This window comes from Rana temporaria, chromosome 12 (assembly GCF_905171775.1).
Source record: "Rana temporaria chromosome 12, aRanTem1.1, whole genome shotgun sequence".
Taxonomy (NCBI): domain Eukaryota; kingdom Metazoa; phylum Chordata; class Amphibia; order Anura; family Ranidae; genus Rana; species Rana temporaria.
The window spans coordinates 37,157,388-37,226,484 of NC_053500.1; the positions used below are offsets into that span (position 1 = coordinate 37,157,388).

Genomic DNA, 69,097 nt, shown 5'->3' on the forward strand with positions numbered 1-69,097 from the left:
TGACAGAGTGCATTTGAAAGCCATAGAAACACACAAAACATATCCTTGATTCCTACAGAATGAGTTTTTTTTTTTTATACTCGGCTTATGTTATCTCATCAGTTTAAGTGCAAATAGTGCTAAATTGCGTTTTCTCTAAAAGCATAAATAAGGGTGCCAATGACCCAGAAGGACGAAGGACATCCAAACATAGAATAGGGATCAGAAACACGCAAGTTAAAGCCGCCCAGCTCAGCATTTTAAATGAAGACATAACTAATTGTGTCAGTTACACAATGACTCCGGACTCGGGGCCTCTGGCTGTGCTTAGCTCTGATATAACACTCCTTGAGTCTTGTGTAAATGTCTGCGTTCCGAAATTGACACGTAGACTCTTCTGATCTTTATACAACACTTCTTGCATTCTTGACTCACACATTAATTATAACATGCCTCATTGTGCAATGGCTGGGCTAGCTGCACCTGCAATACCAGGATACCATTCATGTGTTACCTCTACAATATATAGCGGTGCATTATTGATTAATAGTGTTGAGCAGAATACGCCATATTCGATTTCGCGATATATCACGAATATATAGCCGAATATTCGAGAAATATTCGCTAAATTCGAATATTCGTGATATTTTATCGAAATGAAATGTTTGCGAAATTTCGCTATTGCGAATGCGAAAATAATTGCGAAATTTCGACAACTGCGGTAGGAGCACTCTGATTGGCTCAGAATATTCGTGATATTTTATCGAAATTTCGCAAAATGCGAATGCGATATTTATTGCGGAATTTCGACAACTGCGGTAGGAGCACTCTGATTGGCTCAGAAATTCGTGATATTTTATCGAAATTTCGCAAAATGCGAATGCGATATTTATTGCAGAATTTCGACAACTGCGGTAGAAGCCCTCTGATTGGCTCAGAATATTCGTGATATTTTATCGAAATTTCGCAAAATGCGAATGCGATATTGATTGCGGAATTTCGACAACTGCGGTAGGAGCCCTCTGATTGGCTCAGAATATTCGTGATATTTTATCGAAATTTCGCAAAATGCGAATGCGAAATTGATTGCGGAATTTCGACAACTGCGGTAGGAGCCCTCTGATTGGCTCTGATGCGGAAGATAGGGCGAAGAAAATAATCGCGCGATATTCCGATTGCCGAATAATCACATTGCGATTTTTCGGCAAGATAAAATGATCGCTTCAGCTACTCGGCCCAAGGTCTCTAATCATACCAGCAATGCTTTTAGACGTCGATGGAGATCTCTAGGATGTGATCTGTTCTAAAAATAAAATTGAAAAAATTTGAATATTCGGAATAGCGAATATTCACCGCGAAATTCGAAATATATCGCGAATACTCGAATATGCCATATTCGAGCCGAATATTCGCAATACGAATATTCGTGAGCAACACTATTGATTAAAGGAGTTGTAAAGGAAAAACATTTTTTTTCTGAAATAGAGACATTGGGCCAGATCCTCAAAAGGGATTCGCCAGGGTAACTGCTGTTACGCCGTCGTATCCCTGTTTCTAACTATGGAACTGATCCACAGAATCAGTTTCCCATAGTTAGGCAGAAGATCCGACATGTGTAAGGGATCCGCATCCGCCGCTGGGGGCATTTCGTGTCGAAATGCTGCTTCGGGTATGCAAATTAGCACTTACGGAGATCCACGAAGCTTTTACGCTTCGTTTTTTCTCCGTAAGTTTTAGTTTGCAAACGCAAAATTAGGGCTGCTTTTACAAAGTGTAAACTGTTTACACCTTGTAAAAACAGACCCTTCTGTCCAGCGACGTGATTTTTTTTTTGTTTTGAATTTTTTTTTTTTCGCCGTATCTTTTTTTTTTCCCGACGCAACTTTATTGACCCGACGCGATCCACAAAGCTCGGCGTAACGTAATTTCGCGCTATGCACGTCGGGAAAATGACGTCACGAGCATGCGCAGTACGGCCGGCGTGGGAGCGCGCCTAATTTAAATGGGAATCGCCCCCATTTGAAGAGGAACGCCTTGCGCCGGCGGAATTTAAGTTACACAGCCGAAAATTTCTAGGTAAGTGCTTTGTGGATCGGGCACTTAGGTAGAAATTTTAAGGCAGTGTAACTTAAATGGAAAAATTTACGTTACGCCTGGCGTAACTTTGTGCGGGCGTAGCGTATCTCAGGTCTTGGCTGACTAATGTTAACCTGAACTTTTCTTTTCTTCAAGTAAACTACAAGAAGAACTGTGTTGTGTATTCCCGTGGAGTTATTCCTTTAATCACATTGCTAGGTGCGCCAGAGGGGCTGGGACAATTCATTTGGGTTGAAAGGCAGAGTAACGGACTGAACAAACAAAAGCAGCCCCTTCGGGGGTTCGCTACACTTGCAATATCACTTTAGTGTGCCTTAGTTACTGTTGTAGCAGATTCTTGATGTTGCAATGTGTTCCGCTGGATTGCGGACTTCATTCCTTATGTACAAAGAACTAGCATAGGAGCTAGATATGTGCATTCCCGTTCGTACGAATGTTATTTTCGTACGAAAATGTTCATTTTCGTACCCGCAGAATAATGTGTACATATGAAAAAATTAAAGCACCAAAATACGAAAACGACAGGGTTACGAATGAGCCGCATAACGAACAACCGCAAATACGAACGAACGATCCGACGAAAATACGACAAAACGAAAACGGCAAAAGAACGAAAAATTACATCTATAACAAAAGATTTGCATTCTGTATCCTGTTTGAATCCCTTCTCTGTTCGCACCCTCAGTCGTATGCTCATATGACATCCACAACAAAAGACCCGCACCCTGTATTTTGAATTCCTTTTTTCTGTTCGTATTTTGGATTCAACAGAATGCAAATCTTTTGCCACAGATGTCACACGAACACACGACCGAAAACACGAACAGAAAAAGGAATCCAAAACACAGAATGCAAATCATTGATGAAAAATCACGAAAATTATTGTCTAACAAGTAACGAACATGAATTAAACAGAATAACAAACCATCCCGCATGTACGAAAATAAAACGCTAATGAAAATACGAAACGATCGGAATACGAAAAAATCTCGTCGTACGAAAAACGAACGGGAACGAACGTACGGAACGATACGAAACAGAACAAAAAAAAAATAATTTTTTTTCTGTGCACATGTCTAATAGGAGCCTTCAGGAATACATACAGTATGTAATACAGGGTGGGCCATTTATTTATATGGATACACCAAAAACAAAAGTTGGATTCAAAATGGCCGTCATGGTCACCACCCATCTTGAAAAGTTTCCCCCCTTACATATACTAATGTGCCACAAACAGGAAGTTATTATCACCAACCATTCCCATTTTATTAAGGTGTATCCATATAAATGGCCCACCCTGTATAATATAGATAACACATACAGTAAAAAAAAGTAAAAAAGTAAAAAGTAAAAATGTCAAACACACATAAAAATAATTTTATTTAAGTGTTACAATACTATCTCAAAGCAACATCACCGAATGCATGACTCTAAAATGTTGTTTTGATTTAAAGCTGATCTCCAGACAAACCGTTAAATATGTCTACAGGAACACTTTACCTGGCAAAGGTTCTGTAATACTGTACAGGTGATGCCTGTCACCCCTGCCAGCCATCATAACTAGGTCCTGGATTTCTCAGGAGATTATATTGCAGTTAAGGACAATGAAGGAGAAGACGCACTATGATGTCAGTCATGTTAAAGCAGGCTTTCACTCCCCAAAGGCAGTTTGTTCCTTTTCAGTCTTACCCCCCTCCACAATTTTTATTTACATGTTTTACATTTCTTCCAGCCCTGCCCCCCACCTCCTGGTTTCTGTTCCTGCAGCCTCCCGGGATATCTACATCACATTTCCCAGGAGGCTGCAGGACTGGGAACACTGGCAACTGGCAGACGGGCCCAACGCATGTCATCGGTAGCTGGCTGTCTGAACCTGTAAAAGAGGCAGCCAGCCCCTATCTGTCCAAGATGGCCATGCGGAATCTAGTCCCCTGAACAGCAGATCAACACTGGTTTTTACTGGACTTGTGAGTATTTGAAGAAAACACGACGACAGTGGCCCAGATTCAAGAAGCACTTGCGCCCGCGCAACCATAGGTTACGCAGCGCAAGTGCTTACTTGCTCCGGTGTAACGAGTGCTCCTGATTCAGGAACCTCGTTACACCGACTGCAGGCTAAAATCTGCGCGGCATAAGGCTCTTATGCCTCGCAGATTTTAGGCTGCATTCTTGCGGGGGCCGCTAGGGGGCGCTCCCATTGTGTATCAGCGTGTAGTATGCAAATTGCATACTACCACTTATTCACAAGCTTGCGCGGGCCCCGCGCAAGCCAGGTAAGGAGTTTCCGTACGGCTACTTTTAGCGCAAGGCTGCCCCTTCTAATAGTAGGGGCAGCCAATGCTAAAGTATAGCCGGCCTTCCCGCGCCGTGAAATCTGAATTTCACGGCGTTTGCGTAAGTGAAACGTGAATGGCGCTGGACGCCATTCACGTTCACTTAGAAGCAAATGACGTCCTTGCGACGTCATTTGCCGCAATGCACGTCGGGAAAGTTTCCCGACGGAGCATGCGCTGTACGCTCGGCGCGGGAGCGCGCCTAATTTAAATGATTCCCGCCCCCGGCGGGATCATTTAACTTGCGCGCCCTTACGCTACTGCTCCGTGAATCGAGGGCAGCGCAAAATATTTGCGGGGGCGCAGGGCAAAATCGTTGCCCTGCTCCCCCGCAAATATCGCGCAATTCTACTTGAATCTGGGCCAGTGTCTTTTTCCCACCTTATCTACAGTGCCTTGAAAAAGTATTCATACCCCTTGAAATTTTCCACATTTTGCCATGTTACAACCAAAAACGTAAATGTATTTTATTGGGATTTTATGTGACAGACCAACACAAAGTGGCACATAATTGTGAAGTGGAAGGAAAATGATAAATGGTTGTCAATTTTTTTTACAAATAAATATGTGAAAAGTGTAGGGTGCATTTGTATTCAGCCACCCTGAGTCAATACTTTGTAGAACCAGCTGCAAGTCTTTTTGGGGATGTCTCTACCAGCTTTGCACATCTAGAGAGGGACATTTTTGCCCATTCTTCTTTGCAAAATAGCTCAAGCTCTTGTCAGATTGGATGGAGAGCGTCTGTGAACAGCAAATTTTAAGTCTTGCCACAGATTCTCAATTGGATTTAGGTCTGGACTTTGACTGGGCCATTCTACCACATGAATCTGCTTTGATCCAAACCATTCCATTGTAGGTCCCGCTATATGTTTAGAGTCGCTAGAAGGTGAACCTCCGCCCCAATCTTTAACAGGTTTTCTTCTAAGATTGCCCTGTATCTCTCTCCATCCATCTTACCATACACTCTGACCAGCTTCCCTGCCCCTGCTGAAGAAAAGTATCCCTACAACATGATGTTGCCACCACCATGTTTCACGGTGGGGATGGTGTGTTCAGGGTGATGTGCAATGTTAGTTTTCCGCCACACTTAGCATTTGGCTTTTCGGCCAAAAAGTTAAATTTTAGTCTCATCTGATCAGATTACCTTCTTCCACATGTTTGCTGTGTTCCCCACATGGCTTATCGTTGCACTTTTTTGTAAAAGCTTAAAGCGGGAGTTCACCCAATTAGTTTTTTTTTTCTATTTTCCCCTTAGATTCCTGCTCGTTTGGTCTAGGGGAATCGGCTATTTGTTTTAAAATATGATCCGTACTTACCCGTTTTCGAGATGCATCTTCTCCGTCGCTTCCGGGTATGGGTCTTCGGGAGCGGGCGTTCCTTCTTGATTGACAGTCTTCCGAGAGGCTTCCGACGGTCGCATACATCGCGTCACTCGTAGCCGAAAGAAGCCGAACGTCGGTGCGGCTCTATACTGCGCCTGCGCACCGACGTTCGGCTTCTTTCGGAAAATCGTGACGCGATGGATGCGACCGTCGGAAGCCTCTCGGAAGACTGTCAATCAAGAAGGAACGCCCATTCCCGCAGCCCATACCCGGAAGCGGCGGAGAGGATGCATCTCGTAAACGACTAAGTACGGATCATATTTTAAAACAAATAGCCGATTCCCCTAGACAAAACGAGCATGAAGCTAAGGGGAAAATGTGTTCTCCATGGGTGAACCCCCGCTTTAATTGAACAAACTGAAGTTAGAAGCTGATTGGTTACTATGCAAAGCTGCACCAGATTCTGTGTGCTCCAGTTTTAGGCTCCTCTATAGGGTCTAAAAGGGCCCCTACTGTGCAGGCACACAAATCAAACATTTGGCCTCTCCTTCATGCTCTATCACTAAATGTCATGTGTATTCCGACATAACTGTTCCCCCCGGCTGGGGAAATATTTATTAAAATAAGTGAAAATTAAATCCAGGAACACTCTCTCTTGGCTGGATCATGACTATATGAAACAAGGAAAACAGTTGAAAATGAGACCAACTGTCTATCTGAGATAATGTCTACCCATTTAATGTGTTTATATTTTCATAGTAGTCAGAAAAAACGTCAAAGTCTTGAAATGCGAAAAGGAGAAACAAAAAGCTGCCTGCCCTCTGTACCCCTCCCGGAGTTCTTCTGAGAAATCGCTGTGTCTAGCAGTCTGGAGGAGGAGGGAGGTCATCCAGGGGAGGAGGACACGGTGGGACATCAGAAGCTGTACAATAAACAGAGATAGTCAGGCTTGATGCTAATACACAATGAAACTTTGATAATCATTATCTGCGTACTTATAGGACCTGATCGATGCAGGAGAACTGTCTGTGCTGTACACAGCAACCAAATAATTCCCTTCATCTTTCCAACACAGACGATCAAGACAATTAGGTAGATTCACAAAGAGTTAGGCCGGCTTATCTACAGATAAGCCGACCTAACTCTGAATCTAAGCCGGCCTATGTTTAAGTGTATTCTCTAACAGAGATACACCTAAACATACCTAAGATAGGCTGGCTTGCGCCATTCTATCTTAGGCTGCAATGTTTCTTTTGCCCGCTAGATGGCGCTGCCATTGCGGCCGGCCTAGATTATGTAAATGAGGGACTACGCCGATTCCCGACGATTTACGAGCGTACGCCGGGCCTACACCGTCGAGTTACGTCGTTTCCGTACGCGATAGGCCGCCTAAAGTTAGTCCACCTATGAGGTGGAATAACAATGTTAAGTATGGCCGCCGTTCCCGCCGCGAGGTTCGAATTTTTTACGTCGTTTGCGCAAGTCGTCCGTGAATCGGGATTTACGTCATTTACGTACGCGTCGAAATCAATAGGCCCGTACGGCCTACTTAGCCGCAATGCGCACTGGGAAATGTAGTCGCCCGGCGCATGCGCAGTGTAAAGAACGTCAAAAAACGTGAGGTCAAGCCTCATTTCAATAATACACACCCCATCCCAGTCATTTGAATTAGGCGCGCTTACGCCCGCTCGTTTTAGGCTACGCCGCCTAAAATTTTAAGGTAAGTGGTTTGAGAATCACTTTTAACCTAAATAATTTAAGGCGGTGTAGCCTAAAAAAAGTAGGCTAGGCCGTCCTAATTTTAGGCGCCCGTACGTGAATCTACCCCAATATCTTTAGGACAAACTTTTTTTTTATAGTTTTGGCTATAGATTGGAGAGGGATTGGAACACTTGTTAGTTTTTTGTTTTTTTTTGCTGTCTATGTCCCCTTTAAGGAGATTCACCGTCTCGATTTGTCCCGTTATAACCGAGAGTGAAAGAAAATTCGGAATTTTGGATTTTCACCAGCAAAGGAATAGAGAGGAGATCTTCCAATGGGGACATTCGTTCTGATGACAACCATCAATTTTCTCACTTTGAAGTGATTTCCTTTCACTTCCTGTTTGGCTATGGGAAAGGAAGTGAAGAGAAATCTACCCAATAGGAACACAGATAGGGAAAAAAAAACAACTGACAGTGGTTATAATCCTCCCTTACTTTATACAAGAGAAAAAAAGTTTTTCCTTTAGTTACGGTTTAAAGGGGTTGTAAAGGTTCAAATGTTTAAAAAATAAATAGAAATAACAAACATGTTTTACTTACCTCCACTGTGCAGCTCATTTTGCACAGAGTGGCCCCCATTCTGGTCTTCGGCTGTCTCGGCTCCTCCCTGCATCAGCTAACCCCCTTTCATGGAAAGCTCTCTCCCAAGGGGGTTAGCTTGCAGGCGCGCTCCTGTGATACAGCCGGCGGCTGTATCACTCGCCCCCGCCCCCCGGTGCGCCACTTCATTGGTTTGACTGAAAGCAGCGGGAGCCAATGGCTGCGCTGCTATCAATCATCCAATGAATGAGCCGAAAAGCCCGGTCGAGAAGCCTGCTCTTTTACAACGCGGGACTTTCAAGGGCTCAGGTAAGTATACAGGGGGCTGGGGGGGCAGCAAACATCAGATGTTTTTTCACCTTAATGCATAGAATGCATTAAGGTAAAAAAACATGAACCGATACAACCCCCTTTAACGATATCAGTAAACATTAATGTAAACCCCCCGCTCGCCCCCGACTCCCGTGCGTGTCCCGGCGGGCGCGATCGCCGCCGGGCACACGCGATCGCTCGGTACAGAGCGGGGACCGGGAGCTGTGTGTGTGCTCCCGGTTCTGTCAGCGGGGGAAACGCTGATCTTCTGTTCATACAACGTATGAACAGAAGATCAGTGTTTCCCCTAGTGAGGCCACCCCCCCCCCCCACAGTAAGAACACACAAGGGACATACTTAACCCCTTCCCCACCCCCTAGTGTTAACCCCTTCACTGCCAGTGGCATTTTTATAGTAATCCAATGCATTTTTATAGCACTGATCGCTATAAAAATGCCAATGGTCCCAAAAATGTGTCAAAAGTGTCCGAAGTGTCCGCCATAATGTCGCAATAAAAACACAAAAAAAAATCGCTGATCGCCGCCATTACTAGTAAAAAAAATATATTAATAAAAATGACATAAAAATACCCCCTATTTTGTAAACGCTATAACTTTTGCGCAAACCAATCAATAAACGCTTATTGCGATTTTTTTTTATGAAAAATATGTAGAAGAATACGTATCGGCCTAAACTGAGGAAAAAAAATGTTTTTTTATCTCTTTTTGGGGGATATTTATTACAGCAAAAAGTAAAAAATATTAATTTTTTTCAAAATTGTCGCTCTATTTTTGTTTATAGCGCAAAAAATAAAAAACGCAGAGGTGATCAAATACCACCAAAAGAAAGCTCTATTTGTGGGAAAAAAAGGACGCCAATTTTTTTGGGAGCCACGTCGCACGACCGCGCAATTGTCTGTTAAAGCGACGCAGAAAAGTACTCTGGTCTTTGGGCAGCAATATGGTCCGGGGGTTAAGTAGTTAAGAGATATCCTTGTTAGCTACAGGTAAGCCTTAATATAGGCTTATTTGTAACATTAAGTTGTAAACAAGGGTTTACAACCACTTTAAATGGGCTTTAAGGAAAGCAAAGTGTTTCCTAAACCAACCCATATTAAGGACAGGTGTTTTTCCCCCCAACTTTATCGAATGTATTCCAGGCATCAAGTCATTATAAATAACATTTGAATCAGTCAAGGTTGGTTACCCAAACCCAGCATACCATTTCCACATGACCAATAGGAATCTGTTGTTTCAAATTCTGGGGCGGGAGGCGGTGGAAGAGAATCACCGATATATTCTGCAAGTGGGTAGCCGGACAATTGAGAACCTGGAAAACAAGGAATTTTGTTAGTTATGGATACAACCTGGCTACGGAAAAAACCTAAAGGATAAGTTCACTATTACAGAAAAATAATAAATGCACATTGCAGATAAAAAGAATATACATTTTATTATTTTTTTTGTAATGGACCTGTAAAGCATTGCACCCACGATCAGCGGATATATTTATGGGTTTATGCCACAGTACTGCAGACTGTCTGTGTATCTGTTTGGCTGTACCTCTGCTATGGCTAGGCATAGAGTCTAGGGTGCCAATATTTTTGGCCATGACCAGTGGCGTAGCGTGGGTTGTCAGCGCCTGGGGTGAGGCAAGTAATTTGCGCCCCCCGACCCATGGACTTGCCTATTTTCAGCTATCTCTAGTCTGGTCACATGATCCACTATGTGAGAAAGCGGTGGCTGTAGGGAGGAAGAGGAGAGCGTGCTGGATAATGACTGGTAAACCCTGGAGTGGTGACATCATGCATATGTTCCTATGTCCCATCTGTTGTTGGTGCTCCCTCCTCTTCACACTCGTGACAGCGCCCCTCTAAATTTTGCGCCCAGGGCGGTGGCCCCCCCTCGCACCCCCCACGCTACGCCACTGGCCATGACTCTATCTATGATCCATCCCTTCATTCTATCTAACCTGCCTGCCAGACAATTGGATTGGATATGTATAAATGGGATGTAGGCAGGATTGGTGTATGGTTTATCTCATACCATTTACTTTAGGACAACACGTATCTGTCATTGCATGATCATCAGTAGGAGGTGGAGGGAGAAACTCATCAGTATTATCGGTAGGTGAGAAGTTGGAGAGCCAGGCATCTGAAAAAAAAGGAAAAAATAAATAAAAAACTCACATTCATACATACACATATTAGGGCCAATTTAGACAGGAACCAGTTAACCTACCAGCATGTCTTTGGAGTGTTCGAGGACACATTTTAATAGCACATTTTACACACTCCTTCAGTCATATCGTAAGTCCGAATCCGCACCGTCGCAACTTTAAGCGTATGCTCAAACTGAGATACGATTAAATGTTGCTAAGGTACGACCGGCGTAAGTCTCCTACGCCGTCGTATCTTAACTGCATATTTACGCTGGCCGCTAGGGGCGTGTACGCTAATTTTCGCCTAGAATATGTAAATCAGCTAGATACGCCTATTCACGAACGTACGCCCGGCCGTCGCAGTACAGATACGCCGTTTACGTAAGGCTTTTTCCGGCGTAAAGTTACCCCTGCTATATGAGGCGCAGCCAATGTTAAGTATGGACGTCGGGCCAGCATCAAATTTTCCGACGATTACGTCGTTTGCGTAAGTCGTTCGCGAATAGGGCTATGTGTAATTTACGTTCACATCGAAAGCATTGGCTTTTTGCGGGTTAATTTGGAGCATGCGCACTGGGATACTTTCACGGACGGCGCATGCGCCGTTCGTAAAAAGCGTCATTTACATGGGGTCACGATGATTTTACATAAAACACGCCCACATCTTACACATTTGAATTAGGCGGGCTTACGCCGGCCAATTTACGCTACGCCGCCGCAACTTACGGAGCAAGTGCTTTGTGAATAATGCACTTGACTGTCAAAGTTGCGGAGGCGTAGCGTAAATAGGATACGCTACGCCCGCACAGAGTTACGCGCTCCCTTCCTGAATCTGGCCCAATATTTTTTACTTTTTGCTATAATAAATATCCATTTTTTTTTTTTAAACAAATTTTTTCCTCAGTTTAGGCTGATACGTATTCTTCTACATATTTTTTGGTAAAAAAATTAAAATAAATCGCAATAATTGTATATTGATTGGTTTGCGCAAAAGTTATAGCGTCTACAAAATAGGGGATAGATTTATGGCATTTTTATTATTATTATTATTATTTTATTGTAATGGCGGCGATCTGCGATTTTTATCATGACTGCGATATTGCGGCGGACACATCGGACACTTTTGACACATTTTTGGGACCATTCACATTTTTACCGCGATTCCTGCTATAAAAATGCATTTCTTAGTGTATAAATGTGATTGGCAGAGAAGGGGTTAACACTGGGGGCGAGGAAGGGGTTAATGTGTATCCTAGGGAGTGATTATTACTGTGGGGGGAGGGGATTGACTGGGGGAGGTGACCGATGGTTGTAATGTAAGGCTTTCTCCCTGGTGTGGAGTGTCGTGCTTGCCCTCTCCCTTGGACTGCAGGAGAGTCAGGACGCTCTCTACATTGCAGATAGAGAAAGGAGCAGTGTGTTAGTAGGCGTCCTGACTCTCCTGTTGTCCAAGGAAGGGGCGAGCACGACACTCCACACCAGGGAGAAAGCCTCACATTACTGTGTGGAGTTACAGACAGAAGAACAGGAAGTGAGGATTTCTCAGAAGAAATAAGGACATTTAAAAGCAAAATGGAAGGATGAGGTAAGTGAAGGAGGACTGCACTAAGGTAAAGGAAGCCATTTAGGGGGAAAAAATTGTACCGCAGACCGTTTTCATCGGACATGTCTGCTTGTGTGTACAAGGCCTAAAACAAAGTTTGGACTATAAAACGTAGTCACTTAATTACATTGGCCACTAGATGTCACTCATCCTCAGGGTTTTACTAGGAATCCCTCCGTTCCATCGTTCATTTTTGTAAAATCTGTTTTGAATGAATATTATCATAATTTTGTTTTCCATATCTGTGATATGCGGACCATACTTTCACATTAAAATCTTATTTTTTTTTCTAAATCCTCCATGAACATTTGTCTGTCTGAGTCTATCCTGAATGAGTGTCATCCCCATTCCAAAATCCATGCAGCTTCTCTATTGAATGAAGTAATTAGAACTAAACTGATGACCTCCTCCTACCGGGATGGAGATGTGTACAGCAAGAGATGGGCTGAAATTTCCAATTCTGTCCACCAAAATTCGAATTTTCCTTTCAGGATAATAGTAGTGCACAGATGACCTGCCATACAAGCCATCATTGGTTTCCCATAGCTCCCAACTGTCTCTGATTTGGAGGGACTGTCCCTGATTTGGAGCAATGTCCCTCTGTCCCTCATTCTCCTCATTTGTCCCTCATTTTGGTCTGATCTATACAGTTGTATATAAAATCCTTTTTTTCTCTATCAAAAAAAGTTTTCCAGTGCTAAACCTTTCATCTGATTTCTAAATTGCTGCATTTGTAATTTCCAAAAGCCAATATAAAGGAATAGTAGTGGTAAAAAAAGCACTTGTGGTTTTACCAAATCTTTTTTTTTTGTACAATTCTCCTTTAAGGGGGTGTGGCAAGGGGCGTGCCCTATGCCTGCATACTTTTGCTGATAGGTGTCCCTCATTCCCATCTCAAAAAGTTGGGAGGTATGGTATCCATTACCTGTAAATGCCTATAGATTCATCGGAATTGGATGGATTTGGGTTTGATGCCTCCCAGCCTTCATGGTTTTCTAATGGTGGGGCCTTTGATCAGGTCAGGGTAACCTGCTGCAATCCTGTAAGTTACTTTAACCACATAAGGACCGCCGCACGACGATATACGTTGGCAGAATGGCACAGCTGGGCACATAGGCGTATGTATACGTCCCCTTTAAGAGCCCAGCCGTGGGTCGCGAGCGCCCCGCCAGTGGAGTGCTCACGACCCGGTCGGATGCTTCGTGACTGCGCCACCCCCGGACCCGATCGCCGTGGGTGTCCCGCGATCGGCTCACCGGAGCTCAAGAACGGGGAGAGGTGAGTGTAAACAAACCTTCCCCGTTCTTCTCTGTGGCAGCGTCACTGATCATGTGTTCCCTGATATAGGCGACAACGATCACTGACGTCACACATCCAGCCCCGCCCCCCTACAGTTAGAAACACACATGAGGTCACACTTAACCCCTACAGCGCCCTAGTGTTTAACCCCTTCACTGCAATTGTCATTTTCACAGTAACCAGTGCATTTTTATAGCACTTTTCGCTGTGAAAATGACAATGGTCCCAAAAATGTGTAAAAAGTGTCCGATGTGTTAGCCATAATGTCGCAGTCACAAAAAAAATCTCTGATCACCGCCATTAGTAGTAAAAAAAAAAAAATAATTATTAATAAAAATGACATAAAACTATCTCCTATTTTGTAAACGCTTTAAATTTTGCGCAAACCAATCAATAAACGCGTATTGCGATTCTTTTTTACCAAAAATATGTAGAAGAATACGTATCGGCTTAACCACTTCAGATCCGTAGGACGTCCTGGACTTTGAGCGGTGATATCTGAATGATGCCTGCAGCTGCAGGCATCATTCAGATATTGCTGTCTTCAGCTGGCGATTCTGTGCACCAGAAGAACGATCAAAGCGGCAGTTCCGCCGCTCGATCGTTCTTCTAGGCAGCGGGAGGGGACGTCCCCCCCTCCCGCCGCCATCCGGTGCTTCTCCGGGCTCTCCCGTGCCATCGGGGGCCCGGAGAGCGAATCGGCCGGCGCTCGTTGGTGAACCATAGAGATGACTGGTGACCAGACGGTCACAGTCATCTCTATGACCGTCGGAGGGCCGGGCGCGACGTTATGACGTCACGCCCGGTACCCGGAAGTAAACAAAGCCGCTATCGCGGCTGTCGGCATGTAATCGGTGAAATTTTTTTCACCGATTTCATGCTTGTAAGCCTGGAGGAGAGATGTGGGGTCTTATTGACCCCACATCTCTCCATAAAGAGGACCTGTCACACTGATTCCTATTACAAGGGATGTTTACATTCCTTGTAATAGGAATAAAAGTGATCAAAAAAAAAATGGCAAAAAAAGTGTAAAAATAAAAAAATTAAGTAAAAAAATAAAAATAAATAATAAAAAAAAAAATTTAAAACGCCCCTGTCTCGGTCGCTCGCGTGCAGAAGCGAACGCACATGCAAGTCCCGCCCACATATGTAAACACCGTTCATACCCTACATGTGAGGTATCATCGCGTGCGTTAAAGCGTGTGCAACAATTCTAGCACTAGACCTACTCTGTAACTCAAAAATAGTAACCTGTAAAAAAATTTAAAGCGTTGCCTATGGAGATTTTTAAGTACCAAAGTTTGGCGCCATTCCATGAGTGTGCGCAATTTTAAAGCGTGACATGTTAGGTATCTATTTACTCGGCGTAACATCGTCTTTCACATTATACAAAAAAATTGGGCTAACTTTACTGTTTTGTTATTTTTTAATTCATGAAACTGTTTTTTTCCCTAAAAAAAGGCGTTTGAAAAATTATTGCGCAAATACCATGCGAGAAAAAAAGTTGCAATGACCGCCATTTTATTCCCTAGGGTGTCTGCTAAAAAAAAATATATAATGTTTGGGGGTTCTGATTAATTTTCTAGCAAAAAAAATGTGATTTTTACATGAAGGAGAGAAGTGCCAAAATAGGCCCGGTAACGAAGTGGTTAAACTGAGGGAAAAAAACTTTTTTTATATCTTTTTTGGGGATATTTATTATAGCAAAAAGTAAAAAATATTGAATTTTTTTCAAAATTGTTGTTCTATTTTTGTTTATAGCGCAAAAAGTAAAAACCGCAGAGGTGATCAAATACCACCAAAAGAAAGCTCTATTTGTGGGGAAAAAAGGACACCAATTTTGTTTGGGAGCCACGTCGCACGACCGCGCAATTGTCAGTTAAAGCGACGCAGTTCCGAATCGCAGCAAGGTCCTTAACCTGCATATTGGTCCGGGTCTTAAGTGGTTAATTATTGTTCTATTTTATATGGCACTCATGCTTCTTCTGCATTGCTTTACACTCACTGTTGATTACATCACATTCTGTCCCCAGCTTGTGCTCTAATGTCCCTCGCACAGTCATACCTAAACTGACACAAAGCAGGTCTAAAACGAGGGGAAGTCAATGAAGCCACATGTATGTTTTGCGACTGTGGGAGGAAGCTGGTGCGCCTAGAGGAAACCCACTTTAAGTCAAATGAAACCCTCAGCATTTTAGATGAACACATTGAGAACAATAAAATAAACATCCCCAGAAAACGAATTGTTAAGATTCTTAGCCCAGAACTTGCAGTTTACAGCTTTTAATGCTGTTGGCTCCTGTTCTCAGTGAACTCCACAGTGGACAGTGTAGTCTCCAGTCAGTCTGCTAGCTTGGGGAAGGGAGGGGAGAGGAGGAGGGACGGAGCAAGTGCCATCCTAGGCTACAGGGCTTTGTGTTTCTATTGATGCAAACAGTGTAAGGAGACACAGCTCCAGTCCCTGCATGCGAGGGTGGCTCCATAAATGCTGCAAGAGAATGTAGACACCCTGAAACTGGGAATCTAGGGAAAGGGTCATGACAACGGCTTAAACTGGAACATAGACAAGAGTCAAAAGATAAAGAAGCTTCATACTCAGAACATGTGTAAATCAGCTGCTGAAAGTACAAAAAAAAACGGAGGGTTTATTATCACTTCAACCTCTTGCCGAATGATGGCTTCAGTGCGGTATAGGGGAGGACACAGCTGATTACAGCTTGAGGTTAAGGGCCAATCACAGCGGACCTTTACCATGTGATCAGCTCTGTCCAATCACAGCTGATCACATGTAAACAAATGGTGGTTATTGGCATTTTCTTTTCTCAGCGCTGTCACTGTGTGAGGAAAGGAAAGCTGATAACTGGCTATCCTGTGACAGGGCACAGTTACACCAATAATCAGGGCACTGATCATCAGTGGCCTGATTAGCAATGCATGCCCATCATTGATGGACAATCAGGCCCGGATTCACGTAGAAGCGCGCATCTTTGTGCGGGCGTAACGTATCCTATTTACGTTACGCCTCAGCAACTTTGACAGGCAAGTGCAGTATTCTCAAACCAAAGTTGCGGCGGCGTAGCGTAAATAGGCGGGCGTAAGCCCGCCTAATTCAAATGTGGAAGATGTGGGTGGGTGTTATGCAAATTTAATGTGACTCCACGTAAATGACGCTTTTTACGAATGGCGCATGCGTCGTCCGTGAAAGTAATCCAGTGCGCATGCTCCAAATTAACCCGTAAGAAGCCAATGCTTTCGACGTGAACGTAAATGACGCACAGCCCTATTCAAGGAAACGACTTACGCAAAGGACGTAAAACGTGAAAATTTTTACGCTGTTCCGACGTCCATACTTAACATTGGTACGCCTCATATAGCAGGGGTAACTTTATGGCAGGAAAAGCCTAACGTAAACGGCGTATCTGTAATGCGACGGACGGGCGTACGTTCGTGAATTGGCGTATCTAGCTGATTTACATATTTCTAGTCGTAAATCAGCGTACACGCCCCTAGCGGCCAGCGTAAATATGCAGTTAAGATACGACGGCGTAAGAGACTTATGCTTGTCGTATCTTAGTGAAATTTTGGCGTATCTGATTCTTTAAATCAGGCGCCAAGATACGACGGCTCAGACTCAGAGATACGACGGCATATCTGGAGATATGCCGTCGTATCTCCAACGAGAATCTGGGCCCCTGTGTCCATCAGTGCAGCATATCAGCGCCCATCAGTGCCACCTATCAGTGTCTGTTAGTGCCGTCTTAAAAGTGCCACCTCATCAATGCAGCCTCACCAGTGCCCATCAGTGCAGCATTATTAGTACTTACCAGCGCAGCCTCATAAGTGCAGTCTCACCTGTGCCCATCAGTGTAGCCCAGTAATGCCTATCAGTGAAGCCTCATCAGTGTACATCATTTTTATAACAGAAATTAAGAAAAGGGTTTTTGTTTTTAAAATGTATGGTCTTTTTTTGTTTGCTTAGCAAAAAAAAAACCCAGTGGTGATTAAATACACCAAAAGAAAGCTCTATCTGTCTCAAAGAAATGATAACAAATTTTAATCAATGTACAGTGTTGCATGACCGTTCATGTGGGACTCGGAGAAAGTTGGGAAATCATTTCGAGAAGAGGTGTCAGAAAACTGGAGCCTATATAGGAAGTGAAAATGCACATTGGTGAGACTTGAAAGTAAACTGTGTCTAAAGTCACTTAGTGTGTGAAGCAATTGTAAAAAAAACAAATAGAAAATTATCTTCTGTTAATTATTTGACTCTGTAGAGTTTGGATTTTACTTTCAAATATGCCTCAATATAATTTCTGCTTTCAGTACAGCACAAACCTCTGCTTTTAACTATTGTTTCTGGTTGGGGTGGTTAGTAACCGTTTTGGTTGGGTTGGTTAGTAACCAGTGGCGTCACTAGGGTTGGTGTCACCTGGTGCGGTAAAATATGGTGTCACCCCCCCCCCCCCCCCCAATAACATTTTTCAAATATTTTTTACCCTACTGTTTGCTCTCTGTTCTATACATAGTATACACATAGACACACAATACAGTATACTTACACAGTATACATACACAATATACACACAGGGCCAGATTCACAAAGAGTTACGCCGGCGTATCAGTAGATACGCCGACGTAACTCAGAATCTAATGCCGCATACACACCATCACTTTATGTGATGGAAAAAAACGACACTTTCTGTGAAGTAAAAAATGACGTTTTTGAAACTTCAATTTTCAAAGACGAAGTTGCCGAAACACCATCGTTTTCTCACAATGTTCTTGCAAAGTGAGGTTACGTTCCAACACGTTTTACCATTGAAGCTTGCTTCATAAGTAGATTCTGGGCATGCGTGGATGAAAAAACGTCTTAGAAAACGACGTTTTTTGCTACACACGGTCAATTTCTGTGAAGTAAAAAGTGCACTTTTGAAAAACGACACATAAAATTGAAGCATGCTTCAATTTTTTTTGGTCGTTTTTTACAAGACATAAAACAACGTTTTCCCCCACACACAGTCAATTAAAGTGACGTTTTTAAAAACTTCATTTTTTTTCATCACATAAAGTGATGGTGTGTACACGGCATAAGCCCGTCGTATGTTTAAGTGTATGCTCAAACTGAGATACACTTAAACCTACCTAAGATACGACGGCATGCGCCGTCGTATCTTAGGGTGCAATATTTCCGCTGGCCGCTAGGTGGCGCTTCCATTGAGTTCGGCGTAGAATATGCAAATGAGTAGATACGCTGATTCACGAACGTACGATTGCCCGTCGCAGTAAAGATACGCCGTTTCCGTAAGAGGTATGCCGGCGTAAAGATAAAGCTGCCCCCTAGGTGGCGTAGCCAATGTAAAGTATGGCCGTCGTTCCCCTGTCAAAATTTTACGTCGTTTGCGTAAGTCGTCCATGAATGGGGCTGGACGTAATTTACGTTCACGTCTAAACCAATACGTCCTTGCGGTGTACTTTGCCACAATGCACACTGGGATATGTACACGGACGGCGCATGCGCCATTCGTAAAAAACGTCAATCACGTCGGGTCACCATTCATTTAAATAAAACACACCCCCCTCATCCTCATTTGAATTACGCGTGCTTACGCTGGCCCCATTTTCGCTACGCCGCCGTAACTTAGGAGGCAAGTGCTTTGAGAATACAGCACTTGCCTCTCTGACTTAAGGCGGCGTAGCGTAAATAGGATACGCTACGCCGCCTCAAAGATGCGGCGACCTACGTGAATCTGGCCCCTACAGTATACAGGGAGTGCAGAATTATTAGGCAAATGAGTATTTTGACCACATCATCCTCTTTATGCATGTTGTCTTACTCCAAGCTGTATAGGCTCGAAAGCCTACTACCAATTAGGCATATTAGGTGATGTACATCTCTGTAATGAGAAGGTGTGTGGTCTAATGACATCAACACCCTATATCAGGTGTGCATAATTATTAGTCAACTTCCTTTCCTTTGGCAAAATGGGCCAAAAGAAGGACTTGACAGGCTCAGAAAAGTCAACAATAGTGAGATATCTTGCAGAGGGATGCAGCACTCTTAAAATTGCAAAGCTTCTGAAGCGTGATCATCGAACAATCAAGCGTTTCATTCAAAATAGACAACAGGGTCGCAAGAAGCGTGTGGAAAAACCAAGGCGCAAAATAACTACCCATGAACTGAGAAAAGTCAAGCGTGCAGCTGCCAAGATGCCACTTGCCACCAGTTTGGCCATATTTCAGAGCTGCAACATCACTGGAGTGCCCAAAAGCACAAGGTGTGCAATACTTGGCCATGGCCAAGGTAAGAAAGGCTGAAAGACGACCACCACTGAACAAGACACACAAGCTGAAACGTCAAGACTGGGCCAAGAAATATCTCAAGACTGATTTTTTTAAGGTTTTTTGGACTGATGAAATGAGAGTGAGTCTTGATGGGCCAGATGGAAGGGCCCGTGGCTGGATTGGTAAAGGGCAGAGAGCTCCAGTCCGACTCAGACGCCAGCAAGGTGGAGGTGGAGTACTGGTTTGGGCTGGTATCATCAAAGATGAGCTTGTGGGGCCTTTTCGGGTTGAGGATGGAGTCAAGCTCAACTCCCAGTCCTACTGCCAGTTTCTGGAAGACACCTTCTTCAAGCAGTGGTACAGGAAGAAGTCTGCATCCTTCAAGAAAAACATGATTTTCATGCAGGACAATGCTCCATCACACGCGTCCAAGTACTCCACAGCGTGGCTGGCAAGAAAGGGTATAAAAGAAGAAAAACTAATGACATGGCCTCCTTGTTCACCTGATCTGAACCCCATTGAGAACCTGTGGTCCATCATCAAATGTGAGATTTACAAGGAGGGAAAACAGTACACCTCTCTGAACAGTGTCTGGGAGGCTGTGGTTGCTGCTGCACACAATGTTGATGGTGAACTGATCAAAACACTGACAGAATCCATGGGTGGCAGGCTTTTGAGTGTCCTTGCAAAGAAAGGTGGCTATATTGGTCACTGATTTGTTTTTGTTTTGTTTTTGAATGTCAGAAATGTATATTTGTGAATGTTGAGATGTTATATTGGTTTCACTGGTAAAAATAAATAATTGAAATGGGTATATATTTTTTTTTTGTTAAGTTGCCTAATAATTATGCACAGTAATAGTCACCTGCACACACAGATATCCCCCTAAAATAGCTAAAACTAAAAACAAACTAAAAACTACTTCCAAAAATATTCAGCTTTGATATTAATGAGTTTTTTGGGTTCATTGAGAACATGGTTGTTGTTCAATAATAAAATTAATCCTCAAAAATACAACTTGCCTAATAATTCTGCACTCCCTGTACATACACATAGAAAAAACATACACACACTGAAAAGGTACTGGAGAGGCGGGGCAGCTATAATCTTGGGATTTAAAAAAAAAACACAGATTTTTACATACTATCCCTGGTTTTACTGAGGCTGGCAACCCTGATGGGGCCCCCTAGTGGCATGGGGCCCTCGGGCAGTGCCTGAGTGCCCCGAATGGTCAGTCCAGCCCTTGGCTTCCAGACACCTGCGCCCTTCCACTGCCCAAGCAGTCTCTGTCTTCACTACCACGGGTGCTTGGACGGGAATTGAGCAAGGGGCCACCCTCATCATCTTGGGATCCACAGTCAGGTATGTAATGGCCCAGTCCCACTTTAGGCAAACAAATTCCTTGCACAGCAATGCTTGTAGGCAAACAGAAGGAGCAACTATTGTTACTGAAACCAAAGATCGTCCAGTATATAAATGGATAAAATATTGGATATAATGGATACATTTAGTAGGTCGGCAAATTTGAGCTTCCGAAATGCTGAGCCTCAATAGATGATAAAACAGGAGAGGTCAGCAGTGAGATACGTCACTTACCTGATCTTGTTGTGTGCCTTTCATCTGCAGGAAGGTCACAGTACTCAGGTAGAGGGGGTAGAGGAAGATCATTACCCATAATGGGGGAATTAGGGACACTGGAAGCTGTTCCATTGGGAATTCTAAAATAATGCGAGAGAACAGAAGGCATCAAAGACAGAAAATAAATGGAATACCAATATAAAAAATGTCTAGGCTCACATTTGGATGCCAGCTGTTTTTCTTTTATTTATATTTACACATTTTTGGCACTAGAAAGGTTAAATTAATGTTTTCTTAACCGGTTAAGCCCCGGACCTTTAGGCAGCTAAATGCCCAAGCCAGGTTTTGCGATTCGGCACTGCGTCGCTTTAACAGACAATTGCGCGGTCGTGCGACGTGGCTCCCAAACAAAATTGGCGTCCTTTTTTCCCCACAAATAGAGCTTTCTTTTGATGGTATTTGATCACCTCTGCGGTTTTTATTTTTTGTGGTGTAAACAAAAATAGAGCGACAATTTTGAAAAAAAATCAATATTTTTTACCTTTTGCTGTAATAAATATCCCCCAAAAACATATATAAAACACATTTTTTTCCTCAGTTTAGGCCGATACGTATTCTTCTACATATTTTTGGTAAAAAAAAAAAAATCGCAATAAGCGTTTATCGATTGGTTTGCGCAAAATTTATAGCGTTTACAAAATAGGGGATATTTTTATTGCATTTTTATAAACTTTTTTTTTTTTACACTACTAATGGCGGCGATCAGCGATTTTTTTCGTGACTGCGACATTATGGCGGACACTTCAGACAATTTTGACACATTTTTGGGACCATTGTCATTTTCACAGCAAAAAATGCATTTAAAATGCTTTCTTTATTGTGAAAATGACAGTTGCAGTTTGGGAGTTAACCACAGGTGGCGCTGAAGGTGTTAGGCTTCACCTAGTGTGTGTTTACAACTGTAGGGGGGTGTGGCTGTAGGTCTGACGTCATCGATTGTGTCTCCCCTATAAAGGGGATGACACGATCGATGCGCCGCCACAGTGAAGCACAGGGAAGCCGTGTTTACATAGGGCTCTCCCCGTTCTTCAGCTCCGGGGAGCGATCGCGAGGGGGCGGCTATAAACGAAATAGCAGCGCCCTCGTCCCAGATCGCTCCCCGCGGGTTTCCGACTGCCGCATGTACCGGGGGGGGGGTCCCGATCGGACCCCCGGAAAGGCGGGGACGTACATGTACGCCCATATGCCTGTACGTGCCATTCTGTGGACGTACATGTACATGCGGCGGTCGGCAACCGGTTAATAAAATGTATTTTTTTATGTAAAAAATAAAACGTTTGACCTTATTCCTTTAGAAATAACCAGCCTGGCACACAAGGCATTCGTGCTGGTATCTCCATGGCAAGTGAACAGTAGTCATGCAGCCCCTGGCATGTTGCTACCAGAGTGAATGTCTTTTAGCATTGAGGGTGTGTTTTGAAAGAAGTTCCCCAAAAACAGGTGTACACCTCCCAAAGCACCAGTGCCCGATGCTGATGATCACTGGGCTCCAGGGGCGGACTGACCATTGGGACTCTCGGGCTCTCGGGAATCTGCACCGTCCTAAGTTTAAGCGTATTCTCAAACTGAGATACACTTAAACCTATCTAAGTTACGACAGCCTGCGCCGTCGTATCTTAGGGTGCAATATTTAGGCTGGCCGCTAGGTGGCGCTTCCATTGAGTTAGGCGTAACATATGTAAATAACTAGATACGCCTATTCACGAACGTACGTGCGCCCGTCGCAGTAAAGATACGCCGTTTCCGTAAGAGATACGCCGCCTAAAGATAAACATGCCCCCTAGGTGGCGTAGCCAATGTTAAGTATGGCCGTCGTTCCTGCGTCGAAATTTAATTTTTTTTACGTTGTTTGCGTAAGTCGTCCGCGAATAGGGCTGGACGTAATTTACGTCCACGTCAAAACCAATACGTCCTTGCGGCGTACTTTGCCGCAAAGCACACTGGGATATGTACACGGACGGCGCATGCGCCGTTCTTAAAAAACGTCAATCACGTCGGGTCACAGTTAATATGCATAAAACACGCCCCCCACATCCTAATTTGGATTAGGCGCGCTTACTTAGGAGGCAAGTACTTTGTGAATACAGTACTTGCCTCTCTGACTTATGGCGGCGTAGTGTAAATACGCTACGCCGCCGCAAAGATGCGTGCCCCTACCTGAATCCAGCTATAAGTATTTTTTTTATTTTAAAGTTCAGTCTACCACAGAAAAAAAAATCTAATTCTGAACCTTCTCACCTCTTCCTCTTATTCTCTTCTCAGTCTTCTACAAAGGGGACCTTCCCACAAACATTACGTTCCTTCTTTTCAAAACAGACTTTGTCCCCCTTCTGTTGTGCTTTGATACAGTATGGTCCTACGCCAATGTGTCCTACAACTTGGGCAACTATTTGTGCATTGCTTATACCTGCATGCTCTTCTATATTATTGAGGAAAAGATGATTCGGTTGTTGCTCTAAAAATTTGTAGTATTTATTAACAAGCCACAGTGGACAAACGCAAATAGGAATGGTTGACGCGTTTCAGCCTATAAGGCCTTAGTCATAACTAGGGATGTCCCGATACCGATACTAGTATCGGTATCGGGACCGATACCAAGCATTTCCCGAGTACTTGTACTCGGGGGAAATGCTCCGATGCTTCACCCGATACTTGTACAGTCAGGTATCGGGTGGTGGGGGGAGTTACAAGTCTTCTCTGTGTTGTCTTCTCCCCCCCTGATGTCTTCTCCCCCGTGCCATCTTGTTCCCCCTGTAATGTCTTCTCCCCGTCCGTGCCACTCCCCTTCCATGATGTCTTCTCCCCGTCCATGCCACTCCCCTCCGTGCCGCTCTCCCCCTGTGATGTGTTCTCCCCCTCCGTGCCGTCTTCTCCCCATCCATGCCACTCCCCCTCCGTGCCACTCTCCCCCCGTGACGTGTTCTCCCCCTCCGTGCCGTCTTCTCCCCATCCATGCCGCTCCCCCTCCGTGCCACTCTCCCCCCCCCGTGCCGTCTTCTCCCCATCCATGCCGCTCCCCCTCTGTGCCACTCTCCCCCCGTGACGTGTTCTCCCCCTCCGTGCCGTCTTCTCCCCATCCATGCCGCTCCCCCTCCGTGCCGCTCTCCCCCGTGATGTGTCCCACCCCTCCGTGCCATCTTCTCCCCATCCATGCCGCTCCCCCTCCGTGCCGCTCTCCCCCCTCAATATGTCAGGATGGAGAGTGAAGGGAGGACCTGCTAAACCCGGCTCCTACCTTTTCCGAACGGACAGAGTCAGTGATCACTGACTCTGTCCATTCATATATCTGAAACATCGTAACCTGTATTTACAATGCTTCAGAGGAGCTTCTCTCCATTCATTTCAGCTGAGGCTGCAGAGAAAGGGACTGGGGAATCTGTGTCCCTAGTCCCTTTCTCTGTCTTAAAGGGGAGATGTCAGAGGTCTGTTAAGACCCCTGATATCTCACCAAAGCCCCCCCAACAGGGCTAATTAAAAAAAAGAAAAATAATTTGCAATAAATAATTTAAAAAATAAAATGTAAATAATAATAATAATAATAATAATAATAAAAACACATACTGACAATCCACTACCCCCCCTCTAAAAAAAATCACTTAAAAAATAAATAAAATACAAATTGTAAAAAAAAAAAATTGTGTAAAAAAAAAAAAAAAAATACTGTCACATGACATTCAAAAAAAAAAAATCGGTATTCGGTATCCGCGAGTACTTGAAAAAAAGTATCGGTACTTGTACTCGGTCTCAAAAAAGTGGTATCGGGACAACCCTAGTCATAACCACATTACAGACATGAAACTTTGAAATAAATAGTAGCTCTACCCATTAATTGTCTAAATTGACTGCAGGCAATTATCCAAAAAAGGGAATCAGCTGCAATACATATTGGGTGACCGGAGTGTCGATCATCTTTACCTAATTTCTCTACTCAGTGAGCGACTGTGGTTTCGAGCACCCGGGAGCCTTGCTTTCTATGTGATGTATGGGTAGCAGCACTGACTTTTTTGTTTATATTCTCTTCTAGATTATTGCCTGAAATCTTGATATCCTCTAATGAAAACCTGTCGAAAGTAAGAAAAATACTTACTGTGGAAACACATCAGGAACCAGGGGAGGGGCGACTGCATCCTTTATCCGACAGCTTCTACTGTATCAAGACACACATTGATAGGGTATTACTGATTTGTTGCATACATTGTATCATCTCTAATACATACATATATATATACCGTATTTATCGGGGTATTGTGCGCTCCGGCGTATAGCGCGCACCCCTAATTTTGAACCGTTTTTCCTGTAAAAAAAAAAATTATTACATTCTACTACTTACAGTTTTGGTGTCTTGCCCGCCGTCCATCGGCGTCCTCGTCCGGTCCGGCGTCCGTCTGCGGCATCGGTGGTGTCCTCCCGGCTTCTCCCGCGCTGTCTTCATGTCGAATCCCCACTTCCCGCGCTCAGTTTGAAGCCTCCGCCGACGTATACCGAGCGCAGTACACTCGGGTATATTCGGCCAGGCTCGGCTTCTCACGCATAAACGTCACAGAGCGCGACTACGAGTGAAGCCGAGCCTGGCCGAATGTACCCAAGTGTACTGCGCTCGGTATATTGCGGCGCAGGCATTCAAACACGGCGCGGGAAGCGGGTATCGGCGTATATCGCGCACCCACGATTTTGCCCTGGGCAAAAAAGTGTGCGATATATGCAGATAAATACGGTATATAATATATATATATATTTATATTTATTATAAGCAGGGCTGCTGTTAGAAATCACGGGGGACCCATACAACCTACCTGAAAGGGACCCCCAGCTGAAAGTGACTGAGGACTTAGATTTATCAGTCCTCAGCTGCACAAATGAATGAATAGGAAGCACTCTAAAGCCTCCTGCTCATTCACAAACTGAAACATAGTAAACACAGATTTCTATGCTACAGTGGTAAATGGACACAGGAGTGATTGGTACAAACCGGAAAGTAAGGGACCAGTAAATTACATATTTACCTGCCCCTTCCCCTGCTACCCATCCTGAAACATCCCCTTATCTGCCCGTCGGGTAAACCATCGTTTGCAGCTCTTTAAAGACTGATTATCTTTGCACAACACTACAGAGCAAACAGAAAGAGCACCTGCATCATGTGATATCTCCTATAAAACTTTATTATATAATAATATGCGATACTCATAAAGGTAATTGGCAGACATCATTATTCATAAAATCTATCCAAGCTGAGACCTGCTCTGCCAACTGGATACAGAAAACATCAACTTTTGATCCCATTAGTCAGCGCAAAGTTCCTTCAAAGATCTGAGGAAAGGGTTCCCGCCTTTGGAACAGGTCAGCCAGGATGTGCAATTAAGATAGGAGCTATGTATTGCCTAAAGAGCCAGTATGACCTTGGATTTTATGATATTTGCTGTTTTTATATAATAAAGTTTTAATAAAGTTTTATCAAACATATAAAGCAATACCGTTCTGCACATCATGTACAGTGTATTGTTTTGCTTTAAGAGAGTGGCTCCCAACCTCAGTCCTCAAGTACCACCAACAGGCAATGTATTGGAGATTTCCCTTGGATAAAATATTGTCGTAAATACAAAGCCATTGACATTGATTTAAAGCACATGTGCAAGGTGAAGAAAATCCTGAAAACATAACGTGATGGGGGTGCTTAAAGTAATTCTTATGGCGCGTAAACACGGCCGGAATTTCCGACAATGAATGTTCAATGTGAGTTTGTTGTTGGAAAATCCGACTGTGTGTAGGCTCCAACAAAAATTTGAGAGCTGGTTCTCAAATTTTCCGACCGTGTGTACACAATTCAACGCACATAAATTCTACGCATGTTCGGAATCAATTCAACGCATGCTCGGAATCAGTGAACTTAATTTTTCTCAGCTCTTCGTAGAGTTGTACGTAACCGAGTTCTTGACGTTCGGAATTTCCGACAACATTTGTGTGACCGTGTGTATGCAAGACAAGTTTGAGCGAATATCTGTCGGAAAAAAATCCACGGTTTTGATGTCGGAATGTCCGATCGTGTGTACGTGCATAACGCTTTGTTTTTTAATAATAAAATAACAAACAATGGTGCCAGTGCCCCAGTGCTTCTGCCCCCCCCCCACCGCTTCCACCACCGAAGCACTTGTATAGGGGGTACTCATGTGTGCTCGCTCCTGAGCCCCCCTCCCGCAACACTGGCTCTGATTGGCGAATGGCTCCTACTGCTGTATCTAAATCAGTGAGGAGCGAGAGAGAAAAGAGAGCCTCAACGGTATTTAAAACCCAACAGAAGGTTAATTCTTCTTCACACTATCCAAAACTGTTGCATTTTAAAGTGAACCCATCCTTTACTCATGCATAGCAAAGCAAACAGTTCATTTTAATAGTAAAACTGCCAGGAGCACATAGTCACCCTCCCTTTCACTGGCTTCAACTGTTTCCTGAATGGTTGGGAGGAGAATCAGGAAGACAATAGCGAATATTAGATCACTATTGTCATACAAGTGGGGCTCGACTATTCTATGAATATTAGGATGATGGTACATTCCCAATTTATTTGTATTTTTCTAATGTTAGAGGTTAAATCTATTTGCATACATATAAGGTGTACTAAACCAATGCGCTAAATATCAACCCTTGCTGCTATACAGTGACCAACGTGTTGAAAGATGCAATGGTACCAAATATCACACAAATATCAAAGAGGTACCAAAAAATTATTAAAACAGTGCAAAATAAAGGTGAACAGTGCCAGAAACACAATAAACAGCAGGAAAAAAAACCTTCACAGTTTGTGCTTTTGAGACTGGATCAATGGTGGGGAATCCTATGGCACTCTGGGTCCTTCCCACAGTCTGGAGCTGACAATTGATGTTTCAGAGAGGCACAGCTCATGAGGGAAAAAAGAGAGAGAGGAAACTCATGGTACAGTATTGTAACAAGGAAAGGGCGAACAAGGACTACACGATGTGTTTGCACTCATGAATCCCTGGACAGAATAGACATAAAACAGCCTCTGATGCCGCTCAGTGCAACAAACTCCTCATACGGATTCGATACAGGATTCGACTCCATCAAACGCGTCACTCAGGCTCCTCCCCCACGCGTTACGTCACTCGTCACGTGACTTAGTCATGGGTTGCCCTATGACACAAACAGCTGAGCTTTTATCTGGCCAGCTGTATGTTGAAAGTGACGGAAAAGGAACCGAGGGGTTATGTATCACATAATTTCTGGCAAAATTCTCAAAAAAAGCTGTTCACATAATTATGCATATACAGATATAAACTTTAATAATCCTACAGGTATATAAAAAATCATTATAAAAACCATTATAAAAAAATATTATAAAAAAGGGGAATCAAAATATCCCATGGCCCTTATATACTGAAGCAGGAAATGCTGCCTCCAGTGGCCATAATAAATATAATCAGGAAATACAGATGGATACATGAAATGGGGTCACTAGCGCCCAATGGCCTCAACATATCAGGTTATTAATCATGGGTCTTTGTTTACAATTTTTCACAATTTTATAACATTTTAATATTTTCTATATTCCATATATATTATATTATATTTTAATTGTGTATTTCGGCTGGGTCAATACATATTTTAATATACTCTTAATATATTACATTTATGGTTGTTTATATATAGGGAACCATGTGTTCCAGTATATTTCCTTTCTTTCCTGATTATATTTATTATGGCCACTGGAGGCAGCAATTCCTGCTTCAGTATATAAGGGCCATGGGATATTTTGAGTCCCCCTTTTTATAATGTTTTTTTATAATGGTTTTTATAATGATTTTATATACCTGTAGGATTATTAAAGTGTATGTCTGTATATGCATAATTATGCACACAGCTTTTTTTGAGAATTTTGCCAGCAATGATGTGATACATAACCCCTCGGTTCCTTTTCCGTCACTTTCGACATACAGCTGGCCAGATAAAAGCTCAGCTGTTTGTGTCACATGACTAAGTCACGTGACGAGTGAGGTAACGCGTGGGGGAGGAGCCTGAGCGACACGTTCGACAGAGTCGAATCCTGTATCGAATCCATATGAGGCATTCGATGCACTGAGCGGCATCAGAGGATGTTTTATGTCTACTCTGTCCAGGGATTCATGAGTGCAAACACATCGTGTAGTCCTTGTTCGCCCTTTCCTTGTTACAATACTGTACCATGAGTTTCCGCTCTCTCTTTTTTCCCCTCGTGAGTTGTGCCTCTCTGAAACATCAAGTGTCAGTTCCAGACTGTGATAGGAAGTGCTGGGAAGGACCCAGCGTGCCATAGGATTCCCCACCATTGATCCAGTCTCAAAAGCACGAACTGTGAAGGTTTTTTTTTCCTGCTGTTTATTGTGTTTCTGGCACTGTTCACCTTTATTTTGCACTGCCTTAATAATTTTTTGGTACCTCTGATATTTGTGTGATATTTGGTACCATTGCATCTTTCTACACGTTGGTCAATGTATAGCAGCAAGGGTTGATATTTAGCGCATTATTACTTTTTATTCACTTGGATATGGGGGGCGGCGCCCGTGCGCCCACTATGGAGGGGCCGCCACTGATTGACACCCCATTATCTATTGGAACTTTTATAAGCCTACTCCTTCTGCAACTTTGGCTCCTCTAATTCTGGTCTTATGTGTGTCCCTCAAACTAATCTACACTCTATGGGGAACAGGTCCTTCTCCTGTTATGCTCCCAAAACGTTGGAATTCTCTTCCCAAGAACATCAGAGATTCACCTTCTTCACTTTTCCCATTAAAATTTAAACATCTTTCTTCTTTCTTCTTTTTACCTAACTGCTCCATTTTTATTTGTTTTCTTGCGTATTGTTTGTTTTTGTTTCTTTTTTTAAAGTGCGTTGAGAAGATAAAAGGCGCTATATAAAATAAAGTTTATTATTATTAATAATAATTATGGTAAGTGACACGTTACTCTTTCTCCCATGTGACAGCACTGGTATTTGGGGATTGGCTGCACTCCACTCTATACCTCAGCAAACTAATTCTGAAGGGTCATCTAACCAATGCCATTTATTCCTTTGCCAACAATCTGATTGGCTGGTAGACGTGGCTGCATGCAGGCGCAGCAGGCTCCTCCATTACAGAGTTACCAATCAGTGCCAGGCCACAGGATGCCTTAACAACTATCTAATACTCCTTTGTTACAAAAAATGTATCATTTTTTTAATTTTCTAAATTGTGTAGCCCTTCTATTTATAGTGCAACCTGGTTCAGTCCCCACTGACTTGGCTATGTTATTTATTTAAACCATATCAGATGTTTGAATAATAATCAATCTTATTTTGCACTTACCCAAATGAGTTCTGAGGCTGGGTCATCGATTTTACACTTATCTTGCGTGACATGGTCCCAGTTTTTGATAATTGCTGTGTTTCAGAGTCCTGCAGTATAGAGAATAATACTTTGGTTAGGATTCGGAATTCAGCCCACATCCACCACTAGTGGGCCACCGACCCCACAACCTTGCCTGGCAGCAAATTACAATTCTTCCCATGTTTTTATCCCTTAAAAGACCCATGAAAGTATAGAAAAAATACCTGTTAGTCTGCCAGATATTAAAAAGGTCTCCTTCTGACTTTACCTCACAACGATAGATACCATACAGAGGTCTCCTTCTGACTTTACCTCACAACGATAGATACCATACAGAGGTCTCCTTCTGACTTTACCTCACAGCAATAGATACCATATGGAGGTCTCCTTCTGACTTTACCTCACAACAATAGATACCATACGGAGGTCTCCTTCTGACTTTACCTCACAACAATAGATACCATACAGAGGTCTCCTTCTGACTTTACCTCACAACAATAGATACCATACGGAGGTCTCCTTCTGACTTTACCTCACGACAATAGATACCATACGTAGGTCTTCTTCTGACTTTACCTCACAACTAGGGTTGCCACCTCATCCCTTTAAAACCGAACACATATTAATTACACAGGTTCTGTGGCTAATTAAGGTGGTAATTAGAATCATTTGGTGCCTTACCTGCATTAAATTAGCCTCAGAACCTGTGTAATTCATATGTGTTCGGTTTTAAAGGGATGAGGTGGCAACTCTACTCACAACAATAGATACCATACGGAGGTCTCCTTCTGACTTTACCTCACAACAATAGATACCATACGTAGGTCTTCTTCTGACTTTACCTCACAACAATAGATACCATACGGAGGTCTCCTTCTGACTTTACCTCACAACAATAGATACCATACGGAGGTCTCCTTCTGACTTTACCTCACAACAATAGATACCATACGGAGGTCTCCTTCTGACTTTACCTCACAACAATAGATACCATACGTAGGTCTTCTTCTGACTTTACCTCACAACAATAGATACCATAGGGAGGTCTCCTTCTGACTGTACCTCACAACAATAGATACCATACGGAGGTCTCCTTCTGACTTTACCTCACAACAATAGATACCATACGGAGGTCTCCTTCTGACTTTACCTCACAACAATAGATACCATACGGAGGTCTCCTTCTGACTTTACCTCACAACAATAGATACCATACGGAGGTCTCCTTCTGACTTTACCTCACGACAATAGATACCATACGTAGGTCTTCTTCTGACTTTACCTCACAACAATAGATACCATACGGAGGTCTCCTTCTGACTTTACCTCACAACAATAGATACCATACGTAGGTCTTCTTCTGACTTTACCTCACAACAATAGATACCATACGGAGGTCTCCTTCTGACTTTACCTCACAACAATAGATACCATACGGAGGTCTCCTTCTGACTTTACCTCACAACAATAGATACCATATGGAGGTCTCCTTCTGACTTTACCTCACAACAATAGATACCATACGTAGGTCTTCTTCTGACTTTACCTCACAACAATAGATACCATAGGGAGGTCTCCTTCTGACTGTACCTCACAACAATAGATACCATACGTAGGTCTTCTTCTGACTTTACCTCACAACAATAGATACCATACGTAGGTCTTCTTCTGACTTTACCTCACAACAATAGATACCATACGGAGGTCTCCTTCTGACTTTACCTCACAACAATAGATACCATACGGAGGTCTCCTTCTGACTTTACCTCACAACAATAGATACCATACGGAGGTCTCCTTCTGACTTTACCTCACAACAATAGATACCATACGTAGGTCTTCTTCTGACTTTACCTCACAACAATAGATACCATAGGGAGGTCTCCTTCTGACTGTACCTCACAACAATAGATACCATACGGAGGTCTCCTTCTGACTTTACCTCACAACAATAGATACCATACGGAGGTCTCCTTCTGACTTTACCTCACAACAATAGATACCATACGGAGGTCTCCTTCTGACTTTACCTCACAACAATAGATACCATACGGAGGTCTCCTTCTGACTTTACCTCACGACAATAGATACCATACGTAGGTCTTCTTCTGACTTTACCTCACAACAATAGATACCATACGGAGGTCTCCTTCTGACTTTACCTCACAACAATAGATACCATACGTAGGTCTTCTTCTGACTTTACCTCACAACAATAGATACCATACGGAGGTCTCCTTCTGACTTTACCTCACAACAATAGATACCATACGGAGGTCTCCTTCTGACTTTACCTCACAACAATAGATACCATACGGAGGTCTCCTTCTGACTTTACCTCACAACAATAGATACCATACGGATTTCCGTTTATATTCTACTGCTGTAACTAGTGTGAGGTTGATTGTCATAAGTTTTGTTTTTAAACTGTATATTTTTTATGTATAATAAATTAATTTTTTACTGTATCTACCTGTGTCATCAGTACCGAGAAAGTCCATATATACACAAATTCATTTCTGGGTGATAGTTTATTTTTGGTTTGCGGTACTAGCAGCCGCGACCATTCTATCCTCCGGTGCCCCTTTCTCTGCCAGATATTAGCTCTTAAAGTGGTTGTAAAGTCAGAAGTTTTTTTTATCTTTAAGATAAAAAACCTTATGAGTGTAGCAGTCCCCCTCAGCCCCCCTAATACTTACCTGAGCCCCATCTCTCTCCAGCGATGTCCACGAGTTCCTCGGCCATCCGCAACGCTCCACCTTAACCACTTAAGGACCAAGCCTCGTTTTGAGATTTGGTGTTTACAAGTTTAAAACTGTTTTTTTTTGCTCGAAAATTACTTAGAACCCCCAAACATTATATATTGTTTTTTTTTCTAACACCATAGAGAATAAAATGGCGGTCATTGCAATACTTTTTGTCACACCGTATTTGCGCAGCGGTCTTACAAGCGCACTTTTTTTATTTTTTTAAATAATTCACTTTTTTAAGACAACAGTAAAGTTAGTCCAATTTTTTTTTATATTGTGAAAGATAATGTTACGCCGAGTAAATTGATACCCAACATGTCACGATTCAAAATTGCGCCCGCTCGTGGAATGGCGTCAAACTTTTACCCTTAAAAATCTCCATAGGCGACATTTACATTTTTTTTACAGGTTGCTTGTTTTGAGTTACAGAGGAGGTCTAGGGCTAGAATTATTGCTCTCGCTCTAACGATTGTGGCGATACCTCACTTATGCATTCTGGGTGCGAACTCGCCGGGACGGGGCGATTTAAAAAAAATATTTTCTTATTTATTTTACTTGATTTAATTTATTTTTACACTTTAAAAAAAAATATATATTTGGGTCACTTTTATTCCTATTACAAGGAATGTAAACATCCCTTGTAATAGAAAAAAGCATGACAGGTCCTCTTAAATATGAGATCTGGGGTCAAAAAGACCTCAGATCTCATATTTAGACTAAAATGCAAAAAAAAAAAAAATTTGTCATTTGAAAAAATGACAACAAAAAAAATGTGCCTTTAAGATGTATAGGCGGAAGTGACGTTTTGACGCTGCTTCCGCCCTGCTATGGTATAGAGACAGGTGGCGGCCATCTTCCCCTCACTCGTCTCCATACCCAGCAAGGAAGAGGACCCGATCGCCTCCGCCTCCGGTAAGCGGTGGAGGGCGCAGGAGATCGGCAGGAGGGGCCCCCTCTCCCGCCGCCGATAACGGTGATCTTGCGGCGGATCCGCCACAGAGACCACCATTATTGTTTACAGGATCGCTCATTGAAGAGATGGAAACCTCGGTTGTGGCAGCAGCTGCTGCCGTTACCGAGATATCCATCTTTAAAATGCCGACGTATATATACAGTGGGCAGTCCTTAAAGGGGTTGTTAAGGTACAATTTATTTTCCTAAATAGCTTCCTTTACCTTAGTGCAGTCCTCCTTCACTTATCTCATCCTTCCATTTTGCTTTTAAATGTCCTTATTTCTTCTGAGAAATCCTCACTTCCTGTTCTTCTGTCTGTAACTCCACACAGTAATGCGTGGCTTTCTCCCTGGTGTGGAGTGTCGTGCTCGCCCCCTCCCTTGGACTACAGGAGAGTCAGGACGCCCACTAACACACAGCTCATTTCTCTATCTGCAACGTAGAGAGCGTCCTGACTCTCCTGTAGTCCAAGGGAGGGGGCGAGCACGACACTCCACACCAGGGAGAAAGCCTTGCATTACTGTGTGGAGTTACAGACAAAAGAACAGGAAGTGAGGATTTCTCAGAAGAAATAAGGCCATTTAAAAGCAAAATCGAAGGATGAGGTAAGTGAAGGAGGACTGCACTAAATTAAGGAAGCTATTTAGGAAAATAAATTGTACCTTTCCAACCCCTTTAAGTGGTTAATGGCTGAGACACTGCCATTGGCTCACACTGCTGTCAATCAGTCAGTTAACCAATCAGGAGGGAGAGGTGGCCGGGCCAAACCGGGGCTCCGTGTCTGAATGGACACAGGGAGCTGTGACTCAGCTCGGGTGCCCCCATAGGAAGCTGCCTGCTGTGGGGGCACTCGACAGGAGGGAGAAGGCCAAGAAAGCTGAAGAGGGACCCAAGAAGAGAAGGATATTGGCTGCTCTGTGCAAAACCACTGCACAGGGCAGGTAAGTATAACATGTTTGTTATTCTTAGAGGAAAAACAACAAGATTTTACGATGTGCTGCAGGCTATACCTGGCAGCGCCAATCATTGTATTCTGCCGGTGGGGAGAGTCTCTTTGCTGCCAGGATACTAAGACACATCGGGGGGAACTTACCAATAATCCTCTGATACAATTAAGCAAGATACTCAGTAACATCCGGAGAAATGCGAATTTCTACCCACGTTTCCGCTATGCTCAGATGTGATTGGGGCCTTAGATTTTATGAAACAGCCTCTCCTGATCTCCACAGAGACTGGAAGTTGAGATAATAGGAGCCAATACTGGGAACTGGAGTCTTTGTTTCACTTGTCTAATTCTATTTCTGGTTTTCACTTCTCTTTTCGGTATGGCTCAACACTCTGGCTGTGGTTTGTATGGGGCGCCTTTCTGCTCTGCTGGCTTCTGCATTGTATAATATCAGCATTGCTTTCTCCAGCTGCTGGCTCAATGGATTTTATAATAGTCCATTATAAATAGGACATTAATAATGATGTCATTTTTAACAAGACACCGCAGACTGTCTTTTTAAATGATTACAAAATAAAACAGGAATTATTAAAAGCCTGAAGAGACACTAGAGCAGGGGTCATCAAACTACGGCCCGCGGGCTGCATACAGCCCACAGAGGACTTGTAACCGGCCCACCCGACCCTGACAGGCAACAGGCAATTCCGTTTCCGAACTCCCGCCGTGCATTGCGCGCTGTGACGTAATTTGTTCGAACGGCGCGGCGCTTAGCGTACTTCCGTATTCCCGGACGGCTTACGCAAACGACGTTAAATTTTGAATTTCGACGCGGGAACGACGGCCATACTTTAGACAGCAATACGCGTGCTGACTAAAGTTAAGGCACCAAAAAAAACGACTAACTTTGAGACGGGAGACTAGCGTAGCGGCGACGTAGCGAACGCGAAAAACCGCCGTAACTGCTAATTTGCATACCCGACGCTGGTTTACGACGCAAACTCCCCCCAGCGGCGGCCGCGGTATTGCATCCTAAGATCCGACAGTGTAAAACAATTACACCTGTCGGATCTTCTGGCTATCTATGCGTAACTGATTCTATGAATCAGTCGCATAGATAGAACAACAGATACGACGGTGTATCTAGAGATACGCCGTCATATCTGCTCTGTGAATGTGGCCCACAGTATATATTTAAAAAACTACACAAATGTTTATCTAACTTAAATTTATGTTGCTTCAATAAGGCTTTACGAAGGGCAATAGCATACAAAAGGAGTGAAAGTCTCACCGTCATTCCATGACCAGTGTTATCAAGGGAAGAGAAATTAATGGGATTTCTGGCATATGTGGACTGCGGTCCTTTGTTTTCTCCATACACAATTTTTTGAGTGCGTGGGAACTTCTTCGAAACTGTCAAACTTCCAATTTTGCGCCTGGAAACTTTTTCGCCATGGATATCTATTAACTGCAGACAGAAATAGAATGAAAAAATAAATGTAATTTTATATACTGTAGGTATGGAGGATATTCTACATTTTCCTTACCACCAGGGGACAATACAAACAGCTGATTCTATTAAATACTCTTAGAACGGCTCCCGGTTTGCACAATGCATTCCATATACTCTGCTGTAATTGCAGTTCTACTAGGAAATAAATAGCATTTGAATTATTATACGCATAAGGGAACAAAGCAGATATGTACAAAGTTGAACCTTTAAAAGTAAATCCAAACTTAACTTAAATTTCGGGTTTGTCTAAATAAAGTGCTGGATTCACAGCCTCCAGTGACGGGAAATCTCTACCTTTCCTAGTTTTAATCAATTGCTGCAGCTATTATAAACACAATGATGACATTACACTCATCCAATAGATTTGTTGGAGTGTAGAAGAAACTGGGGAGTCCAGCTACAAGAGGGTTAGGCCCTGTACACACGAGAGGATATCCGTTGGAAATGGTCCGCCGGACCGTTTCCAGCGGACATTTCTGCTCCCGATTTTGATCTGATGGCTGTACACACCATCAGATCAAAATCCCCATGGAAAAGATACGCGGTGACGTGGCCGCGCTGTTGCCGCGACGATGACGCGGCGACATGCGCGACCCTGGAAGGTAAATACTTCCACGCATGCGTCGAATCACTTCGACGCATGCAAGGGATGGGGATCGCTTGGACTTATCCGGTGAGTCTGTACAGACGACCGGATCAGTCCAACGGACAGGTTTCCAGCGGATAGATTTCTTAGCATGCTAAGAAATTTTTATCCGCTTGAAAACCGTCGACTGGAGAAATCTCTGCCGAAAAATGTCCGCTAGGCCGTACACACGACCGGATTTGTCTGCTGGAACTGATCCGCGGATAAATCCCAACGGACAGATCCGGTCGTGTGTACGAGGCCTTAGTAACACTTTATAGATACCATTGTAGCACCCTGCACTAAGCTGGATACACTTAATTTTTGGCTCTGCTTCACCCAGCTAAGCAGCAATTTATTTTTCAGGCCTGGTCAGATCTATCCCAAAGCCTGGTGGTTAATTGCTCCTTTCTGCCTCTGGACAGAGGCGGCTCTCTAATTAGGCAAATTAGGAGGTTGCCTAAGGCCTCGCACTCTAAGGGGCCTCGCAACCACTGAATTTGACTAATTAAAGAGCTTGAGATAAGTAGGAATAGCAGTGCCAAGGTGGCTGGAGGATGGAGTGAGTAGCAGAGCTCCCGCCTCTACTGCACTGGCTGCTCTGTACTACATTCCCTTACTGTGTGCTCGTCCGGTGATCACCGGCTCCTCCGGGTCGCTCTCTCATTCTCCATGCAGCACCGCTCAGCCCAGAGGACACTGACTCCAGCACCAAGACAGAGTGCACTGAGAAAAAGTGCCCTGACACCAGCACTGAGAGAGTGGACACTGAAACCAGCACTTTAAGGCTCTTGATATTTGATATTAATGCTGTTATTTATTATCGCTTGAATTATTTTTTCCATTAGGGGTGTGAGTGGGGCCTCACGTCTAAGTTATGCCTAAGACCTCACAAAGTCTAGGGCTGCCTCTGGATGAGGCTTCCAGAAAAAGAGTAGGAGGGTTAACTACTGGGTTATGAAACTTTATCTGACCCTAACCAACCCCTGGGAGGGAGACCAGGGGCGGACTGACAACTCATGGGGCCCCCGGGCAATAGGAGATTATGGGGCCCCCATGCAAAAGGAGATTATGGGGCCCCCGGGCAATAGGAGATTATGGGGCCCCCAGGCAAAAGGAGATTATGGGGCCCCGGGCAATAGATAATGGGGCCACATAATATACACAAACACACACACACACACACACATACAGTATACACACACATACACACACTGAAAAGGTACTGGAGAGGCGGGCAACTATAATCCTGGGATTAAAAAAAAAACACAGATTTTTAGATACCGTCCCTGGTTTACTGAGGCTGGCAACCCTGATGGGGCCCCCTAGTGGCATGGGGCCCTCGGGCAGTGCATGGGTAACTGCTTGTTTTTTCATTTATTTAGGTGATTGCAGAGATGAGATATACTTATATACTTATTCTCAGTAAAAACACCCTGCAACTACAGTAAAACTCTGTTTTTAGAGAGAGGGTACAATTCTCAAAGCACAGCAAGTGGAAAGGGGAACTTTGTTACTTGTTTCTGGTGGGAACTTCCTGTCGGTTACACCCCTGTTACACCCCTGTTTCCAGACTGAAAAATGTACTCTATTTCATTGCAGCTACCATTTATTAAAGCAAACTCATTTTACCTGTCCCCCATTATTTATTTATTTTTGAAAATCTTTTTATTGCGTTTACGACATACAAACAGACAACAGTAAACCTGCCTCAGCATTGGGACTAGACCCATGCAGGAGTCAGTGCCAGCCAGCAATTGGGCTGCTTCTAACATTAGTAACATACAGCTGTAGCACGTCCACAAACAAAAAAACAAAGAAAACAAAAACAACCAACCTAGTGCTGTATCGGCTCCTGCTCAATTGAAATGTCTAATGCCATGTACACACGACCGTTATTTAATGTCATTGAAAAAAACTATGTTTTTCTCGACGTGATTCCTCTCAAGCCTGCCTTGCATACACATGATCGTTAAAAAAATTCTTGAGCAAAGCGCGATGAAGTACAGCACGTACAACGGCACTATAAAGAGGAAGTTCCATTCGAATGGCACCATCCTTTGGACTGCTTATGCTAATTTCCCCATCTCATAACTCACTTCTAAAGCATGAGCATTTTTTCCCCCCTCGTTAAAGCGTACACACAACTGTTTTTCATGACGTAAAAAAAAAAGGCGTGAAAAACTACGAGAAAAATAGAGCAGGTTCTAAATTTTTAATGCCCATTTTCTCGTCGAGAAAAATGCTCTGGAGCCTACACACGACCGTTTTTCACAACCAGTTTAAAAAATTGCATTTTTCTCGTCATGGAAAACGGTCGTGTGTACGCGGCATAAGGATCACATCTTTAAGTCGAGACTCAAGGGACAATAAAAGGTATCCAAGAAACCCACATCAGAGGTTACAATACAAAAAGATCACCCAATGTATCAAAATCACATCCACCCGTAGAGTGGTATTATGTACATGCTCAATCAGTCTGCGGTTGCCGTGGAGGCCTCCGCTAGCCATTTGGCCCATTCTCTATCTTATTTTTTGGGGCATTCTCTACTGTGGTAGGTTTTCTTATAGAGTGGTAGTGCTTTATTGACATGGGTTTTCCATAACAATATGGACGGCGGGGCACGTTTTTTCGAGCAGAGAGTGATAATTTTCCTGGCATAGAATAGCAGAAGTCCTATCAGAGTTCTCTCTACTATCCTGGGGGCTAATTCTTCTACTAAGCCTAGAAGGCATATCTGCGGGGTTGGGGCTATATCTATTCCCTCCACCTCTTGTATTACAGATAGTATTTGTGACCAGTAGTTTTTAATTGCTGGGCAGGACCAGAAGATGTGTATGAAGTCGGCCAGATCCCTAGCACATCTCCAAAACTCAGAGGACAGGGAGGTTCTCATCTTATGCAATCTATATGGGATAATATATGCCCGGTGCAGTATTTTGTATTGTATGAGACGGTCTCAAAGTGAGACCAGGATTTTGAAGGGGAAGTACCACATGTCCTCCCAATCCTCGGAGTCCAGTCCCGGGATGTCCTGTGTCCATCGCTGATGGAGCTTTGACAAGTCTGGAGAGGAGACTCTAAGGAGATGTGCATAGAGGACCGAGGTCAGTTTCCTGGTGCATTCATTTCTATGGGTAGATTCACACACATTGGCCTAACTTTAGGACGGCCTAGCCTAGCCTGTTTAGGCTACACCGCCGTAAATTCGTTAGGCTAGTAGTGATTTTCAAACCACTTACCTGCTAATCTACGGCGGCGTAGCCTAAAACGAGCGGGCGTAAGGGCGCCTAATTCAAATGACTTGGAGGGGGGCGTGTTGTATGGAAATGAGGCTTGACCTCACGTTTTTTGACGTTTTTTTACACTGCGCATGCGCCGGGCGACTACATTTCCCAGGGCACATTGCGACTAAGTACGCCGTACGGGTCTATTGATTTCGACGTGGACGTAAACGATGTAACTCCCGATTCGCGGACGACTTGCGCAAACGACGTAAAAAATTTGAACCTCACGGCGGGAACGGCGGCCATACTGAACATTGTTATTCCACTTCATAGGTGGAATAACTTTAGGCGGCTTATCCCTTACGGAAACAACGTAATTCGACGGCGTAGGCCTGGCGTACGTTCGTGAATCGGCGTATGCCCTCATTTACATAATCTACGCCGGCCGCAATGGAAGCGCCATCTAGCGGCCATCAGAAACATTGCAAGCTAAGATAGAACGGCGCAAGCCGGCCTATCTTAGCTTTGTTTAAGCGTATCTCTGTGTGTGAGCATACGCTTAAACAAACGCTGGTGTAGATTCAGAGTTAGGTCGGCTTATCTACTGATAAGCCGGCCTCTTTGTGAATCTACCTATCAATGACCCTCTTCAGATCAGATTGCACTCAGCACTGGTGTATAGTCATCTGTTTTTCTTGCATCATAATCTATGGACATACACAGAGCTTTTTTTCTCAGAAAATAGGTGCAGGAACTCAACCACGACCCCGTTCAGATTTCACAAACAGTAGAAGGGTCTTAAAGGGGCATTAAATACCAGAATTGCATTACATACAGAGTGCAGAGTTTGGGGGGTTACACACAGAGTGCAGAGCTGTCACTTGTAAACACAGAAACCAGACTTCTGTGTTTACAAGTGATTGTGGTGAGCAGGCACCAAAGGGTCTGAGTCAGAGGTGGTGGAACTGAGTTCCACCAAGTTCCCCCTGAAAAAAAGCCCTGGACATACATTTCATTTTCTGGATTTTAATAATCTATATATGGACTTGCAACAATATTGATTTTTCCTATTTCACGGATATTTATTAATTTATCTACGGTTTTACATTGGTTATGTTTTATTAACAAATCACCACACAGTTATTTGATGTAGAAGTTGAGTCTCATTTGATCAATGGGTGTTATATATATATATATATATATATATATATATATATATATATATATAATCTTTATATATTATTTATTAATTTTAAGGTAGCGCAATTTATTTTTCTTTCAATTTCAATTTTTGTATTCATGTTATACATGATAATTGCAGCTTCCACATTATAGCTGGTAATCAACGCTTCCAGCCATTTGTTGATTATTTCCCAACGTGGTTTCTCTTCCAATTTTTCATAGGTTGTTTGCTCTGCCAATTTTTACATACAGTATATTGTTTTATGTTATTTTATTTTTTCAGCTCTGCTAAAGGGGGAGTTATGTGCCTCCAAAATGCATTGACTATGGTCTGTGACTTCTAATAAAACTTTCTCCTGGACTTGATATAAACCTGTGGCACGCTCTTTCATCCTTTTTTAATAACTACAAGAGAGTGACACCTTTTGTGGCAGAGAGCCATCGACATCAATAAGCAAATCTTGCAATTGTAGCCACGAGAGGTAAGTGGTGAGAGTGGCGCCATGGCGGGTAAACCCACAGAATTTAAATTTTAGTTTCAAGTTGAGCTGGCTCATCATTGTCCTTCTTTGCAGAGTGTGATTCATTAAACATAGGGAGTTGGCTTATAAATTAAAGGAGTTACATATATAATTATTTGTAAAATTTTCTTGATAGCTAGCAAATATGAACTGCAAAAATCATTAAATAAGGACAACAAAGATTATTTCAACAAAGAAAAACAATTATTGAAAATAACAGTAGATGGCAGCACTTAGTCTCTTCTCTAAATATACAGTACTATGTCCATAACTTCACATTTGCAGAGACTGTGAAGAAAGTTTTCTTTTCATTGTGCTATCAGGCGTCTGCTTTTCCTTTATCAGCACAAAGGTCTGTACAGGAACGCTGACTGTTATCTCTCCTTCGTCTATAGTAGAAGGACATACTCCGCTCTTGCTCATATTTTTGCACATTGACTAAGGTAAATAAAATATTTTAGCCAAACCTTTTTTTTAGGCTTAGACACAATGAGGAAGGGTTAAAACTTTTTCAGGCTTTTGATACTAGACTATTTTGCCAGAAGCCTGTGGACACCTAGATATCACCTAAATTATTGGGAGCGATTCAATAAAGCATTTGCAACACTTTTCTGGCAGCATGATCCCTTTAGATTAGAACATCCGTGCATACTTCATAAAAGCCTTGCCACAGTTTCGTTAAGAGTTCTGACACGTGCAACATTTTGTTCTTACTTCTAACATGTTCATAATGGGTTGCTATTGCTGTGACAAATTCAGAAAGAATTACTTCCAGTTCATAGATAAGGAAACTGAAGGCAATTAAAGCCAACGCTATATCGGGGTAGAGAGACAAGCCCTAATGTTCAGAGTGGGGTTTTAACGTGTATACATCTTGGCATGTGCCACCCCGTTACTGATTGCTAGGATGCTGTCAGCTACACAGTGTCACCAGTTGCTAGGATGCTGTCAGCTACTGTACATAGTGTCATCAGTTGCTAGGATGCTGTCAGCTACACAGTGTCACCAGTTGCTAGGGTGCTGTCGTCTACACAGTGTCATTCGTTGTTTGGGATGCTGTCAGCTACACAGTGTCCCCAGTTGCTAGGATGCTGTCATCTATACAGTGTCATTAGTTGTTGGGATGCTGTAGGCTACATAGTGTCACCAGTTGCTAGGATGCTGTCAGCTACACAGGGTTACCAGGTACTAGAATGCTGTCAGCTACACAGTGTCACCAGTTGCTAAGATGCTGTCAGCTACACAGTGTCACCAGTTGCTAGGATGCTGTCAGCTACACAGTGTCACCAGTTGCTAGGATGCTGTCAGCTACACAGTGTCACCAGTTGCTAGGATGCTGTCAGCTACACAGTGTCACCAGTTGCTAGGATGCTGTCAGCTACACAGTGTCACCAGTTGCTAGGATGCTGTCAGCTACACAGTGTCACCAATTGTTAGGATACAGTCAGCTACATAGTGTCACCAGTTGCTAGGATACTGTCATCTACACAGTGACATTATTTATTGGGATGCTGTCAGCTACACAGTGGGGTTTATTTACTAAAATTGGAGCATGAAAATCTGGTGCAGCTCTGTATATAAACCATTCAGCTTCCAGGTTATATTGGCAAAGCTAAATTAAAGAAGCTGTTTGATTACTATGAACAGCTGCACCAGATTCTGAGTGCATAGGACAAAGAGACTATGGGGGTTATTTACGAAAGGCAAATCCACTTTGCACTACAAGTGTAGTCGCTGTAAATCTGAGGGGAAGATCTGGAATGAGGGGAAGCTCTGCTAGTTTCATCATCCAATCATGTGCAAGCTAAAATGCTGTTTTTTATTTTCCTTGCTTGTCCCCCTCGGATCTACAGTGACTGCACTTCCAAGTGCACTTGCAGAGAGCATAAGAAGGTGCCTTTCTGAGTTAAGAATACATAGTAGAATATCATTTTTTTAGACCAGAGTTTGGTGTCACTTTGGGCCCTGGCAACTGTTGTTCCATTGTCCAATGGCCAGTAAGGACACTGTCATTGAGCAGAAGGATGGCAGTTAGTGCAGAGAAAGCAATGCCACAGTAATAATGTTAAACCAATATTATAGATGCATGCTATAAAGGTTTTTCTGTCTTGTTAAGTTAATACTGTATGGTGTATATTGTAGGCAGAACTTTTAAAATATGTAGTACAGATTCACGTTAAGGGTATTGTGGTTCCTGTAGGAGGAAAGGATTTTGAAGATGCCTTATGATGCATGGGAAACATTGTGCCCATAGGCGGCACATGCTTTGTGCGAACACCTGGTAACCAACCTGGGAGATAATTCGGACTTTAGCCTCCTCCTTCTGTAGAACCAGGCTCTGTTCTTCCAGCATCTCAGACATGTATCTGGCAGCTATTCCCACTTGAGACACCACGCTGGCCAGGGTCTGGGTGACTAGAGACATGGTTTTCTCCAGAGCCTTGCGCTTGTCGGGAGCCTGCGGAGAAGCCAAGGACAGCTCTTCAAAGGATCAATCAATTTAAAAAAATAAAACTTTGAAAGCATTTAAAAAAAAAACACTAATGGAAGTTTCAGGAACTTAGATGAAGAACAGATATCTGAGACAAATGAATACCTTGCTGCAATACTAATCATTTCTAAAAACAATAATAGATACTTGGTGGAATGATCAGGCAGTGTGCTGTATTTTGCAGTTTACTAAACTGTTCTGTCCACCAGACTTCTATTCTGATTATCTGTGTCGGTAAAATTACATGTAAGGTTTGTAATTTACATAAGACAATCATATGTGGAGTGCAGGCTCCACCTAGTGTTCTTTTTTGGTATTGCTGCAGTTGTTCTGTTTATTTGACTCACTGTATGTGTAGTTAAGGAAGTTGTTAGTAAGCAGGGAATTCTGGGTAGAATCTTCACAGGAAGTGAACCTGCCATAATTTTTGAGAAGATACTGCAGGAAGCAAGACATGTATTTCACAATCTATCGCCATCTCCCCTTAGAGAACTTAAAAAGTAGGTTTTGACTATCTCATCCTATATTGTAGATCGTTGTTTCTGTAATGTATGCTGTAATGTATGTAATATTGTACTTATTGAGGTCTATTTCTGTTATTTTGTAGTTTCACCTGGCTTGTTCTAATAAAACTGAGATCAAAGAAATATGGTATCTGAAGTTTATGGGAGAAGAAGGTTTAGCTGTCTGCCCTAGAGACAGAACATAAACAGGTGACAAGTTAGAAACGATAATGCAAAACAGGTTTAGTATGGCAAAAGCATGCATACACTAAAAAATTATGAAAACAAGTTAATGATGGTAAATAACATGGACTTTTCAAGGCAATGTCTAGTTGGCTTAATTAGGGTAAAATGTGGCTGTATAATACATTCTCTATAACAGGAGTCTCTAAACTGTGACCTGAAATGCAGCCTTCAAGATTTTATGTGGATCACAGCTAGGGTTAGTTGTTTCTCATAGAGGTCACAAACAGGTCTTTAGATTAGCCTATGATCTCTGATTCTCCCCAGATTCCACAATCCCCCCTCCGGTCTCTAGCACAGATTCCCTTTGGCTGCCTCAAACGGAAGGTGGAGGAGTGCATGGTCTCTAACATCCCCCAGCTCCATGATGTCGTCATGGAGGAGTGGAAGAGGACTCCAGTGGCAACCTGTGAAGCTCTGGTGAACTCCATGCCCAAGAGGGTTTGGGCAGTGCTTGAAAACAATGGAGGCCACACAAAATATTGACACTTTGGGCCTATTCTGGACATTTTCACTTAGGGGTGTACTCACTTTTGTTGCCAGCGGTTTATACATTAATGGCTGTATGTTGAGCTATTTTGAGGGGACGGCATATTTACACTGTTATACAAGCTGTACACTCACTACTTTACATTGTAGCAAAGTGTCATTTCTTCAGTGTTGTCACATGAAAAGATAGAATAAAATATTTACAATAATGTGAGGGGTTTACTTACTTTTGTGAGATACTATATATACAGCCAGGGGTGGACTGACAACTCATAGGGCCCCCGGGCAATAGGAGATTATGGGGCCCCTGGGCAATAGGGGATTATGGGGTCCCCATGTAATAGATTGTGGGCCACACAGTATACACACACATACAGTATACATACAAAGTATACACACACACAGACACACAGGCCCAGATTCTCATACATTCGCGCTGCTCCTGGGCAGCGTAATATATGAGCTCTACGTTACACCGCCGCAGGTCTACAGGTTTACATCCTGATTCTCAGAACACTTACCTGTAAACTTGCGGCGGTGTAGCATTAGATTGCTCGGCGCAAGCCCGCCCAATTCAAATGGGGCGGGCACCATTTAAATTAGGCGCGCTCCCGCGCCGAGCGTACTGCGCATGCTCCGTCGGGTAAATTACCCGACGTGCATTGCGCTAAATGACGTCGCCCCGACGTCATTTGCCTAGATGTATACGTAAATGGCGTCCAGCGCCATTCACGGACGTCTTACGCAAACGACGTAATTTTTATTCAATTCGACGCGGGAACGACGGCCATAGTTAACATTGGTTGCGCCTGCTAATTAGCAGGGGCAACCTTACGCGTCGGGTACGCTACGCAAACGACGTTAATTTGCTGCGTCGACCTCGCGTATGTTCGGGAATCGCCGTACTTACCTCATTTGCATAGACGACGGGGAAAAGCGACGATGCGACACCTAGCGGCGGGAAAAAAAATTACTTTTAAGATCTGACAGCGTAACAGCCTTACGCTTGTCAGATCTAATGGGTACCTATGCGAAACTGATTCTGAGAATCAGTCGCATAGATACCCGGGGCCAGATGAGGTGTTACGACGGCGCTAATGGTGTTGCGCCGTCGTAACGCCTTTGAGAATCTGGCCCAATGTATACACACACACACAGAATACACATACACACACACTGAAAAGGTACTGGAGAGGCGGGGCAGCTATAATCTAGTGATTTTTTAAAAAACTTTTTTACATACTGTCCCTGGTTTTACTGAGGCTGGCAACCCTGATGGGGCCCCCTAGTGGCATGGTCAGTCCGCCCCTGTATACAACATATATATTATATATGTAAATCACTACATAAATAGTTGGTGCTATATAAATACCTGTAATAAAATGATGTTCATGTATGGTCGGAAAAAAGATCATTATAAAATACCCCTGTACATCTCACCACCATCTAATGCCTATGTTTTGTTTAAAATTGACATCATGCATTTTATCCCTATCATCCCAGGATGTTTTTCTACAAAGTGCTATTAATCCATTGGAATGCCTACTAATAATAATACATCTGGGTCTTTCAGGAATAATAGTGTTCTTATGACAACACATGCAAAGCTCAGAGAAGGAATAATAAAGTGGACCTAATACAGTAAAACCTTGGTTTGAGAGTAACTTGGTTTGCGAGCAGTTTGCAAGACAAGCACAGTGTTTAAATAAATTTTGACTTGATACACAAGCGATGTCTTAACCACTTAAGACCCAGACCAAAATGCAGGTAAAGGACCCGGACAGTTTTTGCGATTCGGCACTGCGTCACTTTAACTGACTATTGCGCGGTCGTGCGACGTGGCTCCCAAACAAAATTGGCGTCCTTTTTTCCCCACAAATAGAGCTTTCTTTTGGTGGTATTTAATCACCTCTGTGGTTTTTATTTTTTGCGCTATAAACAAAAATAGAGCGACTTTTTGCTATAATAAATATCCCCAAAAAATATATAAAAAAACATTTTTTTTCCTCAGTTTAGGCCGATACTTAGTCTTCTACCTATTTTTGGTAAAAAAAATTGCAATAAGCGTTTATCGGTTGGTTTGCGCAAAATTTATAGCGTTTACAAAATAGGGGGTCGTTTTATTGCATTTTTATAAAAAACTATTTGTTTTACTACTAATGGCGGTGATCAGCGTTTTTTTTCATGACTGCGACATTATGGTGGACACTTCGGACAATTTTGACGCATTTTTGGGACCATTGTCATTTTCACAGCAAAAAAATGCATTTAAAATGCATTGTTTACTGTGAACATGACAGTTGCAGTTTGGGAGTTAACCACAAGGGGGCGCTGAAGGGGTTATGTGTGACCTCATGTGTTTACAACTGTAGGGGGGTGTGGCTGTAGGTGTGACATCATCGATTGTGAATCCCTATAAAAGGGATCACACGATCGATGCCGCCGCCACAGTGAGGAACGGGGAAGCTGTGTTTACACACAGCTCTCCCCGTTCTTTAGCACCGGGGACCGATCGCGGGACTCCAGCGGCGATCGGGTCCGCGGGTCCCACGGTCCTGGTCACGGAGCTTCGGACCGGGTCGCGGGCGCGCGCCCGCGACCCACGGCTGGGTACTAGCACAGGACGAACCTGTACGTGCATGTGCCCAGCCGTGCCATTCTGCCAATGTAAATGTGCAGGTTGTAAAGGGTGCAGGTTGTAAAGGGTGAAAACTTTAGTGTACAGCTCCCCTCGCAGCCCCCCCATTACTTATCCAAGCCCCATCTCAATACAGTGATGTGCACAAGAGCAGTGGCTCTCCTGGGTCTCTTCCTCCTTATTGGCTGAGACACAGCAGGGAGTGAGCACGCACAAGTGCCCCCAGAGCAAGCAGCTTGCTCTGGGGGCACTGGGCAAGGGAGAGGGGCCTCAAACGCCTGCTGGGGACCTGAGAAGAGGCAGATCGAGGCTGCTCTGTGCATAACCACTACACAGAGCAAGTAAGTATGATGTGTTTTCTATTTTAAATGGAAAAAAAAATAAACACAAACCTTTAGAACCACTTTAACCACCGTGGATGTCTGTAAAAACGGAGACTGGAATGCTAATAAATATGTATGACATATATAAGCAAATATATGTTCACTTCTTCCTCATAAATTCACCCAGGGGAATTAACCAAGGAAGTTACAACAGAACTATGCACCCATCATCAGCAAAGAATTTGCAGGTGTTCACCTCTAGTCTTGTAATTCCTTGTTCACGTGGGCATACTACAGTGTACATCCATGTGAGGGTTGTGTTTACCCACACGGGCATGAGCAGGTGTTCTGTGCATCCCAGTCCCATTGATGTCAGGCATTGGCTACACGGACACGCGCTGCTCCCTATCTGACAACTGTGTAGGTGCGGGTATATGTCTGATAAACCTCCACTGCACCGTACCGTGGATGTATACCAGCAGCCAGAAGATCGTCCAGAAAAATGTTCACGTGAGACCTTAAAGATTTCCTCTTCTATTCCTGTCTTGGTGACAATGTTCTTGGTTTTTCTGACACTATCATGCCTTGTACACTTGACTGGTTTTCACGAGAAAACTGCCATTTTTTATATTGGTCGTGAAAACTGGTCGTGTGTATGCTCCATAGCAGTTTTCTCTACGAAAAAACTGCCCGCAAAAAAATTTAAACCAGCTCTCTTTTTTCTCGTTGTGTTTCCCGTCAGTTTTTTTCCTGGAAAAAACGGTTGTGTGTATGCTTTTCCGATGGGAAAACAAACGTGCATGCTCAGAATCATGTATGCAGCCCAAAAGCAGAGCAAAGGGTGGCGCCATTTGAAAGGAACTTCCCCTTTATAGTCCCGTTGTACGCCACCGCGCTTTGGTCGGACGTTTTTTTGCATGAACATGTGTATGCAAGTCAGGCTGGAGAGGAATCACGTCAGGAAAAACGTTGTTTTTTTTCGTGCTGAGAAAAATGGTCGTGTGTACGAGGCATCAGTGACAGTGGTCACTAGGACAAATTGAGTGCATTTTCCCAATAAGGAGATGGACAGCAACAAAACAGGGGTTCTAACTTCTCAACCATTCTATGAAAAGCTGATAAAATCTTTGGATTAAAAGTGGAAGTTCATCCTCTGATTACTTTTGCATGGTGTCACTGGTCAATGGCCGGCAGCTTCCAATACTGATTGCTAGACAAGAGAGAAGTCAAACATGATGCTATGCGTTGATCAGGTTACACGTGTATGGCACGTGTAATACACTTTAACTTCTTCAGACCCGGGCCATTGTAAAAAGACGGCCACAAGGTGGCTCTACAATGCCAGGAGGCCGTCTTTTTACGGCCTCGGGTCCTCCGGCCACTGGGGGTGTGCCCGGTGCATCACTGGGATGCCGATGCGCGTGCCTGGCGGCCACGATGTCCGCCAGTTACCCGCAATCGGCAGTGACAGAGCAGGGATGTGGATCTCTGTGTGTAAACACAGAGATCCATGTCCTGTCAGGGAGAGGAGACCGATGGTGTGTCCCGTGTACATAGGGACACCGATCGGTCTCCTCCCCCAGTCAGTCACCCTCCCCCACAGTTAGAATCACTCCTAGGGAACACATTTAACCCCTTGATCGCCCCCTAGTGTTAACCTCCAGCACCTTGCACCTCTGGACCCCTTTACATTACACAGCACCCTGCACCTCTGGACCCCTTTACATTACACAGTGCCCTGGACCCCTTTACATTACATAGCACCGCACCTCTGGACCCTTTTACATTACACAGCACCCTGCACCTCTAGACCCCTTTACATTACACAGCGCCCTGGACCCCTTTACATTACATAGCACCCTGCACTTCTGGGCCCCTTTACATTACAAAGCACCCTGCACCTCTGGGCCCTTTTACATTACACAGCACTCTGCACTTCTGGACCCCTTTACATTACACAGCACCTTGCACCTCGGGACCCCTTTACATTACACAGCACCCTGCACCTTTGGACCCTTTTACATTACACAGCACCTTGCACCATGGATCCATACTTTCTGATTATGCCAAATTCTGACCCCACCATCTGAATGTCACAGCTGAAATCGAGACTCATCAGACCAGATGGATGTATATACGTACCCTTTAAAAGGCGGCATTCTGGACGCGCGCGCCCGCTGTGAGCTCCGTGACTCCGTCTGTGGGTCCCGCGGACTCGTGTCACAGTGAGGAAGAACGCTGAATGCTGATGTAAACAAGCATTTACCCAGTCTTCCTAATGACAGGACACTGATCATCGCTTCCTGTAATCGGAAGCGGTGATCAATATCGTGTCACACACAACCCATCCCCCCTACAGTTATAAGCACTCACTAGGGCACACTTAACCCCTTCAGCGCCACCTAGTGGTTAACCCCTTCACTGCCAGTGTAATTTTCATAGTAATCAGTGCATTTTTATAGCTCTGTTCGCTGTAAAAATTACAATGGTCCCAAAAATGTGTCCGATGTGTCCGCTATAAAGTCGCAGTCACAATAAAAATCACAGATCGCCGCCATTTCAAAAAAATTATAATAAAAATACCATAATTCTATTACCCTATTTTGTAGATGCTATAACTTTTGCGCAAACCAATCAATATACGCTTATTGCATTTTTTTTACCAAAAATTTGTATAAGAATACGTATCGGCCTAAACTGTGGAAAAATTACATTTTTTTATAGATTTTTTGAGGGGATATTTATTATAGCAAAAAGTTAAAAAATATTGATTTTTTTTCAAAATTGTCGCTCTATTTTTGTTTATAGCACAAAAAATAAAAACCGCAAAGGTGATCAAATACCACCAAAAGAAAGCTCAAAACAAAAGACGTCAATTTTGTTAGGGAGCCACATCGCACAACCACGCAATTGTCAGTTAAAGCGACGCAGTCCCGAATCGCAAAAAGTGCTCTGGTCTTTGGCCAGCAAAACGGGGCTTAAGTGGTTAAAAGAGATGTATGGGGGTTTTTTTCTTTTTTATTGTAGATTCATACTTACCTAGGGGCAGGGCCGGACTTACCATTGGCCTTGACTGGGCTCAAGCCCAGGGGCCCCACCCAATAGGGGGCCCCCTTTAAAAAAAAAAAAAAAAAAAAAAATTTTTTTTTTTTTTTTTTTTTTAGGGGTCCGGAGGTCCCCAGGGGCCCGGAGGCCCCCAGGGCCCCGGACGGCAACCCCCCCTTTTTTATTTATTTTTTGTAAAAAAATGTTTTTTTTTTAATATATTTTTTATTTTTATATATATATATATATATATATATATATATATATATATATATATATATATATATATATATATATTTTATTATTATTATTAAAGGGCCCAGGGGTCTCCAGGGCCCCGGACGGCAACCCCCCTTTTTTTTATTAATTTTTTGTAAAAAAATGTTTTTTTTATATATTTTTTATTTTTATATATATAATATATATGTATATATATATATATATATATATATATATATATATATATATATATATATATATATATTATTATTATTATTATTAAAGGGCCCAGGGGTCTCCAGGGCCCCCGGATGGCAACCCACCTTTTTTATTTTTTATAAAAAAAAAATACATTTTTTTTTATATATATATATATTTTTTTTTTTATTAAAGGGCTCAGAGGTCCCCAGGGCCCCATGTGGCAACCCCCCCTTTTTTATTTTTTTTATAAATGTTTATTTTTTTATTTTTGTTTATTTTTTTATTTTTTATTAAAAGGCCCAGAGGTTCCCAGGGGCCCAGAGGTCCCCAGGGCCCCCGGGTTTGGCAACCTCCCTTTTTTTATGTATTTTTTTATAAATGTTTTTTTTTTTTATTATTAAAGGGCCCAGAGGTTTATTTTTTCTTTTTATTAAAAGGCCCAGAGGTCCCCAGGGCCCCGGATGGCTACATATATTTATATATATTTGTTTTCTTCTTTATTTCTTCTTTTTTTTGTAAAGGCCCCCACGCTTCTCAATTTCAGGCGGCAGCACCCCCACCCCCCCCCTAGGTTCTCTGCTTCAGGGGGCCCATGCCTTAAGCTGTGCAAGGGGCCCCAAAATTCCTGATGGCGGCCCTGCGCATACCTCCCAACACGCACGGATTCTGTGGGACTTTCCCGCACAGACAGCTTCTTCCCGCAGTCCCCCAAAAGGGTTAATTTTCCCGCACTGCAAGAGGAGGCAGCACGGAAGCAGGAGGAACCGAAGCGGTGTGTGGAGGACTGCGGCTGCTGAAGGGAAGAAAGCCGAGAGCCGGGCTAATGACAGTCTGTGGCCCAGGCTGTTGGCACAGGTGAGAGGCACTCCCCCCCTCAACAACTGCAAAATCCCTCCCCCCGCTCAACAACTTTAATGCGCTCCCCCCCGCTCAACACCTTCAATTCGCCCCCCCCCCCCCCCGCTCAACAACTTCGATCCCCCCCAATTCTCGGCTCCAGGGGGCCCCTTTAACACTCAAGCCCAGGGGCACCCACCACCCTAAGTCCTGCCCTGCCTAGGGGGATCAAATACAGATGGTGTAAAATAATAAAAGATAAATTAGAAAGTCCATAAAATTGCAGTACACCTCCAGTGAGTGCCAATGTAGACAGACAGATGACTGTGTAGGTAACTTCACATGTGCTAGACACACATCCACCACCACATGAAATGGCCTCTCACCTCACCACCTGGACCCTTTGATTATGGAGGGTCAAATGCGCTTTATGTGTAAATATCAGCAAATCCAACAGTAGTAGAGACGTCACAGAGAAACCGATAGGTTATCCCAGGTCATGTAATAAACAAATGCCAAAACATAGTGCTCTCCATTTGGATAAACGATTTAATCGTAATAAAAGATAAAAAACACTCACAATAAAGGCACCACGATTGGTGCCGATATATACAGCGTGTATATTGAGCAAAGTGATAGCCGCGGGTGACGTCACAACGCTCCTTTCTTACGCGTTACGTCCTCTATGGGCGGGGACTTCTTCAGCGGTGGACCTAGGTGGATGCAGCATCAGACTGGTGCTGCATCTATTTCCCGCTGCCTCTTCACTGAGAACAGAGCCACCGAACACCGCCGATGGCTCGATTCTCTTGGCCCCCCGAGTGGAGAGATGCTGCCTGTCAATCAGAAGCTCTCCTGCTCTGCTCCTCCACGCTCATTGGAGCGCTGAACTGTGGAGGGACAGGGAGCGGCCGTCTCAGGCTCTCAGCGGCTCTCTGAGATGCTGAGACTGCTATCAGTCCAGGCACCTGGCAGATCCAGACTTCCTAAGATGATGCGCTGCCTGGACCGATTCCAGTGACGTCAGCGGAGAGTGGACTTTAGACCGCTCTTTGCTGAAAACAGGTCACAGGAGTGCAAAACGAATTGCACTCCTGTGACCAATAGGAGTAGCCCAGCCAAACGAGGCTGAACTTCTCTTTTAACAGACCAAAAAGAAGCAAAAAGGAGAAGATCATTGTTAACATTTACATACACTTTAACCTATCATCAGTCGGGAGATCGCAAAGTTAAAGCAAGGGCTTCTTAAAGGACCCATTCCTTCCACTTTCCCCCAATCTTACCTCCATGTAGTTCTTCTCGCAGTAATCAGCGACATTCTGCAGGTTTTGGTAGCTGTCTCGCAGAGCCTGCCGCGCAGCAGAAAGCTCTCCATAGTTATCTGTCATTGCCTCTGTCCGTACTGAGAATCTAGGGTATTATGTTCAGTCAGCCCCCCCACCTCCAGATGTGTCATAGTCAGCGTCTCAGTATATGTATGTGAGCAGCAGACTGTGGCTCCGAGATACTTCCTCACACGAAACCACAATGTACTGAGCGCCTAGACTAACACACTGCAACACACGGCTTGTCACCATGAAATGAGCGTCTCCACCTCTATTGGTGTATACGCCCTGGGACCTTTCTCACCCAATTTTGCTGAATTTTAGAAAGGTCTTGGATGGGCATATTTTTTTCCCACAGATTACCAGCAGAAAATATTTCGCTCATACAGTAAACATTTTATATGGGAACACCATTGCTACCCTCCGTTTAAAATGCTAGTTGCCTGGCTGTTATGCTGATCTCTTGGCTTTAAATCTTTCTTAGTCACTGACAAGGACCAATTATGCAAATCAGAGAAAAGTATTTATGTGCACATTTGTTCTGAGCCAGTGATTGCGAGGATTAAAGCAAGAGGGCCAAGTTCTAAACCATGAGTAAACAGCACCGGGTAATTTAAGGCAGCAATAACCATAACAAAATATATAAAAACATTACAAATATTTTATTAGAACATGATTCAAAAGATCAAAGAAAGTAAAACACAATTAGCCGGGTTTCAGGTAGACTTACGACGGCGTATCAGTAGATACGCCGTCGTAAGTCCGAATGAGCGCCGTCGTATATTTAAGCGTATTCTGGAAACCAGATACGCTTAAATTTGGCCAAGATACGACCGACGTAAGTCTCCTACGCCGTCATATCTCATGTGCATATTTACGCTGGCCGCTAGGGGCGTGTTCGTGGATTTACGCGTCGAATATGTAACAAGATACGCCGATTCACGAACATACGTATGCCCGTTGCAGTAAGATACGCCGTTTACGTAAGACACACGCCGGCGTGAAGATAAACCACCAAAAGGATGGCGCAGCCCATGCAAGGTATGGATGACGGAACAGGCGTCGTATTTTACGTTGTTTGCGTAAGCGTACGTGAATGGGGCTGGGCATAGGTTACATTCACGTCGAAAGCATTGAGCCCACGTCGTTACGTAGGGAGTATTTGCGAACGGCCCTCAATTACATTGGGTCACGGTTCATTTAAATGTAGCCCGCCCACTACATGCCTACTTTGAATTAGGCGGGGTTACGCCGGCCCATTTGCGCTACTCCGACGTAACTTACGGAGCAAGTACTTCGTGAATACTGTACTTGCCTCTCTATTTTACGTCGGCGTAGTGCAAATGAGCTGCGCTACGCCGGCTTAAACATATGCCAAACTACGTGAATCTGGCTAAATATATTCAATGTGAGAGAAAGACATAACATATGTTACTCTAATGCTGCGTACAGACGATCGGAAATTCCGACAACAAAAGCGTGGATTGTTTTCCGACGGATGTTGACTCAAACTCAAATTCCGAAAGCCAAGAACGCGATGACGTACAAGAAGTACGACGGCACTATTAAAGTGGGTCAATACCAGTCGTGTTAGTAGAAGTTTGGTGAGAGACGATTTGCGCTTTTCAGTCTTCGTGCTTTTCAGTCCGTTACAGTGTAACGAATGTGCTATCTCCATTACGAAAGCTAGTTTTACCAGATCGAGCGCTTCCGTCTCGTATTTGATTCAGAGCATGCGTGGAATTTTGTGCTTCAGAATTGTCCACACACGATCGGAATTTACGAGAACGGATTTTGTTGTCAGAAAATTTAAGAAGCAGCTCTCAAATTTTTGTAGTCGGAAATTCCTACACACGGCCGGAATTTCCGACAAAATGCTCCCATCGAACATTTTTTGTCAGAAATTCCGACCGTGTGGACATGGCATAAGCCTGCCTCAAGGGCTGCGAGGCACAGAGGTGACCACTACGCGTTTCAACTAGAGAACCTTCTTCAGGGGGTTTTGGTGGTCATAAATAATAGTAGGAGGTTAAAAAAATCAACAAGAGATTGAGCATCTATTAACACCACCGGGAGGCATCCAAGTGCTCATACATATAAACCATTTTTTTGTAACATGCTTGTGCTGTAACAGTGGTTTACCACTTTCCGCCCAGCCTATAGTCAAATGACGGCCACGCTAGGTGCTTTCCCATCCAAACTGGGCATCTGATAACATCCTGTCTGGAAGCACCAAGCGCGTGGCCATGAAGCCATGCAGTGGCGCGATTTGTCACCGTCTGTGTCCACAGGACACAGCCGATGACTGATCAGTGTGCCGACTTGCTGCTGGTACAATGTGACCGCCGTGAGGAATCACAGCAGGTCACATGACAGTTGTACACAATGGATGTACTACTACTGGATGTTGTACTAGCTGTGATTGGTCAATTTGATCACGTGGTAAGCCAGGGTCAATCACAGCCAGTTTGAACCATGTGATTAGCTTTGACCAATCACAGCTAGTCACAACAAAACAGACTGAATGATTCTGTTTTATTTAGGAAAATGCTTGCTTATAGCAATACAATTCACTGCTATAAGCAAACACAATGTGTGAAAAAAATAAAATAATCACTTCCATAGAGTAGTACAATGATACTATGGTAACCTTATATTGCTCTGGTCACAGTGTGTGAAAAAAATAAATGTAAAGTGTCCTTGATGGCCGTCAAAGCAGGTATATGATGATGCTCAACTTGTTTTATTTTTTTAATTTCTTGATTTTTCAAATACATTATGACAAAAAAATTGCAACTTCAAAAAACTCACCATGCCTCTTACTAAATACATTGCAATGTCTACTTTCCAAAAATGGGAAATTCAGGGGGTATTTCCTGTCCTGGCATTTTAGGGCCTCAAGAAATGAGATAGGCTATCAAGTACATCAGGAATGATACATTTTTAGATACAGCAGGTGAAATAAGTATTGAACACGTCACCATTTTTCTAGGTAAATATATTTCTAAGGGTGATATTGACATGAAATGTTCACCACAAGTCGGTAACAACCCATGCAATCCATACATATAAAGAAACCAAAACAAGTAAGTTCAGAAATGTTGTGACCAATATATTAGCAATAACCTAATCCCTCTTCTGCTTAAATTTAAGCGGAAAACTGGTATTTGGGGCAGACTCCCCCTATCGGTGGGAGGGCACAGTAACCTGATTAAAATGATCTGGATGCCACAATTGCTGTACATGTTAGGCCGGGTACACACGAACAAACATGTACGGTGAAAGCGGTCCGTCGGACCGTTTTCACCGTACATGTCTGCCAGAGGGCTTCTGTACGATGGTTGTACACACCATCGTACAGAAGTCCGCGCGTAAACAATACGCGGGGCGTGTCCGCGTCGTCGCCGCGACGATGACGCGGCGATGACGCGGAGACGTGGGCGGGCCTGCCATTTAAAGGCTTCCACGCATGCGAGGGATGGCGGGCGCCTGGACATGTACGGTAGGTCTGTACTGACGACCGTACATGTCCGAGCGGGCAGGATTCCAGCGGACGGTTTTAAAACACGTCCAGGAATATTTGTCTGCTGGGAAAAGGCCCGGCGGGCAAATGTTTGCTGGAATTTGGCCCGCTCGCGCCCACACACGACCGAACATGTATGCTGAAACTGGCCCGCGGACCAGTTTCAGCATACATGTTTGGTCGTGTGTACGGGGCCTTACATAACTCCCCAGTTTAGATAGGAAGGGAATGGTTTAAAAAAAATCGAGTCCCTTTTTAGGGAACTAATCTGGAAAAAGGGAAAGCTGAGGATTGGCCTACAGATGATGTAGCTACCAATAAACCATTAAACGAGGGAGGCATGGCTGTCCCACACCCTCGTAGTTATTTTATGGCGGCTCAGCTGCAGCACCTGGGAGGATGTATCATACCGGGAGGGGGGAACACCAGTGGCAGGATGATGCTACTGAGGGCCCCGCATAACACGGTAATAGAAGCTTTGGAAGCAGATTCCTTTTTTATTAGGAGCCCAACATTAAAGATGATCATAAAAGTTAGCTAAGACAGTTTTGGGATATAAGGGCATAACGGAATACTCTCCCCTATGGAATAACAAACATCTACAAGAATTGCAAGCTATAGGGAAGTTTAATTAATGGGAAATGCTGGGTATAAGTAGATTGGCATAATTATATGAGGGCAGCATTTTGAATCCTTTGCAGAATTAAGTAAAGAATACGGTATACCAAACACTTTATTTTATAGAAACCTACTGTCATGGACGTTGCAATGCTGGAGTGTTTCTACTTGAAATCCTAATTCATGTATGTCAGAAGATGGGACATTACTGACAGTTCATTGCAGGAGATACTGGACACATTACAAGTGGTTTAGTTGTCCTGACTAGGTCAATAGACAATGACCCTTCAATGCTTAGCTCAGGCTATTGAAATGCTAAGTGGAGCCAGCTTGTGAAATACCTTTTATTGTGTTCTACAGGTTAATAACGGTTGTCAGAGACGGGACGTCTCTAAGAGATAATTACCTCCACTAAATGACTTTTAGAATGTGTGTTTGAAGATGTATGTGTTTACGCTAAAAGACTTTGTATTGTTCTAAAGGTCAGAAGTCTCCTGTCAGGAGTATTGAATTAGCATGTTATATCTGAAGGAATGTAACCTCTCAGAGGTAGTAATTAAGTTCTGCTAAATAGACCGGGCTATTGTGTACATTGATTACCCCCTGGGGCTTCTGTCTCAATACACATAATAGTCTTTCCATCCAAGCTATTGCACCAATCCCTGTTGACTATTTCAAGTCCTCATTTGCATGATTAAGGAGGACCTGAGTGAGGACTGCATATACTTTACAATTGACCAATAGGAAAGCGGTTGTTGGGAGTGGGATGTTCCAAATTCTGTATAAAAGTGTGCTGTGTACTTGAAAATAAAGAGTCCTGTTTGAACTTACATACAGCCTGCCTGGTGTTTGTTCTTGATGGGTCTGAATGGCACATAGCTGTAGTTCGGATCCCGGAACCTTGGATGACTGGACCATCAGACGTTGCAATCTGCAAGCTGACTCAATAGTAGCAGAGGAGTGTCGGGAGAGCAGAACCGGGCGAGCAAAGGGTCTCGTCACACCTACAGATTAGACACGCCTTGCAAGCTCAACTTAAAACACACCCGGTGGTGTGGCATAAGATTCCCCACTTTCAAAGGTTAATCAAGTCAGGAATATCTAAAGGACTTATTTCAGAACTATATACACAGGTCTGTGGCAGAATTATAACCGGAGAAAGGCTAGGCAAAAATAAGAAAAAAATAGAATGGGAAGAGGACATAGGTGTAATAACACCAGAGCAGTGGAGGCGTATATTGGAACTGGGGCCATTAGTGTCACTCTCCCCGTCGCAGAAGGTATCACATCTGTTCCTGTTGAATAGAGTCTATTATACCCCAAAGACCAGATGATAAGTGTCCCAGATGCTCTGAATCAGGAGATCTTATACATATGATGTAGAGATGCCCAAAGCTGTTTAGGTATTGGGCAGAGATACTCAACATCATAAATACATTTTTTGGGACAACACTGGAATTAGAGGCTAGAGCAGGGATCTTCAAACTACGGCCCTCAAGCCGTTGCGAAACTGCAAGCCCCATGAGGCATTGTAAAACTCTGACATTCACAGACGTGACTAGGCATGATGGGAATTGTAGTTCCTGAACAACTTGAGGGCCGTAGTTTGAGGAACTCTGGGCTAGAGTATGCTTGCTGGGATGCATGGAGGAAGGTAGTGTGCCAGCAAGTCGTGAGATGTTTCATGTGTGACACCTTCGTAATGAGATACCTTTTTATAGGCCATCAATTGAGACTAAACCAGCTGATAATGATTTGCACTGAAAAGAGACAGGATTGCTTTGTAATTACTGATATATTTCCGATGGTGTCTTGGCTTTCCATGCCTTTTTGTACCTCCTTTTCTTCGACACTTTTTCCCTGTGTCATTCCATTTTATTACACATAACTTAATTTCTGTGTTAATAGCTTCCTCATTTGCCATTGTGAGAATTTCGAAAGCTATCAAAGTGACCTTGATTAAAGGGGTTGTAAAGGAATTATTTTTTTTCATAATAAGCATCCTTTACCTGCAAACATTCCTCTTTTCACTTCCTCATTGTTCGTTTTTGCTCAGAAGTTGCTCTATTTCTTCTCTGTTCTGTTCACTTCCTGCTTGTCTGATTTTACTGACCACCGTAAAGGAAGGCTTTATTGCGGTGGTCAGTAACGTGCTCGCCCCCTCCTGGGAACTACATCTGTGTGGCAGGACGCTCTCTACGTGTTAGAGACTTCAAGGAGGTGTGAATTACTGGGCGTGCCGCAATGCATACTGGGAAATGTAGTTCTTACATGAACGAGCGCCGCAAACCAGGAAGTGAATGAGAGAACAGAAACTAGAACGCCGGAGGTGATATAGATGAAGGGATTTAATAGGTATTTACTAGTTTTTTAACAGAATCATTACACTATTCTGTCTGTCCACCTTGCAGACATTAATTTTAGGCAACATTTATTTTTCCATTACAACTCGTTTAATATTTTGATATATTACAACTTTGTAAGTTCACAAGAAAGCTGCAGGTGCAGCAACTGTTCAGGTATTCTGAATACAGTGCCTTGAAAAAGTATTCATACCCCCTTGAAATTTTCAACATTTTGTCATGTTACCATTAAAAAAGTAAATGTATTTTATTGGGATTTTATGTGATAGACCAACACAAAGTGGCACATAATAGTGAAGTGGAAGGAAAATAATAAATGGTTTTCAATTTTTTTTACAAATAAATATCTAAAAAAATGTGGCGTGCATTTGTATTCAGCCCCCTTTGAGTTCACACTGATACGACACAACAGTCATACAACTTTCATCCTACATCCATCCGTCTTGAATGAACAGGATACTACTTTGATCCGACTTTGTGATAGTCTGACTTGTCCTTTGACCAATCAAAACATCCCAGTGTGAGATAAATTCCTTTTACTGCTGCTGTAATCACCATGTCGGATGTCAAAAGTTGGATGGTAAGGACAAGGATCCTACTTTGATCCGACTTCAATGATATTCAATGGGCTGAAAGTAGGATCAAAGTCGGACCAAAGTAGTACAGGGGGCATTTTCAAAGTCGGACCGACTTGTGTCAGACCATTTAAGACGGCTCCCATAGGGAAACATTGATTTTCACATGTCATGTGACATGAGCGCCCAATGTCAGAGCGTTTGTCGAACCAGTGTAAACCCGGCCTTACTCTGATACCCCTAACTAATATCTAGTGGAACCAATTGCCTTCACATGTTACCCAATTAGTAAATAGAGTGCACCTGTGTGTAATTTAATCTCAATATAAATACTGCTGTTCTGTGAAGCCCTTAGAGGTTTGTTAGAGAACCTTAGTGAACAAACAGCATTATGAAAGCCAAGGAACATACCAGACAGGTAAGGGATAAAGTTGTGGAGAAGTTTAAAGCAGGGCTAGGTTATAAAAAAATATCCCAAGCTTTGAACGTCTCACGGAAAACTGTTTACTCCATCATCCGAGTATGGCACAACTGCAAACCTACCAAGACATGGCCGTCCACCTAAACTGACAGGCTGGGCAAGGAGAGTATTAATCAGAGAAGCCGCCAAAAGAGGCCCATGGTAACTCTGGAGGAGCTGCAGAGATCCACAGCACAGGTGGGAGAATCTGCCCACAGGACAACTATTAGTTGTGAACTCCACAAATCTGGCCTTTATGGAAGAGTGGCAAGAAGAAAGCCATTGTTGAAAGAGCCATAAGAAGTCCTGTTTGCAGTTTGCAAAAAGCCATGTGGGGGACACAGCAAACATGTGGAAGAAGGTGCTCTGGTCAGATGAGACCAAAATTGAAAGTTATATGTAGTGGAAAACTGACACTGCAAATCACCCTGAACACACTATCCCCACCGTGAAACATGGTGGTGGCAGCATCATGTTGTGAGGATGCTTTTCTTCAGCAGGGACAGGGAAGCTGGTCATAGTTGATGGGAAGATGGATGGAGCCAAAAACAGGGCAATCTTAGAAGAAAACCTGTTAGGAGTCTTCTAGAGACTTGAGACTGGGGCGCAGATTCACCTTTCAGCAGGATGATGACCCTAAACATACAGCCAGAGCTACAATGGAATGGTTTAGATCAAAGCATATGCATGTGTTAGAATGGCCCAGTTAATGTCCTGACCTAAATCCAATTGAGAATCTGTGGCAAGACTTGAAAATTGCTGTTCACAGACGCTCTTCATCCAATCTGACAGAACTTGAGCTATTTTGCAAAGAAGAATTGGCAAAAATTTCCCTCTCTAGATGTGCAAAGCTGGTAGAGACATCCCCAAAAAGACTTGTAGCTATAATTGCAGTGAAAGGTGGTTCTATAAAGTATTGACTCAGGGGGGCTGAATACTAATGCACACCACACTTTTCACATATTTATTTATTTTCCTTTCACTTCACAATTATGTGCCACTTTGTGTTGGTCTATCATATAAAATCCCAATAAAATACATTTATGTTTTTGGTTGTAACGTGACAACATTTGGAAAATTTCAAGGGGTGTGAATACTTTTTTAAGGCACTGTACAATAGGCACAGTGAAGTTTTTTATTTTTTAACTTTGATCTATTAAAGGGGTTGTAAAGATTTGTTTTTTATTTTCTAAATGGGTTCCTTTAACCTCCCTGGCGGTATCATTATGTCTGGAATTTTGTACCAAAAGCGGTACAATTTTTTGCAAGGAAATTTGGCGTTTTATATTGTAGGCCTGTAATTCTTAGGAATAACTCACTTAAATCTGACCAAATCAGAGTCTAGTAGACATCTCGGGTATGATAAAGTTTGAAATACAAAATCATAAATTATAATATAATAAATAACTATAAATAATTATAACAAATAATAATGTAATTATAATAAAAATTATTCAATAATGTAATCAAATCAAAAACACTGAAATTTGCTCAGTTGCAGAATAGTCGCTGTCATCATTTTTATTGTTTGATGACGAATTTTCCCACAAATCGCTATCGCACAATTCTGCAAGTTATTCTAATTAATTATCGCTGTTTTCTAGCTGCTCTAAAAGCACTTTTGACATAAAGGAACACTTTTGGTTGCTATGGACAATCTCCAGTTTCCAGGCAGAAAGAACACTTTTATTATATAAAAGTGCATGTAGGACACTGGGCAGACCACTAGGGACAAAGGGGGTGTGTATTTATTTCATACAGTACTGTAATCTGTAAGATTACAGTATACTGTATGTGTATTGTGTTTTTCACTTTTTGGATTTGGCGCCGAACTCCGTCCCAGTGCGTCGTAACGTCGCAGGGAACGGAGCTCGGCGGCACTGTGAATCAAGCGAGGAGACACAGCGGAGGAGCCCGCACACACAGTGGGGACACATCACAGGATCCAGGGACAATGTAAGTAACTTCCCCCTCTATCCTGCAATGCGATCCCGAGTCTGGCTCGGGGATACCGCTTTTGGTACAAAAAATTCACCCCGAGCCAGACCCGGGATTACCGCTAAGGGGGTTAAGCTAGTGCATTGCTGGGTCACTAACCTTGTGCTTTGATTTCCCTTCCCCTTTGTCTGAATTTCTCACTCCCTGTTTCTCCTCAGTAAGCTTGCCCCCATCATCCGAGCTGTTCTGGCTGGGGGTTAGTCAGTCAGAACAGCTTACTGAGGAGGAACAGGAAGTGAGAAATTCAGACAAAGAAAAAAAAACATTTAGAAGGGAAATCAAAGGAAAGGGTAAGTGAAACAACAATGCACTAGCTTAAAGGAACCTATTTAGAAAATAAAAAACCTTTACAACCCCATTAAACTTAGAACTAGATCATCTACAAGGCAATATCTTTAATAGGGCCATAAACAGACATTGCTGTGTGTGCCTTGCTGTAACTATTTCTTATATGGGTGTAACAGGGACAGAACACAAGGACAGACAGAGATATAAACCTTACAGAAGTTTTAACTTTATTCCATAAAAATAAATAAAAAATTGACTGGAGTTGGTTTTTTAATGCAAGCGGTAGTGAGTGGAGTTTCGTAATTAGCGCATACATGTGTTTAATTCTCAGACAACACTAATTAACATCTCTCTGCAATCCTATTATGTAGCAAGCCAGATATCTGGTCGCAGCCTCAACATTATCCTCCTGACCTTCTCGAACAGATGTGGGTAATATGGGATAAATCCGATACATTAATAAAACTAGAGCAATGGAGAAACAAGGGTTTTGTTACAGCAGCCAATAAAATTATTGTTTTAATTTTCTATGCCAGCAATGATGGGTCAAATCAGCAATTGTTTTCTGCTTTGTTATAAGGCTACATTTATGTTTAGATTATCTACCAAACTTTTTTAGGTAACATGTTCCCATCAAAACAGATTATTTAAAACATGGGATCCGACTTTCATGAACAGGATACTACTTTGATCTGACTTTGTGACAGGGCTGTGGAGTCGGTAGATAAATGTTTCGACTCCTAAATGTTCCGACAATCTAAATTTAGTAGGAGTCGGAGTTGGGGTCGGTGCATTGTTTGCTGACTCCGATTCCGACTCCAGGTACCCAAAATTTCCTCTGACTCCGACTCCAGATACCCAAAATTTCCTCCGACTCCACAGCCCTGCTTTGTGACAGTCTGACTTGTCCTTTGACCAATCAAAACAATCCGAGTGTGAGATAAATTCCTTTTACTGCTGCTGTAATCACATGTCGGATGTCAAAAGTCGATATGATATGATATTCAATGGGCTGAAGTAGGATCAATGTCGGACCAAAGTAGTACAGGGAGCATTTTCAAAGTCGGACCGACCAGTTAGGACGGCTCTCATAGGGAAACATTGATTTTCACATGTCATGCGAAATGAGCTCCCAATGTCGGAGCGTTTGTCGGACCAGTGTGAACTTGGCCAAATATGTGATAAACTGGTGTGGAGGGTAGTAATTCTAGACTATGTAGTCAGCTGGGTCTAGTGTAATACTGTAAGGTTTTTTTTCTAGAACCAGTTCATATACGGTGGGGAAATAATTATTTGATCCCTTGCAGATTTTGCCCACTTACAAAGAAATGAAGAGTCTATAAATGTTATCACAGGTGTATTTTAAATGATAGACAGAATATTAACCAAAAATCAAGAAAAAACACATGATACAAATTATATAAATTAAGTTGCAGTTCCGTAAGTAAAATAAGTATTTCATCCCTTACCAACTAACAATAATTCTGGGTCCCACAGACTGGCTACAGTATGCGCTCATGTGATACACAGATCAGTCTTATCAATTTAAGAAGGTGCCTCTAAAGACACGTGTCCACATATGTACAGTATGTGCATAAAAGACACCTGTTCACAGAATATCTTTCTTCCTATCAAACCTGCCATCATAAGCAAGACCAAAGAGCTGTCAAAGGACGTCAGAGACAGAGACAAGATTGTAGACCTGCATAAGGCTCCAACTGTTGGAGCAAATTATTCTCAAATGGAAGAAATACAAAATAACCATCAATCGCCCTCGGTCTGGAGCTCCATGCAAGATTTCACCTCATGGGGTAAGGGTAATCATGAGAAAAGTGAGGGATCAGCCCAGAACAACATGGGAGAAGCTTGTAAATGACCGCAAGGCAGTTGGGACCACATTCTCCAAGCAAACCATTGGTAACACAATTGATTGAAATGCTCCTTGCGCACCGCAAGGTCCCCCTCCTCAAGAAGGCCCATCTGAAGTTTGCCAATGAACATCTAAATGATTTAGAGAAGGATTGGGAGAAAGTGCTGTGGTCAGATGAGACCAAAAAAATGTAGCTCTCTGGCATTAACTCGCCGTGTTTGGAGGAAGGAAAATTCTGACTATGATCCTAAGATCTCCATCCCTACAGTCAAGCATGGAGGTGTAAACATTACACTTTGGGGCTGTTTCTTTGCTAAAGGTACAGGCCGACTTTGGCGCATTGAAGGGCCATATATTGTAAGATCTTGGATGAGAACCTTCTTCCCTCAGTCAGAACACTAAAGATGGGTCGTGGATGGGTGTTCCAGCGTGACAATGACCCAAAACATACCACCAAGGTAACAAAGGAGTGGCTCAAGAAGAAGCACATTGAAGTGTTGCTAAGCTCACAACAGTAAAATAAGTCTGTATACACAGTAAAGCATGCTTGTTATTCTCACTGTGGAACCTAAGGGGTTAACCCTCTGCATTGTGTAAAAAGGGAAAGGGGGAGGACGGGAAAGAAGGAGGGAAAAGAGGAGAGGGGGGGCAAGGGAAGGGAGCGGAAGGGGAGGGAGAGGGTGGGTAGGGGAAAGGGGGGCGGGTGAGGGAGGGGGAAGGGGAGGGGGGAAATGGGGAAGGGGAACGGGAAGGGAATAGGAAGAGTTAAGAGTGGAACAGGGAAAAGACATGGGGAAAGCCTACACCAACACCCATTTACCAACGAATAGCATATGCTCTTAACACCAGGTAGTGAGGTAGGGAAAATTAATAAAACAAGAATAAGGTAAAAAGACAATGACTCCCCAACGGACTAGTCTCAGCAAGGGTTTCCTTATGCTGCGTACACACGACCATTTTTAATGTTCTAGAAAAAACTTTATTCTTGTCAAGCCTGCCTTGCATACACACGATCGTGAAAAAAAAAGCGCAGTGATGTACAACACGTACATACGACAGCACTATAAAGGGGAAGTTCCATTCGGATGGCGCCACCCTTGGGGCTGCTTTTGCTGATTTTGTGTTAGTAAAAGTTTGGTGAGAGAAGATTTGCGATTTCAGTCTTTGTGCTATCTCCATTCTGAACGCTAGTTTTACAAGAACAAGCGCTCCCATCTCATAACTTGCTTCTGAGCATGTGCAGCTTTTTCACGTCATTAAAGTCTACACACGACCGTTTTTCATGTGAAAAACGATGCGAAAAATTAGAGCATGTTCTAAATTTTTAATGCCCATTTTTCACGCCATAAAAAATGCTCTGGAGCCCCCACACGATTGTTTTTAATGACCATTTTAAAAAATTACATTTTTCACGTCATGAAAAACGGTCGTGTGTACGTGGCATAAGACCTGAAAATTATTTTAAGGGTTAATCTGGTGGTAAAATGGTTGAGAAGCCCTTCCAAGACGATCAATTCTGTGCTACCACTCTACCGAATCACTTATGAGAGTAGAAATTGCTCGGAGAAGTTTGACAAGGTGTGGTCGAACTGGATCAAAGCATGCGGATGATCTCTGGTTGCCCTGGAGCCGCCTCATGATGGGGACGGGGGATTCGGTTGGATGCCGCCTGGCCTTGTCCGCCTTCTCCCCCCATCCTCTGGATTGCCCCCCTGCCCCCTCTTCCAGAGGACCCCTCCATCCACTGTCCCTCTCCAAGCCCTCTGAGCTTTCCCTCCCTTCCTCCCCTCTCTTTCACCCTGATGGTATACCCCAGTTATCACCGGTTAAGATAGATTACTGGCTCCTTTCGGCCCCCCCTCCCCAATTACAGGGCTTCAAATGCTGGCACAATTGGTAGTATATGTTTATGGGTATATGGGTGACTGGGGACAAAGAAGGCTAATTTATTAAATGCTTTCTTCAGCTCTGTGTATACATTGGAGCATGGGGGAGCTCATGTCCAAAATGGGGGTGGGAGTGACACAGCCCCAAATCCACAATGGCTCAAAAGTGATATGGTATAGAAATATTTAGACAGAATAAAGGTGGATAAAGCACCTGGACCAGATGGCATCCAACCACGGATCCTAAAAGAATTGAGCTCTGTAATTTCAAAGCCATTGTATCTAGTTTTTAGGGACTCATTAAAGACAGGAATAGTACCACTGGATTGGCGCAGGGCCAATGTGGTGCCCATATTTAAAAAGGGAACAAAGTCTTTACCAAGTAACTATAGACCTGTTAGTTTAACTTCTATAGTTGGGAAGATACTGGAACGTATAATAAAAGACCACATGGATGAGTTCTTGCTGGAAAAAACAATTTAAGCAGCAGACAACATGGATTCATGAAAGACAGAAGTTGTCAGACAAACCTGATTTCCTTTTATGAAGAGGTAAGTAAAACCCTGGACAGAGGCGTGGCTGTGGACGTGATATATTTGGATTTTGCAAATGTGTTCGATACAGTTCTGCACACACGGCTCATGTGTAAGGTAAGGTCTACACTACAGGATTGGATATATCAGTTTGTAAATGGATAGAAAACTGGCTGAAAGACAGAATTCAGAGAGTCGTGGTTAATGATTCTTACTCTGAATGGTCCAAGGTTATCAGTGGTGTACCCCAAGGTTCAGTGCTGGGACCC

General features: G+C 43.3%; 1 protein-coding gene across 2 annotated transcripts; it reads right to left on the bottom strand.

The window, feature by feature from the left end:
- Positions 1–6,139: 6,139 nt before the first annotated feature.
- ABI3 (ABI family member 3) lies at positions 6,140–54,941 on the bottom strand. 2 transcript variants are annotated; one of them, XM_040331758.1, is made up of 9 exons: positions 54,673–54,941; positions 44,691–44,858; positions 36,623–36,799; positions 30,664–30,752; positions 25,416–25,472; positions 21,287–21,408; positions 10,392–10,499; positions 9,568–9,675; positions 6,140–6,653 (listed from the first exon to the last, which is right to left on the bottom strand). In XM_040331758.1, exons 1-9 carry the CDS (start codon positions 54,775–54,777, stop codon positions 6,592–6,594), a joined length of 996 nt encoding a protein of 331 aa, XP_040187692.1. In that variant the 5' UTR covers positions 54,778–54,941; the 3' UTR covers positions 6,140–6,591. The 2 variants fall into 2 exon arrangements, with proteins under 2 accessions (XP_040187692.1, XP_040187691.1); XM_040331757.1 differs by having other exon boundaries at positions 25,416–25,475.
- Between the last annotated feature and the right edge of the window lie 14,156 nt (positions 54,942–69,097).

Coding starts and splice junctions, on each gene's coding strand:
- ABI3 (XM_040331757.1), bottom strand. CDS start 54,777: ATGACAGATAACTATGGAGAGCTTTCTGCTGCGCGGCAGGCTCTGCGA. Junction 25,476..30,663: donor CAGCCTCAGAACTCATTTGG/GTAAGTGCAAAA, acceptor GTCTTGATACAG/TAGAAGCTGTCGGATAAAGG. Junction 6,654..9,567: donor CTATTGGTCATGTGGAAATG/GTATGCTGGGTT, acceptor TTTATTGTACAG/CTTCTGATGTCCCACCGTGT.